At 34.7% G+C, this 72,089-nt stretch overlaps 2 protein-coding genes across 2 annotated transcripts; both read right to left on the bottom strand.

Annotated features, from left to right (window-relative positions):
• Positions 1–1,952: 1,952 nt before the first annotated feature.
• Positions 1,953–3,157, bottom strand: LOC113711845 (ethylene-responsive transcription factor ERF012). Its single transcript, XM_027235074.2, has one exon. The coding sequence runs from the start codon at positions 2,919–2,921 to the stop codon at positions 2,172–2,174; it is 750 nt and encodes a 249-aa protein (XP_027090875.1). The 5' UTR covers positions 2,922–3,157; the 3' UTR covers positions 1,953–2,171.
• A 13,886-nt stretch (positions 3,158–17,043) lies between these two features.
• On the bottom strand, positions 17,044–22,196 carry LOC113712434 (uncharacterized). Its single transcript, XM_027235859.2, has 4 exons — positions 21,174–22,196; positions 20,948–21,085; positions 17,387–17,626; positions 17,044–17,296 (listed from the first exon to the last, which is right to left on the bottom strand). The coding sequence occupies exons 1-4, from the start codon at positions 22,092–22,094 to the stop codon at positions 17,210–17,212; spliced, it is 1,386 nt and encodes a 461-aa protein (XP_027091660.2). The 5' UTR covers positions 22,095–22,196; the 3' UTR covers positions 17,044–17,209.
• Positions 22,197–72,089: the final 49,893 nt, after the last annotated feature.

The raw sequence follows: 72,089 nt of genomic DNA on the forward strand, positions 1-72,089 counted from the left end.
TCAAATCCAATGCCCACACCTTCTCAAAACAAAATAATCTAGCTTACCGTTAAATCTCCAAACATGTTAATGTCTTAAATACAGAGAAGAAACTCTATCTCCATAGCGAAACCACAACCAACAATTGTTAAGCATAAAAAGAAATACAAATGTACTTATTAACATCTTAAAAAGTTTTTTGGATGGATGATAGACAAATTAGCAAATTTACCGATTTCAGTCACTCTTCCTCTTTTGGCCAATGATTGTATTATTTGTTCCATTATTATTATGTGCTTCTTTATCTCCTTTTAATTTGACCATGAAATCAGATTTTACTTCAACCATCAAATCTAATCGCTCAACTAAACTTGTGATTTGGCAATTCCAAAGAGAAGAAAGTAGGAATAGGAATATATAAGAGAGTTTGAAGGATCACTTGTGATACAATTAGCTGCAATTATAGACAATAGTTGGTGGTAATTTGAGAGCGAGTTATAGGAGGAAGGGGTTGATGGATGAAAATGAAGTGATAGTAAGTGAGAAATAATCGTCGTTGGTTGTAACTTGTAAATAGGATAGTCGAAGAAGTCATGTTTCTTTTTCTTTATTTTAATCTCATTTCATTATACCATGAATTATTTGTTAAGTGAAGGTCACTATAGTCATTTTATTGTAATAAGGGAGGTCAGTGTAATTTGTAAAAATTGAGGGGAGTCGAGTGAAATTATCATAAACCTCAGGGGAGGTTTGTGAAATTATCCCTTCTTTCAATTCTGATACTATTTTAGTCTTGCAATCAAATTAAGTGGCAAAAGACTTTTTACTTTCAAAGAATTCATGACAAGGTAATCCTAAGATGTTGACACCATGGCTAGAGCCATGTTACGGTCAGGATGGGCAACTACACACTTTGAACTATTAAAAAACTAGAAATTTGACTAGTAAAATTTTGGAATTTTTTTAAAGTTTGTCTTATATTTGCATTTCCTTAAATTTTCAAAACTACCTTTACCCTCTATATTGCCTCACTAATTTTTCTTAAATACCTTCACTTACCTTTGTCCTATTGAAAATTTCAACACCACCATAACAAATAGAGTCTATATGAAGATCATTTAATTTAGCTTCAATGACAACCAAATATTTATTTTGTCTGCATTCTTCATAAAATTGCATTTGTCAAAGAAATTGCACGCTCTAATGTCTAGGTCTTGGCTCCGCTACTACATGACTGATAGCCCTCAGGCCCCTATCCTTTCTTTAAGAAGTAGGGGTCTTCCTTGAACAGAGACCATTATGAGTACTTGGATTCATCAATTCCGCATAATTCTGCATTTGTTTTGAGGAAAATTGGCTAAAGTGCCACAATTTTTTCTTACAATGGCAAAATGATTTCTTTAGTTAAATTGAAGAAATTTTACTTCCATAATTCACGCAGAAAATTAATTAAAAAAAGTCTAATATCGTTAAATGCAATTTTTTTTTTGTATATTTCGAGGACAGCATCAAATTAAAAATCCTTGCCTTTTCATTCTAACCAAGTACTCCTACATAATTTAAACGTAGTTTTGTCAGCCAAAAATATTTTCAAACCGTTGAGGATTAAATTGCTTCGTTCTCAAAGTTAGAGAGTACAAACGAGATTTCCATAATAGACATTTCACATTTCATCACTTTTTAGCCATAAACTTTTCTACCTTTTTTGTTTCTTTTTGAGTGCTGGTTGCATAGGTGTGTCCAAAACTAGAAATCAAACAAACCTATTTTCCTCCTTTTTGGTGAGAAAAAGGCATATAGAAACAAGTACTTCCAATTTTTTTAGTATACCAAAAAAAAAAAAAAATTGGGGAGAACAATTTAAATGAATATTTGAATTGCGTACATTGAACTTTAAGAACAGAGGACGTAGCACACGTTACAGAATTTTGTAGTATTATATATAATTAATTCAATATATGAGACAACTAACATGGGAAAGAGGAAGTTTTCCAATTTTCTCTTATTTCTAGTCTACATTCTTTGGTGAATTCACCTGATCTCCTAGTAAATTCCAAATTACACTAATAACAAATGAATTTTGGTCACTGTCAGTAATGTCTTCATGAAATAGACTGAAGATCATCCAACGAATGATAAAAAAAAAAAGAAGCAAATCAATTAATTTCTTGATGAATTTCCCAATTTCTTCTTCAGCAGAAGCTCCACAGATTGATATCACCTTCTTCATAGACATCTTCAATCATCATCATAGGATCAAAGAATACACCATTAACCATATCCGTGTACTTTGGTGAATCAAAGGTGTACCACTGGCCAGCAGCAGCATTCATGGTCATAGGCATTACTGCTTCATCCAAAAGATTTGCAGGTGGCAGTGATACTGATGCAGATATATCTTCTTCTTCAATGATATAAGGAGGATGATCAGGTGGTGAAGATGACAGCGAAGGTGTCGGCGATGAGGCTGATTCTGAGGCTGAGTATGATGATGTAGAGGGCTGAGATGGTGAGTCTGGTGATTCAGGGTCGGTTGCAGTGGCCGTTGTGGTGGTGGAAACTGTTGCGGCTGCAGCGGCCGCTACCCTTTGGATGGACTTAGGGGACATGATTAGGCTTTCAGGGAAGCGTAGGGAATATGAGGAGATTGGGAAGTTGAGATTGGCTGAGGAGCCTTTGAGGCATAAAAGTGCAGCATCATAGGCTCTTGCGGCTGCTTCTGCAGTAGAGTAAGAGCCTAACCAGATTCTTGTTTTCTGATTTGGTGCTCTAATCTCTGAAACCCACGATCCCCAACTTCTCATCCTCACACCCTTGTACTTCTTCTTGCAAGATGACTTGGATTTTGATGATGAAGATGAAGATGATGATGATGATGATGAAGGGATTGGCTTGGTTGGCTTGGCTGGTTCTGATTGGATCTTGTGCTCAGTCTTCACCATTTTTCAAGAATGTAATCAAAAGAATTAATGCTAGATTGATCAATGAAGAGTAAGCAAAGGTTACTCAATGCTAGATTGATTGATCAGTGAGAATGAATAGGGGAAGAAAAAAAAATCAAGAATCAATGAATTTTTTGTGCTTTGTGAGTGCAGTTTTCTTTTCTTGGCTGATGTTGCTTTTGTGTTGAGTATCTGAAAAGGAAAATGTGGTGAGGAAGTGATGATGAAGGAAAGGAAGATGTAAAAGTGTATTTATAGAGCAAGATTTGGTCTTTGAAATGAAGTGAGCAGATACCTTTAGTCAAGAAATAGTAATGTCAACATGCAGGATGTAACATCAAATGGGTGCCAGATATTTCCCAGTTTTCAATTGAATAGAAAATTTTGTTTCAGTCTCTTACCTCATTCAGAAAATGACCAATTTGTCCTAACCTTAGTCATGAGCCGCAACTAGCAAGCAGTAGTATTGATGTAGTTCTTCTAGGGTAGTCTGAATTGACTGGCTTCAATGCTCTTTGCTCTTGCTTCTTGATTGTGTACGAAAATACAATTGGGAAACAGGATGTAACTAGAAGGTATTTGTATTAAAATTGCTATCCATATCAATAATAAACGTTTTCCCAAAAAAAAAAAAAAGAAAATCAATAGCTAAAGCTTATTTCTTTGAGGCTATATCTTGTAATTGATTATCAGAATGAAGTTTACATCATTTAATAGCTTTTATTGTGTTGAACATTGAAAATTTTTATAAGATTCAACGTTAAATAGTGCCAATTAATTACAGTCTACATATTTATGAAGATTGAAGGTAATTGGGAAAAAAATGAGACGATTGAAGAAGCAATACTGATTTTGACATTTTTTTTTTTGGGACATTTTAACAAAGTTTTTTTAGTTATCCACATAAAGTGCCTGAGTCCAGAAACTTTTTTTGAAGGAAGATTTCTCCTCCTCTCATTACTTTCGCGTACAATTTGGTAGTCAAATGCGCTTCGAGGGAAGGATTCCCAGTCTCCTCGATTGAATTGTGGTTCTCAACTAGTCAATTTTGGACCAATCCTACATATCATGGTTTAAAATACAGTTAGGTTTGGAAAGGTCATACACAGATGTTATTTCCAAAGCAGAAAATGACTTTCAACGCTGTTTGTTTTCCAGCGCCTAAACCATGTAGAACTTACCGTGATATTTCCAGAACAACCGCAGTAAATTAGTACACATTCGAGAATAGCTCGGGTCATTGATTATTGCACATGTTACCATTACGTATGAATTATTCTTTAGTTTGTTGATGTATTTATTACACATGTTACCATTACGTCATGGTCAATTTTATACATAGTTTAAGCAAAATAAAATTTGATTAAAATGAGTTGGAAGAAGTATAAAGTTTGTGCCCAATTTCTTCAAAAAAATTTTTTTTTTGTGCCTAATACATTATCATTACTTAATAATCACTTTTAGTATTTACATGTATGCGCTAAATTCTGTAATATGGTACAACAATCTTTTTTATTTTTTTAGCAATACTCGTATACAGGGAAGGGATGCTATTCATATATTTTATCCATTAAATTATCTCCTACGACAATCATACATAAGTATGTATTAATAAAAAAAAAAACATGCTTCGTTTACCGAAGAACAAATGAAGAAAATGGATAAAACAAAAACCTATTGGTGCATGCTTGGGCACTCTTTGTTCACTCAATTCACCAGATCAGCAATTGGGGTTTCATTGTCAAAATAATACTAACTAATATTAAGATTTTTCTGACTTAGAAAACAAGTCATTACCAAGAAAGTGACACCAAAAACATTAAAGAAACCACTATACGAAATGGACAAGTATAAGATTTTAGTATAGAGCTTTAGTTTTAGATGGGCAACCGAGTCATTTGGCCACATGGGCTTCAAGAAAGTTTAGTTTGAAACAACAACACATGTTTTGGTGTTTATCTTTGCCTATCAATCTTGTTTTAATACAAATAATTAAAACAGCGCAATAATGCATCCAAGAGACTGGAAAGACAGATAGAGAAACATAGGATTCTGTTCTGAGCAGCTTCGCGGATTTTGCAGGTTAGGGAAAAAATAATTAAGTAGAAGAGATGCTTCTTATGCATATTGCCTTGATTTGGCAGTTTTTGAGGTTTTTTTTTTTTTGTGTTTCCAAAATGGTAACCTAAGATAGCTCTTGACATGTAATCTACCTTATTATCATAAACAAATGTTCCTTCATACCTCTTGTTTTGTGTTAGTTTGATATTGAGTTCCAGAAAAAAAAAAAAAAAAGTTGGAACTGAAAAGAAATGCTGGAATTCGCTAAGATTTTTATGCATTAAAATTAAATTGTTATAACAGGTAGTAAATTCGACTGAAATTAGAGATAAAAGAATTTATCACACTTTTTAGTATTTTCTTAAGGATTATGTCTGTAGAACTTTAGACAAATCAGAGACACAAATGAATTAACTAGAATCAGAAAAATTAAATTCCATATATCATGAGTTGCATTATGGGCACAGCACACTCTTGTTTACCTCCCTTCTGATATGAACAACCTCAGTCCCCTTTAGTACCCTAAACTAGAAACTTATTGAGCATGTTAGAACTTATGGATACAAGAAAATCCAGTTTTCATCCTGAAATTCTAGAATAAATACATTCATTAGCTTATAGAATTATGCTTCCAATTTATTGTTTAAAGATTTCATACTATACCACATGTGGGCATCATCTTCGTCTAATTCTAATAATTAAGGTTGAAACTTTATGTATTAAAAGTTCTGAATTCTTAACGCTGTGGTCTTTTGGCTTCTTAAATTCGATTCCTCATCTGTTGAAAAAAATTAAAAAAAAAAAAAACACATAAACACAAAATCGAGGACGCGCAAGGATCAGAGTACAGAAGTGCTAAAATTGGCTTTACAGACAATACAGCTAATGCTTCTCTGTCTCGCAGCCTCAGAAAAACGCGTAAAAGACCTCATTCGTGCATGGCCCTATATTTCCTTATCTGAATCCCTTTCTTTCTTTTCCCTTTCGCTTTCAAAAATCTCAAACAAACAGAGCAAAGATTAATTAAGTTATAGAGTCGTATGCATCAGAACCGTATCATTCATGGGGTTGGGAGGGACAATCAAAGCTTACTTAGGCTTACGTTTGGAGGGCTTGACTTTTTGAATATTGGATTTGCTTAAGGTTTTTTTGAGTCATTCGAGATGATTCTCATGTGATAGTACGGTACAACTAGCTTTTACTACTATGGAGAATCCAGCAGTTCACCGCCCCAGATAAATTGTTGTAATAGTCAATCAACTTTTTTAAAACCACTGAAGTGGCGACTCAAAAAACCACTAAAGTGGGACGGCTCAGGAACGGTTCTTAGAATCTTTTCACCACGGTTCGAATATTGTGTTGATAGTTGGGTATTAGCAAGAGATGGGACGATTAAAAAAAAACTTTTCGAGAAATTTTGAATTTTTTGGACTTTAATTAATTGGGATAACTTACCTCTTAAAGATATGTATTTAGAGTAGGATTTTTACAAAATGAATTTCAGATAACGAGTTCTCAATTTTGAGGGGCTTTTAATGAATTTTTTTTTTACATATATTTTGCTTTTAAAGTGCATTTGGAGCAATTAATTTTGTATGATGGTAAATTTTAATCTTTAACATCTTATCTTTCCTTTGGCAATATTCCAGCATGTTCAGAAACTATGAACTACCTGGAAGCTACCTAAGAAAGATTTCCATGACCAAATTTACAGCTGTAGTCTATAAATGCCATAATTTGTGGGTAAGCTTGTATTGTTGTCAAGTTACAGTTTGATAGTTTTGATACCACAAGTATGGACTTCTTATAAAAGAAAAAAATAGTTAAGCTTAAAAATCCCGTTTGAGAATTTTGTGAGACAAAGTAATTTTAGTTAATAGGATTCACATTTACAAATCACCTAGTAGTAATACAAAGGGTTTAACAAAAATGAACTCTATAAGTTGACGAATATTTTACTTTAGAAGAATCGATGAGCCTGATACAATTTCTAAAATATTTGAAAATAAATCTTAATTTAAAATTGCTAGGTTTTGCCGCAGACATTTTGAGAAGCCCAAGACAGAGAGTATTTGTTTCCCGTGCCCTTGTGGTCCACGCTTTCAGAGTTGAAGTCTTGGAGCGTTCATACCTGCAGGTTACGCTTACAGTTTCATCCTTTCTAAAGTCGTACTTGGCAGAGGGCTGCGGAGAGACAACGCCACACGAGGAAGGGAATAAGACGCGTCACAAGTCCCTAAGAGCAGTACAATCCATATTCAAGAGTCGGAAGAGAAGCAAAGGAAGTATTTCCACTTCTTTAACATCAATCTGGATTAATTTAAAATTAATGGTAAAAATCCCATCTAAAATGTAGAATACGCTGATAATCCTAGTTTGAGAGAAAAACCAGCATTCTATTTTTTTTGGGCAAATCTCATATACGGGAGTGGGCTGTCAGTTCAAATTTTATTAATAAATGAAAAACAAATACAAGGTGAGGAACATGAACATTATCTCCTAATTATAGCATCCGGGGAAAAATTATTTAGAAATGCTCCTTTGTAATGAATGATCTAACAGTGAGAGCGCTGGACCAATCTAGAGGTAACAATCCTCCAATCCACTTAGGTAAAATATCGAAGAGGTGGATTTGAACCACTATTTACTTGAATTTGTAATAAACGAAAATGCAGTTTATTCCTACCATGTTATGTAGGCAATAGGATGCCCAAAAAAATCAAATTTGTCTAAAAGAAAAATAGGAAAATAAATTTCTAGTTTGACCGGTTGGTTAGTATTTTAGCCTAAAATTGGAAAAAGTAGGGTGAACAATGGGACATTAATTTTTCTTTTTTTCTTTTTGGTTTTAGATTGCCATTCTACAAAGACACTTGTATTGGATTACTCAACATGCATTGCTCTTCAGTGGACAAAGTAAGAATTACTCCAAAAAATTTCTGGATAAAAAGAAAGAGCATATTACACATCAAAACCAATTAAAAATTTGTAGAAGCCTTTTCCTAGATATATACGTATGTGTCCATGTCTATGTTTGTCTGTATATATTTATATGCACATACATGTGTGTGTCTAAGAGGAGAAGGGCGGTGAGTCAGGTTGACTAAAAATATTCCACAGCAATGCAAAATTTAATTTTATATAATTATAATTCTAGGCATAACTTATTAAATAATTGAACAGGGGGAGGGATGGGTTGGATGGTACGGGGGAAGGGAGTGTAAGTGGGGAGGTTCGAGTTCTTCTGCTTACACTAAAAAAAATATATATATATATATATATATATATATATTAAATAATTGAACCCTTAAAGGTGCATTTACTAAAGAAATTAACTAAATTATTACTATGTTACAATGCTTTGTCAAATAAATGACCCCCTAAAGGTGCATACGATAACTAAAATCATTACCAAATAATTCTTTTACGGTGTAATGAAAACTTGATCACAATAGGCAAAAACATTACTAAAGCAAAGAAGTAATGCATGAGGAGACGTAAACCAAATTTTATAGTAGTTTGGCTAACTCCTTCATAACTATATCAACTCTCTAATCTCTTTCGAATTTGAAATTATTTCTAAACGTCTCTTCCAAAAGGTGAGCCAATGACCTATTTAGAATTGAGGCAATTAGCCTAAGTTCCTGTGAGCTCCATATACCTTTTGAGTTCTGAATTTGGCTCTACTATCTGCAACCTCTTTGGTTACAACGTTATGAAGAAACAAAAGAAAATACTCTTGAAGTGTGAAGATCACAATAAAACATTAATCATGCTCTCTTTCTAGAGTGGATAATACAATTGAATGTTTAAATACGTGAAATGGATAAATTCTAATCCCAATAAATGATTTTTGTGACTTGTTTGAAAGGCACAATGGAGCTTCAAATCCTATTTATTGTCCACTTGAGGATTTGTCACTTCTATTCATATCTTCTTCATCCCACCTCATTATCAAGTCTTTTAATAATTATCATTTTCTTTCTTGATAATAATTTTATGTTTTGGATCTTTTTTCTTCATATCTTACTTTTTCCTTATCTTTCAATTTAATAGACTGTTAATAACGAACCTACTAAACCACACTAGTTTTTGTTTGTTAATAATAAAAATAATATTACTAAATACGATATGGTCTTCATACACATCTAATCTACAAATAATAAGACTGTATTTGGATTGAGGGATTCGATAATGAAAGATTAAAAATCCTGTCAAATCCCTCCAAGTTATTTGGATTACTTGAAGGGTACTAAGGTTTGTAGTTCATCAATTAATTAACTCATTTTAAATGCTAAAATAATTACAGAATTATTGTAAACTCAAATACTTTCCAAATAATCCAAGCAACTTAAAGAGATTTGAGAGAATTTCAAATCCATCAATCCAAACGTAGTATTAGATAAATCGCATGTTCGCCCAATCAAGTTCCGTGGATATCAAATCAAATTATTTTGTCCACCATGAAGACGTAGTTGAATAAGGCTAAAGGGTTATTGTTGGATGAATTGCCAAATGTATTTTAGGCTTACGGGATGGATGACTCCCAGAGTGGCTAATGAACACACTCCGCGCGTTCAGCCTAGTTTGTTGCATTGAAGCAGTTATCCTACTAGAGCTCGATGTGCCTATCTTTGCCGGATGATTACCAATCCAACATTGATGAGTGCAATATTGATGTCCCTTTTTTTTTTTTTGCTATATAATTTTAATTTATGGTACATTAACATTGTCATAACTGACTTTTCTTAAATTAACAACCTACAAAAGTTTTGCAGTTGCATTTTTAGGACACTTTTGACCTTGTTTAAGGAAAATGTAGAATAAACAAAGAGCTTCTTTGATAAAAATTATACCAATATTGGGGAAATGACATGGTTTATGTAGTTAGCTTGGTTTTAGAACAGCTTTGCCAGAGATATTCCTATAAACATAACAAAAATTCAACATTGCAAACTGGAATTCTGGAAAAATTATTTGCATTTCATTCTGGAAAACTGGAACAGCTTTGTCAGTCTCAATTTCAATCTTCTTTTGTCAAAGTTCTTATTATTATTAAGAGCTTACTATTTGAGAGTTAATTAAACTAGTTGAAGATACATAAGTTATCTTGAAATTTGAAACAACTTTGTAATTTTAAAAACCAATCAACAAAAAGATGTAGCCTAAAGAAAATAGCGTCTTTTTAAATTCGAGCAAATGGCAAAAAAAAGTCATTAAACTACTAGGCATTCTTTGTTTTGGTCACTCAATCTTTATTTAGCCGCACAACAACCATTTAACTAATAAAAAAAAGTCTATTTTTGGTTACCCAACTAGTAAATATTTACACTTCTGGTCACTTAACTAATAAAAATGTATATTTCTTGCTCACACCAAAATTCAATGACCAAAAGAGAGGATTTTAAATAATCTAGTGACAATTGTGTCATTTGCTCGTTAAATTCGCAAAACTAAATATCAAGTGGTTTAAGTAATTGTACTACACTTGCATTACCGCTTGTGTTTTCCGAAAAAGATGAAAAGTATTTAAAGCATCTTGGTCAATAAGATCAGATATACCCAAGTACTACGGCATACTGAAAAACATGTTTTTTAACCCAAAATCTTTGATACCAAGCTTAATTATTATCTTCATGTTCATTTCTTTTCCTTCAAATGCAAATTTGTTTTGTACTTTTGCAATGATACAACTTTTAATGAACATGCATTGGAAGAACTATGTCGGGTCAATCCGTACAAGGCCTCCTCCATCCCATCTCTTTCCTCCTCGACAATTTTGAGGAACACAAGTAGACAACAAATGTAGAAGGAATCACTTCGCTAATGGTATTCAATTAAAGAACTCAGCATCGCATTAATACTTAATGGCAGGCAAACTCTCTTTCTTCTACATTCAGGTGCCTGACAGCATGATTCCTGCTAACATTACAACTATCTTTCCCAAAGACCTTTTCCACATGTTAAGGTTTTATGTAAATCTTGTTCATACCCCATTTTCACATGTGTGAGATTTGAGCCTTCATTTCTTGGAAGCTTAAAAGAAATTTCTTACATGCTAACATTTGCGAACACATGGCCATTTGTTTAATTTGTCGGCATGGTGGTTGTATAGTTTGCGTTATTTTCTTTGTTATATAGTCTCTTGCTTAAAACATTTTATTTTTAAATTTTTTAAAAAAATATTCTAAACCCTACAAGGGAAACGAGGAGGAATTGAGAGTTAAATCATGAATTTCACGATGACCTAACTAATATCTGTATCAACTAGATTTTGCGAAGTTATCATGAACTAATTTATCTTCCTAACTATATAGGCAACGAGGCTGATGCTCCAATCTCGATACTCTAATTAAATTAGCTACATATTACATTGACTTACCATGGGATCTACCATAATTTGAGAAATAATTCTTGAGTTTATACGGATAAAACTTATATTGCATCAATTCATTTAGTGTCAATGTTAATCTTATAAAGAATATAGAGATAGGGTACATTGCATAAACTAAGAAATTTAAGATACTAAAAGTAAATTTATGCTAAAATATAGAGTGTAATAACAAAATCCATCATAAGTTTTTTCAGATTATGAAGGGACTAATTTACTTCATAATTTTACTTTTGCAATGTAAATGCCTTGAAACTTCAGACTTAACCTAGTATCAAAGACAGACTTCAATTAGGCACAAGACTTGAATCTAACTGTTATTCTGCATCCCAGAAATTTTGCAGATATTGTGCTCCAAACATGAAATAAATTCTTAATTGAACGAAAACAAAATTATATTGTTTCATGAACCAGCTAGATTCAAAGTGTTCGGGTCAAATATTGAGCGCAAAAACTGGAACATGTAATTCAATTTCCATAAATACAGTTGTGTTGTCCTAGTGATAGATACTTATAGTTTTGTTTTATCCCACTTGCCAGCGTTTTAAGAGATTTGTTGCACCAACCGGAGCACAGCGCCAATTCCTTGTACGGTGTATCTAGTTAAAATTATATACTAATTCATAGACTGTTCTTGGTTCCTGGCAATTTCTCAGTTCCTAAACAAAGGAACAAAGCCACACAAATTCAAGCATTTGGTAATTAACATATATTTTTATGCATTTGTGTGATAGTTGTCCACTAGATACTTATTTTCATTTAAATACACTCATCCATGTTTATTAGCTCATTTGCAGTTTGAGATTTATCAAATTAACTCTATTATTTAAAAGATCTAACGTTGAGGTCATAAAAATTTTCTTTGAATCGACGAACTCTAATTTAACTAAAATTTAAGTATCTAATCTGAAATATTTTACATTTTTTTGCAGAGGCAAAAGTTTAAATTTACAGAGAAATTTTTAAAAATTTCAATTCTTCAAAGGAGAAAAGATTAACTTAATATTTTAACTTTTTTTGGGCTTCCTACCACCCCCAGTCCCACCCATGGTTGAGGCCCTTCTTAATTATTAGATGCTGGACACCAATTAGACAAAATATGTATATTTTTATTGAGACAATGATCAACTCACACATATTAATTAACACTAGTTCATTATGTGAAATTTGAAATTCAGCTGCTTGATTGCCATGTATTTCCATGATGTCAATCCATACCAATTGAAAAAGTATCATGTCAGGAATGTGCAGGACTATAAATTTGTCACAGCTAAATTCTACTTTGGAACCTTAAACTATGAATACGGTTCTACTTTAGTCTTTAAATTTTAATTTTAGACACTTTTCCCCTTAAAATATGAAATCCATATCACTTGAGTCCTTCAATTTCAATTTTGTACACTTTATCCTCTAAAATATGAAATCTATCCTATGGAATTGTCAAAATTAACGGAATAGTAGACAAGTAATGCTCAAACTTTAAGGACTAAAGTGGAATTAATTTCATACTTCAGAGAGTGAAGTATCTAAAATTGAAGTTTAAGGACTAAAATGGAATACAATTCATACCTCAGGGAGTGAAGTGCCAAGAATTGAACTTTAAGGAAGTACTTCTATAATAAATTTGGCGAATTTGCCACAATAACAACTGGCGTTTTAATGTATAACCCTGGTAAATTTCAACTCAAAAGAGGCCAAATATAATAATAACTAAATTAAAAAAAGGACATTTAGAATTTAATGCATGTAGAATCTTGTTAGTATTGCTGTTGTATATTAGCTATATAACTGCTTAATTTGCAAATTATACAGGCCTGCCTATCTCTTGATATCTCCCTCTATCCATTACTCTCTTTCTTCCTCTACATATACTACTTCATGTTGGTTGCTCATTGATGAAACCTAATTTACCAAAGAAGGCTATATCTTTGTGAATTCCAATTTACATAAAGACAATTCTTTTAGTCACCTGTCTATGTTTCAATGTTTGATGAACTAGTACCATATCCGTAATATAGAGCATAATTGTAAAGAGCTTATTATGTTGTGCATCTCAAGATAATACTTTGTATACTCATATATAGAGAAAAGTTCTATCATATTTCTCATGCTTCTATATTTTGGATAAATATGGCAACTTATTACAAAACTAGTTTTATTTCCCTTAATATCCTTCAATAAAATGTTATAACTAATTATCTTAGAACTTCATATATATATATTTTTTAAAGATTTAGGGAGTATTCAGTACTTGAAGTGCATTGAAGAAGATTAAATAGCATTGTAGGGTTCAAGATACCACTTAATTGAAGTTTCAGGAGCTAATTTTTTTGAAAAATTAAAATTAATTTGAGAAAGTCACTAAATGCATGGAGAGACAATGAATGTGACTGTATTTATGTAAATGATGAGTTGTGCACATTAATGAATGGCTTAGGAAACTCATTCAAAAATAATTCTATTTACTACGTAAAAATATTTCTTTTTTGCCTAAACTGATTGGGGGCCTTATTCACAAAAGCATCATCTCTCTCCTGTATCTTTGTATAAAAAGCAAGAAACATCAAGCTATCTAATTAACATATGTTTATAATATATATATATATATATATATATATATATATATATATATATCAACAAGCATCAAAAAGTTTGTATCAATTAGTTTGATTAGCATTCGAGATTAACACTATCCTATTGTCTTGGGTTGCAGAGCTTATTGGAAACACTAAATGTAGTAGCTTTCTGTATTTAAAGCATAATAGAACAGTCATTTGAGAGTTGTCCCAAAAGTTATTTGAAAATCTTATGTCATAATAAAAAAATATTAAAATGAAGTACATTTTTTTTTTTTTTTTTACTTTAGTTTCTACGTATGATTCTCTGATTTCCTCACGAGCTTGTCTATGAGGTCAGATTTCAAATTCCAATCTTTGCTTTGTGCACTGTGACGACTACCAATTAAAGATCACATGCTTGTTGTATATGAAACTACATCTACTTAATTTGATTACAAATATCTTTTTTTGTACTATAAAATTGGCTCATGTAACCTTAAGGAGTTTATATTCATCTGAGAATCCTTTGATCAAGTCTTGATTGTCTATAAGTACAAGCCTTGACCATGGGTGGAGATTGAGGTATGGAATTTCCTCTCCAAGTTTCTTCTTTTCTCTATTCTTCAAACTTAATTTTGGTTAGGGCCTCCCGTGATTTGTGAGGCAATAATTGAGACTTATGTTGGCTTATACTCGACTTTCTACGTCGTAAATAATAAGGATTAATCTTTTATATACTGACAATATACAAATTATTACTATTAGATGCATGACAACTCATTTAAATTAAAATTTGAAATTCAAATTTTGCCTTAGTGTTATGCTTCTAACCATGATAGTGTATACACTATTAGTATATATACTATTAACTCAAATAATAAAATCTCTCCAAAATTTTTCTTATTAAGAGTCCCTTATTTCTTTTAGACATTCTTAGTGAGAATTTTCTGTATCTTTTAGGAGTTCCTAGTGAGATTTTTTTTCTTATTTTATTGTTAAATCTAAATTTATTTCAGATTCGGTTGTTGGATCTGAAATTTTTTTTAGATCTTGGGTCTATCTCAACAAATTTTATCATCATTACTCGTTGATTAACAGATCTAATGATTGCAACATGCATAGAAGGAATTGCAGCGATTTATCTCATTAAAAGAACAATTTGAAATTTCTTGTACTTTTCAAATTTGTTTATAATTTTTCAGATCTACTATATCTCACAGATCTATTATTTGTAGTGCATATTTAACTTGTTATTAAGACAGTGATGTAAATCAAATCATACTGAACGATTTTCAGCAATCCGTCAATGAAATTTATTTTTATCAAAAAAATTCAAATAATAATTGATATGAAAACGATCATGAAGTTCAAGAAAGTTTACATTTCAACTTCAGTCTCTCTCAAGATTTCAATGCTACAAACATAGCTTTTAAAGCTTTGATGCATTGCATGCTGTGCAATTTAGTTCATAACGCTCGTAAGCTAATTCTACATATCTTACTAGTTAAAAAAAAAAAAACAATCAACTCAAACAACTTATTACTTGTACTTGTTTTATTGACAAGTATGATAAACTTAAAGCCATAGATTGTAAGAACCAAAATTGCATCATCTTGAGCAGATATAATGAAACCCAAAACAATGATTGGAGCAAATTACCTTTATTGAAATTGTCCTTTTGTTTATTAATGCTATTTTGCGCATTATCTGCATGATATGAAAGCAAGGCATGGCATGTACATTGTACGGTTGAAAGAACCATCCGTACCAAGACATATACGAAGAAAATGACATTGTAATAACCAATAATATGGGCAGTATTAAATGAGGGATAACAGATCCAGCAAATTTGTAGGACCAAAACTCACTTTTAGGTCAAAAGCCAAATGGCAATAAAGACCATTTTGGAGGTTCATGCACGAATTTTGAAGTCGATGAGATCAGGTTCCTGTCCAAGAATGGGCAGAAGCGCAATTTAGGCTTTGAATCTTGAAGTGTGTTGGATGATGCAGGGGCAAGGTCCATGTGGCTGAGGTCCAGCAACAATCCTATCTTCTTTCTTTTTTTCTTTTTTTTTTTTTGAAGGAAACAATCCTATCTTTAATTCACAAGAGATGGAGGGGGAGAGATATTTTAGGATAGATACATGTAAGGTTAGTTTGATTTGATCTAGGATTTGACACATAGAGATGATACGTGGTTGTAGAATTATGTCCATGAAAGCTATTAGTGACAGTTTATCTAAAATTGGCCTGTGAACTTGAGTTAAAATAAGATTCAATTGTTAATTTCTTTTGACGAGTTAAAATAATCACGAGAGTGCCTGATAAAAGGGGAGATTTTAGTTGCAAGTATCAAGTTCAAATGGTAAATTGTGTGTAAATCAAGTCGATTTAGAGCACCAAGTATCCATTAAAAAAAAAAACCAGTAATAGTAGTCTCTGAATTGCTCAATTATTCGGTTGATTTTATACATATGCATGTGTGTGTCTATATATATATATGTAAACTTCAAACTATTGTAGTTACCCATTCAAAACTATTTGTTTCAAAACTCAATTTTTTTTTTCAAAACTCATTTTCACTAACGACTTTTAAATGAACCAATGCGCCATTAATCTTGTAGGAGGAAGCTAATATTCGACATTTTACAAGACCATTTGGAATCTCTTATAAGTAGTAATAGTAGTCACTCAGTAGAAAGTTAGGGAAAGAAAGGATTTGCTTTTTTTTTTCAAGTACAACAATGTTATAATTGATCCTATATTGAAGAAAGAAAAGGCGAGGGAGATAGACTAGACCAATCTAATCTATTAAGAGGCTCGAAGGGACCTATCTAATTTTTTGTTGGGAAAAGAAAGGGTTTGCTTTAAGATTTAGTACGTCTATTTAATCAGGTCAGCTGCAAATAATTCTTTGTATATTCCAAAAATTTGATTCCAAGAAAAGGAGAAAAGGGGCTAAAAGAATAATCTATCGTCCCTCTTACAGATGTCGTTGTTTCTCTACTTTAAGAAAAGGTTACATTGCTATGAAACAGAAATAATACAGAATTATTAGCAGGCTTATTTTCAGAAGTCATACGACAGAGCTCCTTCCGTCCATGTAGGAATTCTGAAAAGAAAAAGCATCTCTCTTATAAATTTGACAGAATCAAGTTGCCATCCTTCATCTAAAGATTATGTGCAAAATGAGAACAGCACTAAGAACAAAAGAAGGTCAAGACTTGCAATCCAGCAGGTAATGCTTGATTCCGAGGCTTATTCAACATCATCACATCATGAAGAATCAGCAAAAGAGCTCAAAGATTTGATTACAGATTCGTATACTTTAATTCCCTCCAAATAGACAGAATCCTTCAGGAACTGCGATGATGTAAAATTTAAACTCCATGAGCACTAAATGAAAAGTAAACAACAAGGATGACGAGGAACCAATTAGCAGTTTTGACACACCTCATTGTGGTCATGAAGTAGTATTGGCGTGTTTCTCATAGGTGAAAACCCAATGGTAGGAATTCCAAGCTGCCTCATGAACCGAGCATCAGTAGTTGATGGCAAGATTTCAGGCTTTGCAAGTTTACCACCAGCAGAAGTGACAGCTTGCTTGAAAACAGACCACCAAGAATTGGAATCATTTGTCGGAGTCAATAATGGGCGTCCTTTGTGGTCTCTTAGAGGTCCTTTCTCTGTTATCTGCAATGTCATCAAAGTAACTATTCTTCTTGCAGCAAGCAATTGCTAAAGCATGTAAAAGGATTTCTAAAACAGTTAGCAGCATTACAATTGCTGAAACAGTCTCCCTCTCTCTCTCTCTCTCTCTCTCTCTCTCTCTCTCTCTCTGTGCGGGGCCTGCCAGAGGATGGCGTGAAGGGAAAGAAGTTGCGGGACCATGGAAAGAGATGAAGTTCTTATGCAGTGTCTACCAGTATTTAAATTTGTCAGCAAATCAAAATCACATTTGTTCTCATTGTCCTAGCCCTCTACCACTATCCTTCCCGGATAGACAGGCTAATAAAGAAGAACTGCCATCACGTCACCATATAATTAATAGTGCTAACAGCTTGATGATGTCAGAAGCAAGGTGAAGGCAACAAAGACAGCAAGTGACAAATGTAAAAGAATGCTTTGCTACTATGGCCATTTGAGAGGGTCTAACTGATTAATAATATACCATGTGAAGGGCAGAATCAGAAAACTTGAGCAGCAAGATCAGTAATGAACTTTAAATAGTTTCAGATTTCCCTGTTAACATGTTCGACAACCAAACTATGTAACGGCACCAGAATTGTGCATTGGGAGAATCAAGTCAGGATCAATGTTGGAAAATGCATGATGATCATCAAGATCACAGACCCAAAGCATTTAAAGCGCTAAGCAAGGTCTAAACAAAGATAGAAGCGTCAAAGAAGTTAAAGAGCAGGATATAGATCTAAAAGTTCTTAAAAATTGACATATTGCATCCAAGAGTTTACAATCACCAAGAAATTGTAGGACAAGCTTTAAGTAGAACACTGGATCAAGTTGTAAAAACAAAGATATCTCTGTAATCTATAAAACTTGACTAGCACAGGATACTGATATAAATTTCAAGCTTAAGAAATAAAAAACTACAGTATAATTGTGGTGATAGTGAATATCATTGAATGTGTTTAAGAATATCACAAATAATTAACTACCATCATATACTTGTTCAGTTCTTTTAACAAGAGTCTTTGCCCTACCTCAACTTAAGCTGCAAGCTGTTTACATGCTACTCAGGGTGATGGAAATTTTTAGATGATGAACAAAGAAGACAAGTATCCATGACATTTTAAATAACTTTGAGATAGGATAGCATTATGATTGACTTTCCATGAGAACATTTTTACTGCATGAACTGAATGACAATCAAACAAAAGCACCAAGATATCGAAAAATCAAAGAACGGCAGAAAGTAAAGGATGTGCCCAAAAACCTGAGGATAAGGCAGGAGAGCAGTTGCTTGATTCAGGAAAAGATGAAAACACTATACCATTTAATCACAACGCTAACTCCCATTAGAAAATCCACCTAATTAGTTAAACACCCCCCCCCCCCAACAAAAACAAACAAAAACAACAAAATAAGCACACACATCAAAAAAAGGGAACATTTTACAACACATACTGAAAACATGGTAAACAGTGAGAAATCCACCTCTAGTCAAGTCCACCCAATTAGACCAATAACCCTCATTTATCTTGCTCAAAGTACCTAGGGCACGGATAGTCAATGCTTAGAATAATAACCTCCCCATTTCCCTTTCTTTTAAGTATAAGTATGGGTTTTCTGGGGCAATGGGAAGAAATCTAGCACATGTTGAACATTCTCAGAAAGCTAGTCTTGATTTGATTGACTTTTTTGCCCTGTGCACCCCGAGAAACTACTAACAGATCTCATGCAATAGTTCCCATATATTACTGATCATAAAATCAGATATATTCATTTTTAGGATGTCAAAAATAAGAAACAACAATACACGGATGAATAACATAACTGATGCAGCACCTGGAAGCAATAGAGGCCAAGACTGATTTCAGAAGTTTTAGATGCAGAAATCTAGACTTTGTAAGACAGCAAGCAATAAGGTTGTCCTTAATTCTGAATTAAAATTTAGAATATGAGAAGAAATGATGGTAAGAGAACAAAATATTATAGCATGATAGATTCCCCTCTCAATTCCTTTCTTTACACCTAACACTGCATTAACAAAAGCAAGTGCACTTACAAGTAAGAGGAAGCCTGTACTCTTCGTAATGGTCCTCAATTCACCTATGCCATCTCGGAAGTTAAACTAAAAGGCCACTGTTAATTTACTAGGAACCTGACTTATGACGTAATGTATTACTTTAGCAGAATGTAGAACAAGGATTTTATTTGAAGAGTTGCTTAATTCACATTTCTTTTCTTCATCTATTGCAGTTAAACACTTATCTTCTTACTTAAAGTCAAAATTAACAGGGTTTTTTTTTCTTTAACACCGTTATATTTTATTCAGATGAAACAAATAGATTACACAAACTACTGGGCATACCTCTGATTCCAACTGAGTAAATCAAGAACTAACAAAATCCTAAGCACCACAAGTAAAAAACAGTGGAGGGCTTCAATGGAAAATGGAATCCTCAACTCTAAACATAGGCTACTTGTGAGATCCTTCAAGATTTGAAAATAAACAGATTCCGGAGACTACGGGCACTCAAAAATGCCTATGATCCTGAATTACCACAAGTAAGAAACAGTGGAGGGTTTCAATGGTTTTATGAGATCCTTCAATCTTTGATGATAAACAGATTTAGGAGAGTACAGCAGGCAATCAAACAACTTTGATCCTAATCACCACAAGTAAGAAACAGTGGAGGGTTCCCAAGGCTTTATGAGTGTTTACTAATTACTATTATAAACAAGGCTTGATATATACTTTCACCACTTAAGGATGATTAGACTAGAGAATGTAAGTAGTCTCAAACAATAAATGCAAACAGCTGGCACAATGTGGCAATATTGTAGCATCTAGATATGCAGAACAAAGAAATTTCACTAAATAAGTTGAAGACTTGATATCAAACTCAATTTCGTTGAATCAAAGGAATTATGCCCTCACCTCAGAACTTCAATTATATACTCATCTTGCTCCCCTATCCGCTACAGCATCTTAAGGTACTCCATATGGTTCTTAGCAACGGATCTTACTTAGAAAATATAGGGGATGTTAAAAAGGATGTAAAGAAAAAAAAAACGTATTCCTAAGTATAATGACAATTCACACAAATTTAACCAAACTTCTTGTCAGTGAAATGATAGTAATGCTAATGACGAACACTTCCTTTCAATCACTCAGTTATATCACTAGCAAGAAAGCTACTACCATATTCCAGGACCTAAATCACAACCAACAATTCAAATGAGTGCTGCAATGCACGATAGAAACATTCCAGGAAATACCCACAATTTCTGAACACCAGTAGCTAAAAACACAAAAATCATATTGTTTACCTCAAAACTCATATTCCTCCAAGAGGGTGCCCATTCCTCTGCAATCCTTCTTCTCACGGCATCCGGGTCAGCTGTTGGTGGCAGCCGCAAGTCAAATCCTGCCTCTGCCTCAGAGGGTTGTACATTCATCACAAATCCCTGCAGCCAGTAAAACCCAAAGCGACATCGCTCACATCCAATTTCATCAATACTTGCAGAATAAATAGAGCCCAAGCATCAAACTTACTGTGGGAGAAGGAATTCCAGCCTTCAAAAACACGGGATTTGCAGAAATAACCTCAGAATTGGCAGCCAGCCCAGCCTTAACCTTATCAAATTCAGCATCTCTAAACTTGGTAATAACCTCCACACTCTTCATCAAATTCTCCATTGCTGAATTATCAAACATCCTCGACCCATGACCGGGCATTCCAACTGCCTTAATCACGATATGCCACGGCTGCCGGTCAGCATAAAACACTCTATACTCATCTCCAGGCGAGGCCTGCCCTTCATCCAACACAAACCCCAGATTCAATGCCTTAAACTCTTCGGATTTCACGAACTTCGCCATCCCATCAAAACCCCCAATCTCCTCATCTGGGACAAATGAGATGTGCACAGTCCGAAGAGGGCTGAAGTTTTTCTCCTCAATTAACCTCTTTATCGCCTCCAAATACTGAATACCGATGCATTTATCATCCTGGGCACCGCGGGCAAAGATTTTTCCGTCGGAGGAGTGGTAAGCGGAGAAGGGGGGATGAACCCACTTGGAGGGGTCTGCTGGCACGGAGTCGAGGTGGGAGTTGAGGAGGACGGATGGAAGAGTGGGGTCTGAGCCGGGCCATGTTAAGAGGAGGAGGGGTTTGTCCTTTTCCGGAGTGAAGTAAAGGATTTGGGATTGCAGGGAAGGGATGGAGTTGGAGAAGCTGGTGAGGAAGTTGATGGCGGAGGTGTAGTCTGGGGTGGGATGGGCAGAGCTAATTTGGAGGTATTGTTGGAAACGAGTGATAGCCGGCGGTGGATTTTGGTGGTGGATTTCAGCAGCTGCTGCAAGAAAGAGGGAGAAGGAGAGGAAGGGGAGCAGAAGAGGGGAGAGTAGGAGATGGTGGTGACAGAAGCGTTGTTGTTCGGACATTTTACCAGCGGAACATCGGAAGTCAAACATAGGAAGTGTCGAAAATGAGCTACTTCCTTAAACGTTGGAGATGGTGGTGATGAGCGGACGTCGGATATTATTGAGGTTGTTAAGTTGGAAATGGGAAGAATTTTGGACTGTGGCAACAAGTATATAGTTTATAATTATTTTTTAGAGTCCACTTTAAAAATGATTTGTTAAACAACAAACACAATTATGTCGTATATCACATAATATAGAATTTTTTTAATAAGGTAAATTATAATATATATTATTTTTATAAGGTCAATTATAATATAGGTATAATTTATGAAAACTATCCCGGAGTTCATTTCAATTTTCAAAAATCAACTTACCTTCCTTGTTTAGAACTTTTGTATACCATGTTAGCCCAAATCATAAAGGGTAGAATAGAAAATTAATTTGAGGAGAGAGAATGTAACTCAATACCAAAATGCATTTTGTATTTCTTTCAACTATATATGTTTTGAGAAGAGAAATTCTATACTAAGTGATAGATGACATATACCATACAAATTAAATGATAACCCAATTCATAATATTTAAAATTTTCATATTCATATTTATCAGTCAGTGATATTGTGTTTTTAGAATCGTGTTTCTTGTAGGTGAACTTTTTTGAGAAATTATTTATTGAGACTGAAGAGCTAAGGCCTAGAATAAGAAAGTGGAGGCAGCGATCAAGTGAAGCAAGTTCAGGGCAGATTTCTGAAGTGTAGCAACAAAGACTTTGGAGCAAAATTATGGCCTTTTTAAGGTATGAAGGGAAATTTTGGAATTTCCAACGTCTTTCACAATAAAATATTGTTACTCCGCTTGCCATAGGAAGGTTATAATCATGATTTCAAAGAGTGAAAAAAATCCAAAAAAGTTGTTATATAAATTGTAGATTTTTTCCGATGGTATGAAGGCAGTGAGAATGAGGTGAATAGCAAGAACCGAGAGAAGCATCAACAAAGCAAATGGCAGAGATGGCACCACCAAATTCAGCAATATTGATCAAATAATCAAATTCGCTTTCTTCGGAATTCTTCCAAATCACCAAAATTGGCTTACACAGAATATAGAAGAGATGGTCTTTCAACCAGATAAGATCCCCGAAAAAAAATGAAATGATAGTACACATAGTCTTCGTTTGATGGTACATAATTACCAAAAAAGTACACCAGTAGGTTGGAGAAATTTGCACCGACTTGCTAAAGAAAATTGGCTAATTTCATGTTTTATTTTTTTTCAATTTTATTCTAATAATGATTTTTGAGAAATTGATTAGTTAATATCACCAAAGAGTAAGGATATAAGTGTCATTTAATCCTTACTTTATGCCAACAATGGATCCCAATTCCCTGTCAAGAGAGGTAAGTGAGATTTTTTTTTATACTATCATAAACCTCAGGGGAGGTTTTTACGGGAAATCCTACAATAAGTAACATATGACTTAAGCAATACAAATAAACTAAAGGATAATCCAACTTCTTGATTTTAGGGATTCCCGTGTTTGCATATATCATTTAGAAATATCGTGATTTAGAGTCATTTTTTGTAAGTGAAAATTATCCCATATAGATACTAGCTTTGTGTCCTATAATATGCATAGGAACTACAAATGATTAAAAACAATCTAATTTTTAAGATAAAGTATTTAGTATTATTAATATTATAGAAATATATATAAAATCTTTACAATTCCCTTATTAGTTAAACTCTCTATATATATTTGGATAAATTCTGCTAAAATGGTCATTGAGATGGAGAATCATTTCCCTTATTAGTTAAACATATAGAATAAGAGGGAATCCCCCTTGCCACATCAGATTGGTCATCCACCCATGTGGCGCGTGGAGATTGGTTGGTGCTGATGATGTGGAATTGATGCTAGAGAGTTTTTTTTAAACATGGAAACTTTTTTTAAAAAACAAATGTGATGATGGTGTCATTAGTCATTGGTCAAAATTAGTTTTTAATTAATGGTGAAATTACGCTTTTACCCTAAAGCCTTTATTTTTTTTACTTGTTTGCCGTTTTTGTATTGTTGGTAATAATGGTCGGGTATGTGTCCATCTCTGTCAAAAAGCCTCTACCGCCAAATTTCTATTGTCTGAGAAAAGTTGTTTCCCCTCTTAACACTTCGACAGCTCATCGTTGTATGGCCATGGCAGGGATTTCTCGTTGCCCGTTGGACAATTGCCTTGGTTTTCTGTCAGAGCTTTTCTTCTTTTGGGTTCCATTTGGGATGTTTCTCTTCATTTCATCTTATGCTCATTGGTTTTTGCTGCTGCTTGCTTACTGTGTTTGTGGTGAGAGTGCTCTGTCCTCATTCTTCCGTTTGGTTTCCATATTTTGTGTTGTGTGCTTTTAGGTCTGTTTGTGTTTAATTCTTTTTGTTCCATATTTTGTCTTGGTTGTTAGCATTTAGTTGGTTACTGTTGCATTGCCTTTTCGATAAACATAAGTGACAGGTGCCGAACCTGTACAATAATATATACCTACTCGAGAAAAATACAGATTTTGTATATAGCGGTGAGTAGGGTCGAATCCACAGGGATTGGGGATAATTCGTTTCTTCTAGAGTTCAAAGTATGGGGGGTTTTGGATTAAATGCTAACTAAATAAATTAACTGCAGAAAATAATTGATTAAGAGAAATAATTAAGGGAAAACTCTAGCCAAGAATACACTTCAGAAATGGTTCATGCACTGATCATCGATTCACAGATAATTCCACATTTATTAATAGATTAGTTATAGTTGTCATGCACGCGATAAACAACCAACCCTTCCTTAATTTCTCGATAGCTAAGGTACGACCGTTAGCTATTTCTCTAACCCAAAAATAACCCTAGGTACGACCGTAGGATTTAATTTCTCGATTGCATTAATAATTAGAAAGGCTCAATCCTAACCAACAAACACGCTACGAGGGTTTGTTTAAGCTAGATCATATGCTCCCCTGACATAAACCCAAATACGCCAGTTGCTACTGAGATAGAGATAACGAACAATTACGGATTCAATTACCCCTATTTAGCAAAAATAGCCTATATGAACAATTAATTATTGCGCATTAATCAATCATACACAAGAGCTATAACAGTTAAAAGCAGGAAACATATGAATACCAATAAATGGAGGAAGCAATTAAAATAAATTAGATCTCACAGAAATTATTGAACCAAATCTCCAGTTGTCCCCTTGACTAGAATTAAGAGGTTAGTCCTCCATTAATGGAGAACAACCATGCGAAAGAGCTAAGAAAAGAAAACTAAAACTATGCTAAAAGCCTAAACTAAAACTATTGATTGATAAACCTCCCGTACGTTTTTCTTCTTTTTAAAGCCAAAGGGAAAATGACTTCCTGCTATCGAGTGGTCCCCGCCGAATAAGGAGTCCAAGAGCCAAAGAATTAAGGCTCCGCCGAAATTCCTCCTTGTTTAGTTTCCTATTGCTAGTCAAATACTCCCATCAGCACAACGAAAAGGAATTCGTTTTCTTCTTCTCCTTGTGGGCCAGCAACCGAAAAAGGCTTCCTTGTAGTCTTCCACTTATGGAGCAAGTCCCTACTTTTTTGTAGTTTCTTGCTCCAATCCCTGGAATTAGGTCCAATACCAAATATAAGTAAATATTAATAATTAAAAAAATATTTGGCAAGGATAAAAGGGGAAATTAACAATAAAATAACCAATAATTAACACCCTATCAATTCCCCCCACACCTAAATCATGCTTGCCCTCAAGCATGGGAACAACAATTGAACACCAAAAATTCGACAATGGCTATTGCTCCAACTACCGTATTGCCAAGATACACAGGAAAAAACAAATATCAAGCATTACAGGTTAAGATCAAAGAAAAACCACCTCGGTTAGCCTCCTAACCACCAACTCCTCCAATTTAAAGCAAACTAATCTAAGAAAAAGGAATGGTTGTTCACATTTATCAGCAAATGATCCAACTATTAACCAAAATCTCGACATTAAGATCACAAACCAGCAAGCTGACTTATTCACATACTAACACAATCTTTACTTTATTATTATTATTATTATTTTTTTTTTTTAGTAGCAAAAGACTTAGTCTATAGCCCTTAGAGCCTTTTGACGCGAACTCCAACATTTGACAGATGGAGGAGCCCGGTTACTCAGCTCCAATCGCTACAGGACCACGCACTCATAGCAACTACTACCTTTTGACGCGAGAATCGACACTTTAGGTGAAGATCCCCGGTTACTCAGTAGTAACCACTAGCGGAGTACAGTCAACTCTTATTTATGATAACATACCACAATAACTAGAAAATATCACAAAAATAACAGCAGCCAGCCTCAAATTTCCAAACATGGAGAACTAAAATTAATAATTGGACCAATTCACATGAAAAATGCCAACAATCATTCCCTATGCCTAGAAAAGTTAACCAAAAATTGGAAAAGTTAAGCAATTATTGCTATTCACCAAAGAGATATTCCTGAATTCAACCACATTAACATAATACCCTTTTATTAATAAAACTTGGCAATGGTAGAATTAGAGACAACAATCTAGCATCAAAACTTGGTAGTCATAGAAGAGCTGACCACTAAAAAGAAAGAAGAAGACATAAACGAAAAATAGAACAAATAACAAAATAAAACAAAGGAAAAACACCTAAAGATCGAAAACTGGAAATACTAGCACCCAAACTGACCTCCCCCCCACACCTAATTCACACATTGCCCTCAATGTGATAATGTAAGAGCAGAAGGAAGGAGAGGGGCAACGGTACTTCCCTGAAGTCATCAAAATAGGGGCGGTTCAGGTGGAAATTGTGGATCAACTCACAACTGGAGCTGGTGCCATTCGTGGCTTCACCATGGACTCTCGATATCACTCTAAGCAACAAGAGACTACAATTGCCAACAAATAATGGAAGCCAGAAATTCAAAGCAATAACAATTTTAAAGCCAACCCAATGAGCAAAGTGCACAATTCAATCACCAAGTGGACATACAAATACCCCAACACTTATAGCACTGGCAATCAATAAGCACCTGTGGTCCCAAACTAGTCAAATGCAGAATCAATGGACCCCAAAATCGCAGCAAAGTGGTCTAAACAAGTGAATTAGAGGCAACCAACTTCCACAAGGAAATGCAAACGGCACATGCATATCCCAATTCAACAAATAAACGCAGGAAAGTAGCCACAATACTAGAGCACAACTCCCAATAATGCAACAGAACAGCAACTCGAACGAACTAGGAACTGTGCTAGTGTCCTAGTAAATCAACAATTTTCAGCAATTAGACACAATCGGACCCAACATCGGAACAACTGTCTCCAATTGGACAGTCAATTACCCACTTCAACCTGCTAAAATTAGCAATTGACCACTGGTTAGAAGTCTAGAAACAGTTCAGGCACCAAAACTCAATAATCGAATAGGCAGTCCAGCACAGAGGATTAAGAAATGGAAAGCAACACTGCAACCAGTACCACTGGTGCACAGACAGGAAAGAATTAAATTCAACGGCAGCAACCCAATCACAAGAACTTAAACTTTAAAATAAGCAAGAATCTTCAAATAGGAGCCACAACGATAGGCCAAAAATCTCAACCAGTACCACTGGTGAGTCACAGGGAAAAACTAAAGCAAATAGCCAACTCAATAATGTAATCGATGCCAGAAAATATCCCCAAATGAAGCAGCAAATAAACGTAATTTTGTCCCAAAATTGACCCTAGAAAATGCCCAAATTATCACCCTCTTGGATCCAACAAGAAATTCAACCTGTGAAAAGTAGCAAATGACCCCAGAAATTGGCAATTTCAGCAACCACAGGTCAAAATGCGAACAACAACAGAAGTACAAGGTTATTAGCTCGCAATCAGACTGGCGACCACATAAAATCAATGAATGTAAACAAAACACTCCAACCAGTACCACTGGTATACACACGGAAGGTCAGACGGCCAACAATTCAACAAATATCAGAAAATATCCCCACATATGGTAGCAATTAGACCCAAATCTGTCCAAAATGAACCCCAGAAATTGCCGAATCATCACATTCTTTACTCCATCAGGAAGCCCATACACAGAGTTCAGTGAGTTAAACTAATTGGGGGAGAAATGGCAATACCTCCACATGTTAGAAATTGACAGGTGGTGACGGCGGGGCTGCCCAATTGATGGTCGTGAAGAGGAGGAGGTGTTGTGCGGGTGAGGTGTTAGCGCGGTGGCTGCGCGCCAGGAAGTTCCTGGCCGCAAGGGAGCTGGCAGAGCTTTGCGCGCGCGGCAGGTGGGTAGCGGATGCTCTGGTTGTGGGCGAAGCTGGAGGAGAGCCGGTGCTGGAGCAGACTGTGGGTGAGGTGCGGCGGAGCAGGCTCGGCCACGCGCGCGGGTGTGCGCACGACGGTGGCTGGTGGAGGTGCGTGAGCTCAGGAGGAGCTGCGCAAGCTGGTGCCTCGCGCGTCATGGGTTGGCGGCGGCGATGGCAGTCTGGTTGCGTGAGAGGCGTGGGCAGGCGGCTGGCGCGCGGACAGACGAGCTATTGACGGCGAAGCTCGCGCAGGTTGAGCTTTCCCAAGGAGAGAGTCGCGCGATGGAGCTCCTGGCAGCGTGACGGACAGCAGCGGCGGGGTGGAGAGAGGGCCGCGCGTGGCTGTCGGGCGCGAGAGGAGCGGCGCGGCGTGCTGAGCAGAGGAGGAGGCGCGCTGGCGGCGCGCGAGGGAGGCGGCGGTCGGAGCTTTGGATGAAGGACAAGAAGAAAAAAAAAAGGGAAAGCAGGGGCAGCGGGGAAGAAGGAGAAAAGGAAAGAAAAGAAAGAAAAGATAGGAAGAAAGAAAAAGAAGAAAGAAAGAAAGGAAAAAAGAAAAGGGAAAAAAAATAGATTTTGGGTTTTTTTTTTTTTTTTCCTTCAATGTTTTTTTTTTCCAAAATTTTTTTTCCGAATTTAAATTTTTAAAATTTGAATTTTTGAAGAAAAAGAAAAAATGTTTTTTTTTTTTTTTACAAAGAAACCCAGTCCTAGGCGTGGGTACGCCTAACCGCTCCCTAGTCTTTTGACCATCCGACGAAAATTCTCGATCCGTTAGCGTGACCAACTAGCGTGGGCACGCTCAACTGCTATAGAGTCCGCAGATCCTGAACGAAAATTTCTTTCCCTCAGGCGTGACCACCTGGCGTGGGCACGTCTAACTACTAATTTCCTGCCACCAAACATCAAACTATTAATTGACACTAACACTTAACTAAAACTAAAAAAAAATGTATGAAAACTGAAACAAATAGCCTTGGGTTGCCTCCCAAGTAGCGCCATTTTTTAATGTCTTTGGCTAGACATTGTCATCTTTGCTTTGGGAGGATAAAATCTTGTGGCTCGTTTCAATGCTTCATCCTTTATATAGTCCTGATAACCCTCGTAAATAGAGTAATTCTTGAGCACACGAGTTACAGTTTTCCTTGGACTAGTAGATGGCGCCAAACAACCAAGTAATGACCTTAAGTCTTCATTCACTCCTCCATCACAAGCACTTACTGGTTTGAGATATTTTGCCATCGTGACTCTTAACTTGTTCCTGTCATGAAACTCAAAATTTTCTGGTATAATAAAATCAATCTCACTAACAGGAATTAAAGAATAAGAGTCAGGAAAATATTGATCAAGGAGTGGAGGAGATGTCACCGCATTTGGAGATTGTTCACAGGATTCTTTCACTTGAATGGGTTGCGGTTGGGGTTCCATGTCTTCCTTTTCGGCTTCTTTTCCAACTGCATCTGTAGATTTCTCATTTTGACACTCGTGCATCTCCTCATCACTAGTCAAGCAAATTGCACTCTCATTTTCTTCTAGATCAACAATGGTTTTCGAGGGCAATTCTTCCATTTGAGAAGCCCATCGATTTATTCTGGATGTCAATAGACATAGTTGATCTTCCAGATTACTCATTGCATCCTTCATCATCTCATTTCTCATTCGCGTCTCCTGTTGGAATTGATATGTATTAGTAGCTAATGATTCAACTATTTCTTCAAGAGACATACCTGACATAGATGATGATTCTTGAGACTCATACTGCTGAAAATTCATTGGCCCTGTTGTATAATTATAACTGGAGTTATCCCACCATTCTTGATCATACCCGTTTGGATTAGGGTTATACCACGTTTGAGACCAGGGTGAAAAATCTCCATAATTATTGATTGAGACACTCAGATTATCTTGATATTCGGGGCACATACCGGTTGAATGATCCCTGGCATAACAAATTTTACAGGTTGCAACAGCCATTCTTTCTCTAATAGAGTTTAGTGCCTCTGAATATGCAAACTTAGCAAAAAAACTAGTCTCATCGCCTTCCCCGGAAACAAAATCCAGTATATCACCAAAATATGGAGTATTAGAAGCCATAAACCATATAATAAAAAAAATAAGAGAAAAAATAAAATAAAATAAAATAAAAACAAGATGAACTCAAAAAGAAACAAATTAATCTGACACCAGTCCCCGGCAACGGCGCCAAAAATTGACAGGTGCCGAACCTGTACAATAATAAATACCTACTCGAGAAAAATACAGATTTTGTATATAGCGGTGAGTAGGGTCGAATCCACAGGGATTGGGGATAATTCGTTTCTTCTAGAGTTCAAAGTATGGGGGGTTTTGGATTAAATGCTAACTAAATAAATTAACTGCAGAAAATAATTGATTAAGAGAAATAATTAAGGGAAAACTCTAGCCAAGAATACACTTCAGAAATGGTTCATGCACTGATCATCGATTCACAGATAATTCCACATTTATTAATAGATTAGTTATAGTTGTCATGCACGCGATAAACAACCAACCCTTCCTTAATTTCTCGATAGCTAAGGTACGACCGTTAGATATTTCTCTAACCCAAAAATAACCCTAGGTACGACCGTAGGATTTAATTTCTCGATTGCATTAATAATTAGAAAGGCCCAATCCTAACCAACAAACACGCTACGAGGGTTTGTTTAATCTAGATCATATGCTCCCCTGACATAAACCCAATTACGCCAGTTGCTACTGAGATAGAGATAACGAACAATTACGGATTCAATTACCCCTATTTAGCAAAAATAGCCTATATGAACAATTAATTATTGCGCATTAATCAATCATACACAAGAGCTATAACAGTTAAAAGCAGGAAACATATGAATACCAATAAATGGAGGAAGTAATTAAAATAAATTAGATCTCACAGAAATTATTGAACCAAATCTTCAGTTGTCCCCTTGACTAGAATTAAGATGTTAGTCCTCCATTAATGGAGAACAACCATGCGAAAGAGCTAAGAAAAGAAAACTAAAACTATGCTAAAAGCCTAAACTAAAACTATTGATTGATAAACCTCCCGTACGTTTTTCTTCTTTTTAAAGCCAAAGGGAAAATGACTTCCTGCTATCGAGTGGTCCCCGCCGAATAAGGAGTCCAAGAGCCAAAGAATTAAGGCTCCGCCGAAATTCCTCCTTGTTTAGTTTCCTATTGCTAGTCAAATACTCCCATCAGCACAACGAAAAGGAATTCGTTTTCTTCTTCTCCTTGTGGGCCAGCAACCGAAAAAGGCTTCCTTGTAGTCTTCCACTTATGGAGCAAGTCCCTACTTTTTTGTAGTTTCTTGCTCCAATCCCTGGAATTAGGTCCAATACCAAATATAAGTAAATATTAATAATTAAAACAATATTTGGCAAGGATAAAAGGGGAAATTAACAATAAAATAACCAATAATTAACACCCTATCAATAAGTGCAGGTTCTTACTCTTTCTTCCTCTATTTTTTATGATGAGAAAATGTAGTATTGCCTGCATTGATCTTGTGCATGTTCACGTTTCTTTTGCTTCCAATGATTTTCTGCCTTTTCTCTTGCCTTTTGACTCTTTTTAGCTATGTGTTAATCCTTTCTGTTCTTCAAAACTTGGCTTATGACTTATTCTTTTGTTCGTTGCTAAGATTTGTTTGGCCTTCTTTTTTTGCACTTTATTTTTTTTGCTGTAATGCTTGTTCATGCCTTTTGTAATATGTTTTCCTTTTTTTTACCTTCTTTTCCATATTCTTCTTGCCTGCTTCTGTGGTTTTGTACATTCTAATGGTTTAGTTGTTCTTTGAATTCTATAGCGGTTGGTTGCGTCGATCCTATTCGCATTGGTTTTCCTTTTGCTTTGGAGACCTGTACTTCCATTTGGTGCTTATTCAATCCTTTTCAGGTTTTCAACTATTCTGAGCTCCTATTTCTTTCTTTAAACAGATTTGTTCTAGCCTATACTTTTTCATGTTGTTCTGCATTCTTTTATTGTTGTCCTACTATACTGGAACTTCTTCTTGGAAAGATTGTTCTAGCCTGTGTTGTGTGCTTTTAGGTCTGTTAGTGTTTAATTGTTTCTGTTCCATTTTTTTCCCCTAGTTGTTAGCTTTTAATTGCTTACTGTTGTATTGCCATCTCCCATAAATGCAGCTGCAGGTTCTTGTTCTTTGTTGCTTTGTTCTTTATGACGAGAGAATTCAGTTATTACTTGTATTCATCTTGTGCATGTTGTCGTTCCTTCTGTTTCCAAGGATTTTTCCCCTTTTTCCTCGCTTTTTTACCCTTTTCAACTATTTATTAATGGTTTCCATTTTTCAAAACTTAGCTTGTGGCTTCTTCTTTTGTTCGTTACCAGGATTTGCTTGACCCTTTTTTTTTACTTTATTTATTTCTTGCAATGCTTGTTCATGCATTTTGTCAGCTCTTATTTTGTAGCCTATTTTCCTTTTTTTTTTTTTACCCCTTTTTCATTTCCTTCTTGGTTGCTCTTGTGCTTGCTAAAGATTGATTTGTTCTTTAAATCCTGTAGTGCTTGGTTGCACCAATCTTTTTCACATGGTTATCCTGACTTTCTATTACTTTTTTTTTTCATCTTATTTGTTCTATCCTGTACTGTTTTATCTAATTTGTTCTTTTATTGTTGTCCTATTGTACTGGAACTTGTTCCTGGAAGGTTTGCACTTTTTTATTTTAACTTTTCAGCCTTAATTATTTTATTGGGCATTTCCTTTTGTTTTGCACTCTAGATGTCACTGAGTCGTTTTGTTTTTGGTTGTTGGTTTTATTTTATGTTCTTGAGTCTTCCGATCTAAAAACATGGATAAGAATGCAAGACGTCATAAACGTTATGCGAAAATGCCAGAGAATGAAAAGGTTGATCTTTTATGCCGTTGTCATGACGCTAATGTTGCAAAGAAAAGAAAACTTTATGTTTTTTATATTGGTCATGGAAATGGGTCACAGCTTAATGAGGGAGAGGGTAGCAAATATATTACTCGAAGCTCTCTTGGTTGTGTTTTTTCTGGTGGTCCTTTTCGACATGGTGATGGTAAAGATTATGGCTAGTCGTTTCATGATTTACTGAGCTCTCTTAGTAATCTAGGTATTACTGCACTTAATAGGCAGGATGCTGCAAATATTCATCAATCATATCAACTTTTTAATGCTAAATTTACTGCATTAGATTCTCGGAATCAAACGTTCTTCTCTACTGAAGCACGCCATGTGTTCTTGTTTTCTGCTGGTGGTACGAGTTGAATTCTTTCTCCTTGTGTGAAATGCCTATTTTCTATTTTTTTCCCTTTAAGCTTGTTTATTGTGTGTCCTGCTGTGTTGGTTGGTGGTTAATGCTGCAGAGCAATACATGGAGTCAGGATCTGCCACTAATGAAATAGTTCAGCCGTGTATTTATAGGAAGGAAAATAGGCAGTTTTTTACTGAAACACCTCTTCCTTATCTGCAATCAGGTTGCCAGAATCAACTTTATGGTGTTGTGCATCATAGAAATGTGTTGAATTATGCTCTGACAAGCAAGTATCTGCTTTTGTGGGGCTAGAAGCTTTGGCTTCATCTTGTTCATTTGGTGGTAATGTTCGTTGTTTTATGGATGTTATAATGCAGTTTTCATCTGAACATCTTTCCTCTGGTTCTCTTATTTGTAACATCCTTTGCCCAAATTTTTCCTATCTATATTGCCTTTTTTGTTTATTACCCTGCTCTGCTCTAATAGTTTTAAGAGATTTCTTCTCTTTTCTCTCGATTGAACATCCATTTTCCTGGTTTCCCATGCTTTACTTGCCCACCTTTCTTTTTGCATTTTATTATACTTCTTCTCCTCCAAAAATTGTTTAGCCAATTTTTTTATCCTGACTCCTTCATGACTGGCCAGTGTAACTATTTATGAGATAAAATCTACTGTGCAGTTTTTGATAACACTATTTCATATCAAATTATACTTCTGTTTATATGGTCATAATATCCTATTATAAGGATCGAATACAACCTAAGAGGGAGGTGAATTAGGTAATTTTAAAAACTGGCCAAGTTGCGAGTCACTTTTTGAGTACTTATCCTCTTTTTCTAAAAGACCACACAATAGAGCAATTAATGAGAAAGCACAAGTGCCTGTGAGTAGAAGAGATGAACAATTTATATAGCAAAATAGTAAGTAAAAGAGAAAGAATATCAAACCAAATACCAAACTCCTCTTGAGTTTGAATATCACTTTAGTGAGCAAGTTTTTTCAAGTTAATCAACTTACAACCAATCTTTTTGTACAAAAGAAGGATCACTTCCTCCTTATCTCAAGCCACACTTGGTCAAGTAAGAAAATTTTACTATCACTCGGATAACCCTCACAAAATCACACTATTGAAGTAAGTGAATCACAGTAGAAAAGCTTATCGAAATTTACACAACTAAGATTACAAATCTTCTTTGAAGAGTATTTTCCTACTAAAATCACTCTTGATCTGATGTAGTCTCAATGTGCAAAAGTCCTTTGAAGTGGTTGACCTTGTTCTATTTATATGAGACCAAAAAGTTTTTCAATTAATACTTCCAATGGATAGAAGGCAGTTGAAGAGTCAACTAGCCGTTGACAGTGTCGGACGTCCGGTAGACCAATTTCTTGCGTCCGAACATAGGCAGTGAATTCAAGAAATTTTCTTGAATTATTTCGGACATCTGGTACCTTCAATATATGCGTCCGAGGGTAGGAAATGCAACTGATAATTGTTCTTCAATTCTTTTCGGACGTCCGGTGCATCCAAAGATTTACGTCCGAAGTGTCGTAATGTTTGTCGGACGTCCGGTGCTCTGATGTTGCGCGTCCTATCGAAGTCAGTGAATTTAGAAGAAATGACTTAACATCTTCGGACGTCTGAGGGTGGAGTTCTTCATGCGTCCAAAATTGCGCAATGGTTGTCGGATGTCCGATCCAGTCTTTTTGTGCGTCTAACAGCAGTTTCAGCATCCTTTGTGCTTAATTTTTGAACCTGTTTTGCTTCATTTTTTAAAAGGTCCTTTGAGAGAATATTAGTAACATCCATTTGTTTTATAATTATCAAAAGTTACGGACTGAGATTAACAATCTTCCCCTTTTTGATGATGACAAAATAATGGATGGAGGAAAATAATTGAGGCACAACTCCCCCTTACTTAATGCATCCAAGGAGTGGATACTCCCCCTCAGAATAATATCCTCTCACATATAGATTACTGGACATTCCCCCTTAGAGTGACTTCCCCTTATGTATATATTACACTTATCCCATATTGCATATTTATTTCTCCCCCTTTTTGTCATCATTGAATCAACTAGAAATCAGAATCCAACAATTCACATCATCAATATTATTAGCAATACTATTACCAACAAAACCAGAAACCAAAACAACACACCATCAATATTGACAGTCAATATCAGAAATCAGAGGCTAAATTGAATTAAGAGTAAACCAAAGGATAATCCACAAAAGCAACATTTATTCTCAACATAAAAGATAACCAAATAGTTTTACAAGCCAGCAGAAGAAAAGAAAAGAAATAGAATCCTTAATACAGAGCAAACAAAAGATGCAAATAATGAACTAAATGGTGAGGTGTAATATGCCTAGAAGTGCCTAAATGGTGATCTTGGAGGATCCGGATCTTCTCCTTGTTAGGCGGTACTGAGCAGGATTCATTTCTTTCTATTCAGTTTTCTCATCATCCTCTTCAGTTTTCTCTTTAGTTATTGGAGTCTTTCCTTTGTCTTGTGGATGAGAATTGGAAGCACGAGCCTCTGGAGTAATTTCAGTACGAGGAGTTTGCTCAGTTGGCTCAGTTCTTGGTTTTTTCTGATGAACATTCTCATTGTCTTGAGGAATAGGAAGCACAAACAAGTTCTTTTTGTCAATGAAGGTGACTTGTTGGTCGGGTGACATAGTCATCATCAGACAATCTTCTAGAAGTAGGATATGTTGTTTGAGATCTTCTAGTAAAGAAATGACCTCAGAGTTGGATGAAGAGAGCTTAGTGGCTGACCTTCTAGAATGGATAGTAAAAGGTGAAAATAAACATGGACTGATCTTGAGGAGTTCTAGAACTGACAGGAGTTTCATGATAATTCTTCCTCCTAGACTCCGAAACAATTTCCTTGTAGCACCATTTACCATAAAAAAATTTCAGATTTTTTCTTTCAAAATAAGCCTTGGAGAAAACAGTTGATGCACTACGTTTAGTGATTTTTCAGTGAAGGAAATTTCAAGATGAGCAAAGATTGGAGTCATAAATTTTCCATAGGAAAGTTTCCTACGACTATCAGTGCTGATTTTGAGCAAGAATTTGCACATAACAAAGTCAAAATCAATTCTGATTTTTTCAAGAAAGCAATAGAATAGGTAAAGTTCCATTTTATTGGCATCAATCCTATGACCATCAGTAGAGATCAACAGATTTGAAATTATAGAAAAGATGATCAAATTTTGAGAACTGAGATCCTCCAATCTTGCCTCAACAGGAGTATTAAAATGATTTTGAAAATAAGCTATCAGTTTAGTAACATGAAAATGATGATAGGCAGAAGGAAATTCTTCATATGAAAAGAAGTTTGTAATTTTTCCTTTAAAACCATCTTCAATTTTGATTTTCAGAATAGTGTTGACAATTTCAGGGTTCAACTCTATATTAACAGAATTGACATGTGAGACTAGATCAGTGTGTGATCTACCCTTTCTAAAATTAGCAAAGAATTGGTAAACTATATCCGGGTAATAGGTATTGGGAATGATCAGAATATGAGTCCATTTTTGAAAAGCAAAAAGTTCAAGAACAGGTTCAAGGTCCATCTTACGGAATTCAGACGGAAGAATGGTTCTCTGAGTGATGAACCCTTTCTGTGAAATCCATTCGAACCTCTCCCTGGCATCATCATCAATGAACTTGGGTAAGGGGGTAGGTTCCTCTGCAGTTTGAACCTCAGGTTGCTCCCTAACAACTCATTTCTTCTTTGCACTTCGTTGAGCAACAGGTTCATCAGTCTGTCCACCAGATCTTGTTCTTGGTGACTTTCTGTGGAAGTCTCAGGGGCTTGCTGATTTTCAGCATTTTGCTCAGCAGAAAGATCAGCAGTTTGCCTTTCCTTAGTTTGAGCAATCCCCTTCCTTTTAGCAGACCGTTTTTCTTTTTTGCTATGAGATTCAGTCACTTTTCTGGGTGATTTCGTGACTGATGCATCAGCATTAGTGGGCTGCTCCAGTTCTTCTTCACTATCACTGACTGGGGGCAATGTAGTGGGCTATTCCTCGTTTTGCTCAGCGGAAGTAGTTTGCCGCTCCTCTGAATGTTTCTTTTAGGCCGAGTCTTTCCCTTTTCCATCATGTTTCTTTGTTCCTTTCTTTGGAGATTTAGTGGTGGATGGCTCAACAATGTCAATGTCTTCATCCCTTAATCTGAGCCTTGTGGTGCGTCCGACACTGACAGACCCTCCTCTAATTCTCACCATGATGCAATACAAGATGATGTTGTTGCAGAGTATGATGAGTGTATAATGAAATGAACTACGAATACAGATGAACTACAATGACTGCTTGAATCGTCCACAGAGAGTGAACTTTGAGTGGTTAGGGTTTCGGGTGAGAATTGAGATTTATGAGATAGTTGGCAGTTAGAAGAAGTTATGAGGCGTAATGAACGGGCAATAGGAATGTAATGGTGTTTGGCAACTCAATTTCTTGGAATTTGATCACAAATGAGATGAATTTTGAATTTTGAATGTGGGAGAATATGAAGAGTTGCGTCCGATATAGTGGTTGAGAGTGAAATAAATGAGGAAGAAAACTACTTTATAATATTTTTCTTTCGAGTGTTAGACGGCCGAACGAAATGAGGCGTCCGACACAACCGTACTAACCAAAACTTTCTGGAAAAATGATGAAGAACACTGTCAGACGTCCGTTCTAACACATCGGACGTCCGATAAAGAGTGATCAGAGAATTTTTAGAATATTTTTTCTGAAATGCTCAATTTTGTTCTCAAAAACACAAATTGATCCAGTGGTAAGGCTTTTGTGAGAATATCAGCAATTTGATCTTTTGAATAGACATATTGAACACAAATTTTACCCTTATGGATAAGATCGCGAATGAAATGATGCTTTATGTCTATGTGCTTTGCTCTAAAATGTTGAATGGAATTTTTTGTCAAATTTATAGTACTAGTATTATCACAATACATAGGCACACAATCATACATTAATCCAAAATCATTCAATGTATTTTTCATCTACAATAATTGAGCACAACAAGCTCCGGCGGCAACATATTCCGCTTCAGTTGTAGGCAAGGAAATATCATTTTGTTTCTTGCTAAATCAAGATACTAAGTAATTTTCAAGAAAGTTACATATACCCATTGTACTCTTTCTATCTATTCTACAACCACCAAAATCAGCATCCGAAAATTCACATAAAGGAAATTCATGACACTTAGGATATCATAGGCCAAAATTCAAAGTTCCTTTTAGGTATCTAAGAATTCTTTTTACCGCATTCAAGTGAGATTCCTTTAGATAAGACTGAAAATGAGCACACGAGCACACAACAAACATGATATCAGGTCTACTAGTAGTTAAGTAAAGCAAACTACCAATCATACTTCTATATTTCTTTTCATCAATTTTTGTACCTTCTTCATTCTTGTCAACCTTGGTAGATGTGCACATAGGTATTCTAACTTGTTTTGAATCTTCCATTACAAATCTTTTGAGCAACTCCTTAGTGTATTTGGCTTGATTAATGAACGTTCCTTCTCGGGTTTGAACCACTTGGAGCCCAAGAAAGAAATTCAATTCTCCCATCATACTAATCCCAAACTCTTTTTGCATAATTATGAAAAAATCCTTACACAAGCTCTCATTAGTAGCACCAAATATAATATCATCCACATATATTTGCACAATTAAAAGATCACTTAAACTATGTTTAGTGAAAAGAGTGGTATCAACAATACCTCTTTTAAAACCATTTTCAAGCAAAAAACCACTTAAGCGCTCATACCATGCTCTTGGAACTTGTTTTAATCCATACAAAGTTTTTGAGAGTTTAAACACATGATTTAGATAAGTCTCATTTTCAAAGTCAGGAGGTTGATCAACATATACTTCTTGATCAATAAAGCCATTTAAGAAAGCCATTTAAGAAAGCACTTTTAACATTCATTTGAAGTAGTTTAAAATTCTTGAAACATGTAAAGGCCAAAAACATCCTAATTGATTCTAACCTAGCTACGGGTGCAAATGTTTCATCAAAATCTATTTCTTCTTCTTGAGCATATCCCTTAACTACAAGTCTGGCCTTATTTCTTATTACTTCACCATTGTCATTCAATTTGTTTCTAAACATCCATTTTGTGCCAATGACAGGATGATCTTGAGGTCTATCAACTAATGTCCAGATCTTGTTCCTTTCAAACTGATTTAATTCCTCTTCCATAGCTACAATCCAGTTTTCATCTTTCAAGACATCAATGACATTTTTGGGTTCAAAAAGTGAGACTAAGGCCAAGTTATCCATCAATTGTTTGGTGGAGGAACGAGTTTTGACATTCTCGGATAGATCACCAATGATGAGTTTCTTAGGATGATTTTGAACAAATTTTCAAACTCTTGGAAGATCGTTGGGTGTACTAGCATCCCTGTCATTTTCTTCCAGTGTTGGACTAACTTGAGAATCATCTTCCTTTGAATTATTTTCTAGTGAAGTAATGTCTTGGTCATTGATTGTGAGTTTCTTTAGTTCTTCTTGAACACCTGCATCATCATCTTCACCACAACTTTTGGAAATATCACCATTAGATTCATCAAAAGTAATATGTATAGTTTCCTCTATAACCAGAATCCTTCGATTATAAACTCTAAAACCTCTTTTATTTTCACAGTACCCCAAAAAAAATTCCTGCATCAGATTTTTTATCAAACTTTTCAAGATGTTCCTTAATGTTTAAAATGAAGCATTTGCAACCAAAAACTTTGAAATAACCAACAATAGGCCTTTTATCAAACATCAACTCATAAGAGGTTTTGTTCAAGATTGGTTTTAAAAGAACTCTATTCATAGTATAACAAACTGTATTTATGGGTTCTGTCCAAAAATATTTTGGCAAGTTGCATTCACTCAACATGGTTCTAGCAGCCTCTTGAAGTGTTCTATTCTTTCTTTCAACAACTCCATTTTGTTGAGCAACTCTAGCAATAAAAAATTCATGTGTAATTCCATTGTTATCACAAAATTCTGGAAAGCCACAAAAATGAAATTCTGAACCATTGTCACTTCTGATCTTGATGATTTTCAACCCAATCAGATTTTGAACCTTTGCAAATAATGAAACAAAGTTTTTGAAAGTATCATCTTTGTGTGCAAGAAACATCACCCAAGTGTATCTAGAATAATCATCAACAACAACAAAATAATATCTTTTGCCAACTAAACTAGCAGTTTGTGTAGGACCAAATAAATCAAGATGTAAAAATTTCAAAGGTTTTGTGGTAGAAATATATTTCTTGGGTTTAAAAGAAATTTTGACTTGCTTTCCAAATTAGCAAGCATCACAGATTTTGTCCTTTTCAAACTTAATTTTTGACAAACCTCTAACAAGCTCCTTTTTGGAAATTTTTTTTAGCAAATTCATGTTGAAATGACAAACCCTTCTATGCCACAACCAAGGGTCTTCATTTGCATCTTTAAAACATTTAAAACTAGAAGAATCAACATTTTCAAGAACGACTATGTAAATATCATTAACTCTTTTTTCTTTGAAAATAGGATTAAATTTTGAGTAAAAAACAAGACATTCATACTTTTTGAATAACACAAACATATTTTTATTACATAATTGACTAACATTAACAAGTTATAACTCAGATTGTCAACTAAGAGAACATTGTGAACAAAAGTTTGACCATCTTTACCAACATCTCCTACTCCAATTGTTTTAGCTTTGTTGTCATCTCCAAATGTTACTTTTTCACTTGATTTCGGTTTGAGTTTGATGAATTGTGATGGATCACCAGTCATATGCCTTGAACATCCACTATCTATGAACCATTTTGATTTCTTAATAATATTCACCAAATTCACCTACACAAGAGTTCACAAGATAATATTTGGTACCCTTTACTTTTTGGGTCCTTGAGAGTTAGCATTATGTCTAACTATCAACATGCATTTCATGTCATTTCTCATATTTTTCATTACATAATAATTACTTTTCATGTGACCAATTTGACAACAAAGCTGCATATAGTCAGTGAATTACTCGCATGGACAGGTTTAACAAATCTGATTCATCTTCTCTTATAAATGGTAAATTCGTTTGCACTAGAATTCAACCTTTTCTCATGAATGCCAAAATGAGGTTTTGTATCATTCCTTTGAAAACATTTTTGTTTCTTATGTTGAAGCAATTGATTAAGATCATCCATTCTTCTTTTCAAACTCCCTTGTTCATTTTTGAGCATGTCACAGAAGTTTATTTTTCTATCAAGTTCAGCATGTAAATCATTTTCAATTCTTTTCAGGTTTTCATTTTAATTTTTCAGACTCTTGTTTTGTCAAAAAAGGTTTGCATTGTCTTGAATCAGAAAATTGATTTTTTGTTTTAATTTCTTGTTTCTAACATAGGATTCTTTCAAGTTATTATGCAGTCTTTTCATAAATGAATTAATATCATCATCAGATTCATCATCACTATCAAGGTGAGAGTTACAAGTTGTTACCTCATCATCACCAATGGCCATGAAAGCCATTTGGGCAGATTTCTCTTCTTCTTCGACTTCACCTTCTGAGTTGCAATTATTCCATGTAATTTGAAAGTTATTGAATTTTGATTTTCGTTCAACCTTACCTTCCTTCTTTTTATTCATTGGACACTCACTCACGTAGTGTCCAGGTTGGCCGCATTCAAAACATTTATCAGTTTATTTTTTATTGAATTCGTGCTTCCCTTTGTTTCTTGAGTTGTTGAACTGATTTGGGAATGCATTGCTAGGTCCTCCTTTTCTGAATCTTCTTTTGTTGAGAATTCTTTTGAAACTTCTTGTGATGAGTGCAATATCACTGTCATCAACTTTCATATCTTTTCCATCCAAGGAAGTTGAGTCATCTTTATCTTGCGAGGCTTTTAGAGCAATACTCTTTCTCACATTTGCATCTTCTTTCTCTTGCACCTTGGACTTGAGTTTCAGCTCATAAGAGATTAGAGAATTAATAAGAGATTCAACAGGCATGAAATTTAGATCTCTAGTTTCTTCAAAGGCAGTCACTTTACTCTCCCAATCCTTGGATAAATCATTCAGAATTTTTCTATTTTTCTCACCTAGAGAGTACTCTTTTTTCAGTACTTCTAAATCCTTAATGAGATCATTGAATCTACAATATGTCTTATCAATGTTTTCATGAGATCCCATCTTAAATGATTCATACTTAGTAACTAGTATTGATTTCTTTTGTTCTCTTACATTCTCACTCCCTTCATGAATTTCTTTAAGTTTATCACAAATCTCTTTTGCAGATCCACAGTTTTTGACTCTAATAGATTCATTTGAATCTAGAGTACTGTATAACACATTCATAGCCTTGGCATTCAAAGTGAGGTAGGTTTTATCATCACCAGTCAACTCATTTCTAGTTTTTGGTTTTGGTCTATGAGTGACTTTATCAACTATAGAGGTATCATATGGACCTTCATTGATAATAAACCACAGCTCGATATCAATAGGTTATAAGAAAATAATCATCCTTTCCTTCCAACTCACACAATTTGATCCATTGAACATTAGGAGTCTAGTGACGAATTGTCCTTCAAAAATTTGGCATTGTTGGCTGTCATTTTTACTCCAAAATGGATTGAGCTTAATCTCTAGGAGACCAAGTTTTGATACCAATTGTAAGGATCGAAAACAACTTAAGAGGGGGTGAATTAGCTAGTTTTAAAAATTGGCCAAATTGTAAGTCATTTTTTGAGTACTTGCCCTTTTTTTCTAAAAAATCACACAATAGAGCAATTAATGAGAAAGCACAAGTGCTTGTGAGTAGAAGAGATGAACAATTTATATAGCAAGATAGTTAGTAAAAGAGAAAGAATATCAAACCAAATATCAAACTCCTCTTGAGTTTGAATATCACTTTAGTGAGCAAGTTTTTTCAAGTTGATCAACTTACAATCAATATTTGTGTACAAAAGAAGGATCACTTCCTCTTTACCCCAAGCCACACTTGGTCAAGCAAGGAGTTTTACTATCACTCGGATAACCCTCACAAAACTACACTATTGAAGTTGAATCATACTAGAAAAGGTTATCGAAATTTACACAACTAAGATTACAAATCTTCTTTGAAGAGTATTTTCCTACTAAAATTACTCTTGATCTGATGTAGTCTCAATGTGCAAAAGTCCTTTGAAGTGGTTGACCTTGTTCTATTTATATGAGACCAAAAAGTTTCTCAATTAATGTTTCCAACGGATAGAAGGCAGCTGAAAAGTCAACTAGCCGTTGGTAGTGTCGGACGTCCGGTAGACCAATTTCTTGCGTCCGAATGTAGGCAGTGAGTTCAAGAAATTTTCTTGAATTATTTCAGACGTCCGGTACCTTCAATGTATGTGCCCGAGGGTAGGAAATGAAACTGAAAATTCTTTTTCAATTCTTTTCAGACGTCCGGTGCCTCCAAAGCTTTGTGTCCGAAGTGTCGCAATGTTTGTCGGACGTCCGGTGCTCTGATGTTGCGCGTCGGATTGAAGTCAGTGAATTTAGAAGAAATGACTTAACATCTTCAGACGTCTGAGGGTGGAGTTCTTCATGCGTCCGAAGTTGCGCAATAGTTGTCGGACGTCCGATCCAGTCTTTTAGTGCGTCCGACAGCAGCTTCAGCATCCTTTGTGCTTAATTTTTGAACCTGTTTTGTTCTATTTCTGAAAAGGTCTATTGAGAGAATATTAGTAACATCCATTTGTTTTGTAATCATCAAAAGCTACGGACTGAGATTAACACCCATGGCCTTTCTTTTTTCCCCTTTTTTTTAACAAGAATTGGTGGGGTTTCTCTGAGCCTAATAGTTTTTTTCGCTGTCGATTTACAGCTCTCTCTTGGCACCGTAGGCCTTTAAAACTTTCTAGACTTGAAAAAATTTCCGAGGAATCTCTTATCCTTCCCAATGTTCTTGATTGTGAACATTGTGATGCTAAAAGATTTCACATGGAGGCTCCTTCTTTTTGCTGCCATGGAGGCGAAGTTAAAATTGTCTCTCCTCCCATTCCTTATGGTTTGAAGCAGTTATTTACTGGTTCTGATGAGGAATGCGAGCATTTTTAAAAAAATACCCACACTTATAATAACAACGTAGCTTTTACATCCTATGTTGCAAAATATGACAATGAATTGATAAAGAATAAGCATGGAGTGTATACCTTTCGAGTTCAAGGTCAAGTTTATCACTTCTTGAACTCTTTGCTATCAAGCAGTGATTAGCCAAGTGAAAATCAATTATACTTTTATGGTACCGATGAAGAGTTAAAGAAGAGGACTCAAAGCTGTGATACGCTTCGTGAGAATACTTTGAAGTTACTTATGAATATACTCCAAGATAATCCTTATGCAAAATTTTGTTAAAAGCTTAAGGGATGTTCCAAACCATGAGAATCATAGGATTATTCTCAATTGTAATCTTGGACTAGATCAGGAAGTGTATAATCTTCTTACTGCCCAAGTTGCTGCTATTTGGACTGAAATTGACAATGATTCAGTTAATAAGCGTCCTCACATTTAGGTTTACAGTTACTCTAGCACGAGTTATAGAGTTCAACCCTATTGTCGACATCTTCTCCTCTTTCCTAGAGGTGAATCTGGGTGGCATTATGGAATCAAACAATTTCATAAAAAGCAAAATATTAGGAGATTTGTCTGAGGACAACCTACATGTTGATCTTTCTTCTATAAATACTCCATCACAACTATTGGATTTGGAACAAAGAGGCAAGTTTATTTTTTCTTGCCTTTTGTAAGTTCATTTAGCCATCAGGTGTAGCTTATTTTCGTATTATGTTTATATGTGTGTTTTTGGTTGCTGACAAGGCTTGGAGTGAAGACTATTTTGTGTCCACTAGAGAGTATTATTGCTACAGATTCCAAGTGAGAGATGGTGATGAGTCTATGTTGCTGCACAGTCTTAGGCTGTTCCAACAGTTTGTCGTAGGTTCCTTCATCAAAATTGAGACGTCTAGGCTTGACTTTCATAGAAGAAAACAGAATGAAATAAGAACTGAAGTACTCCAAGGGGTTTTAGATAGCATTGCTATTGGTCAAACGCAAGGTTCTAAGGTTGGTCGGAAAGTCATTTTACCTACTTCTTTTATTGGGGGTCCGATATACATGAAACGTAGGTATTTAGATGCCATGTCTTTGGTTCAAAAGTATGAAAAATCTGACATTTTTTTGACCATGACATGCTGTGACAGCCCCACCTCCCCCTAAGGCAAACCAAAGGGTTCGGCGGACCCCCTGTCCAACTCTCGCCAGGACTCACTCACTCACTACAGTCCTCAATTAAATTACAAGGTACCTCTAAAAAATAATACATTAAAACCTCCATGAATTACATATCAAGCGAAGTGAAAACTAGTTCCCAAGCGTGGAACGTACACGTACATCCATTCAATTCCAAACATTCATACAATCCCAATTATTACACAAGATAAATTCCAAATTCAAACTATACAAGAGATAAACCATCCAGTCACACGAAGAACTTAATACAAGCGCTTCTCTTGCTTCGAACCCTGTGGGGAGAAAATATATTTTGGGGTGAGCTAAAAGTTCAGCGAGTGACCAGTAAACTCAGTAATCCAACCAGTTTCACAATAGTTCATTTCAATGATGTCATGAATCAGTAATCACATGTATATTTATTGCTCTTGTGAGCCAGTGAAATCATTGTACTTAAACATCCAACGCTCAAACAGATCAATTAACAATCAAACAGTAATAGAGAGCCATTTGTGCTCCAAATAAACAGGGGTTGAGACGTTGGTTCTAAGCACAAGACTTCCCAAGAACTCATCGGAGCCAAATCATTTCATGATACATATGCAAGCACTCATGATATGCAGTCGAGTATGCAATGCAAGAAATAGTTCAAAAAAGTAACTTTGCAAATAGTTATGGAATCACTCACCAACCACAACTCATGAACCTCATCCATCATAGACAATTTTCTTGCTTAAGTCCAAGCCCTAGATCACAAATATCATGTCAAACAAAAGGAATTCTAAAAGCATCAAGTTCCTATCATCTTTTGGCATTTTAATCACAATTGAAGCTACACTTATCGGATTGAAACGAATCCTAAGGCGTTTCGAAGCCAAGACATATACCAACATTTCTTATGAAAACCTCCAAAGCCAAATTATACATGTTCATGGTCAAAAACCGAAATATTAGAGAAAAATGAAAACTGTCCGTGAAACAGGGTTTAAGGGCCGTCAAGGGTATTTTGGTCATTTCACATGCTACAGTACTCCAATCTATCTGAAATTTTGTAGATATATAGCTAACTCATATATCTACAACTTTCATGTTTTGTCCAAAAGCTGGTTCGGTCTAAACCATGGATAAATTTGCAATCCAAGTTGAGTCCAGAAACAAGGTAAAACTGAAATTACACTTCTAAACTAACCTTTGTATATAACCACAAGTACACATACGAATCATAAGATATACCACATATCTAATTAGGCCACAATACCCCTTCAATTTGAGCCAATTGATAGCTCCAAAACCAATCACATTTAAGCCCTAAATTCGAAACCCTAGAACTGAAATTGATGCACAAAAGCTGGAATCTCTTTAGGCAAAATATACTAGCCTATCAACCTTCAATATTTCTCATAATAAAACTATCAAAACATGGACAATCCTCAAAACATCACATGAGAGCAGAAATTTCATCATAAAACTGAAATTCACCATAGAACTATTTCAACCCCTGAAATATTCTCATAAAGCTACCTATTTACAACTCTAAATCACAAATATGCTAGTATTACTAGTAGAGAAGGATTTCTAGCAAAGATTACCTTGAAACCTCAAGAAAATGGTAGCTTAGAGCTTGCCCTTCCAAAATCACTCCACCAGCTCCTTCCAACTTCCTTAGACAACAACTTCTATGGAGTATTTTGCAAGACCATCGGTGAAATCTCAAGATTTGAAGCAAGAATGGAGAATGAAATTGAAGCTTACTTTCTCTTTTTCCCCTCAAGGAGTTCGGCCAAGCCAAGGAAAGCAATGAAGGAAATATCAGCCAAGAAACAAGATAAGAACGTTGGAAAACAACCGGTCAAACCTGGCTGCTGAGGTGCCACGTCACAATCCGGCTAGAATCTGGCAGGATTTAATGCCGGATTCCAGGCCGGATTTAGGGCAGTGGCGAAATCCCATTTTTTTTTTAAAACCCACCAACAATTCGGCCAAGAACTGGCCGGATTTGCGGCCAGATTTGCTAAAAAACTGTTCACCAGAATTTTTCCTTTTCTTCTTCCTTCGGGCGTCACATATGCAATTCTATGTGGATAGAAATTCAAGAAGGTTTGCGATATGTAGAGAAACTGCAGGATAAGTCTGATTTATTGTCTAGAGTTTTTAGAGCTAAATTTGAAGTGTTTAAGTCTGAACTTCTGCATAAACACATTTTTGGAGAAGTTGCAGCATGTGTCTATGCTATCGAATTTCAAAAGCATGGGTTTCCTCATGCTTATGTCTTGTTAATTCTTAAGCTGAAGTTTAAATTGTTAAATCCCGAATCATAGGACAAGATTGTTTGCGCTGAAATTCCTGATCCTAAGAAGCACCAACACTTGTATTCTCTTGTTATTAAACATATGATTCACAGCCCTTGTAGAAATATGGATGAGAGCTATCCTTGCATGAAAAATGGTTCTTACAAAAAATCATTATCCAAAAAGATTTTCGGACCATACTATTCATGTCGAAGATACATATCCATACTATAGAAGGAGGAATAATGGTAGAAAAGTGAGAGTTCGGCAGCATGAATTGGATAATAGGTGGGTTATACCTCATAATCGATACCTGCTTGCTGTGATTGATTATCGAATAAATGTGAAAATCTGTTCTACTGTCAAGATTGTCAAGTATCTTTACAAATACATCTTTAAAGGACCTGATTTTATCAGTTTTCAGGTCATTGATTAGGCTTCTTCTATTGAAGTTGACGAAATCAGTAATTTCCAAAAAGGTAAGTGGATATTTCCACCTGAGACATTATGGTGAATCTATGAATTCCGACTAAGTGAGATGACTCCATCTGTTTATACTCTTTAGGTCTATCTCCCTGATCAGCAGTCCATTTCTTTTGACAAGGATTTAGATTTGAGCTACTTACTGAAAAAAATTGATTTCTCTAGAACCATGTTGACTGAATTTTTTGAGACAAACAAGTCAAATGCAAAAGCGCAGAACTTAAAATGTTTGTATAGCGAGTTCCCTGACCACTTTGTGTGGATTCCAAAAATGAAATCGTGGTCTGAGAGAAAGCGTCGATAAGTGATAGGGAGATCAGTTACAACAAGTCCAAATGAAGGTGAACGATATTTTTTGAGGCTTTCACTATCTCATGTTTGTGGGCCGACATCATTGGATTATCTTTTGACCGTTAATGGTCAGAGAGAAGCTACTCTTAGATTGGATTTGTTAGAATTTGATAACTATATAGAAAAGACTTTAGAGGAAACTGTAGCTTTTGAGATGCCGTAATCGTTGAGGTTATTGTTTGCTACTCTTCTATTCTACTCCTCCCCTACCGATCCTAAACTCTTGTGGGAGAGATTTGCAAAAGATCTTTCAGCAGATTATGTAAATGCTTAGAAATATGCTAATTATTCTGACTATGAGATTAAAAGCCGAGTTTTAGAGGATATTAACAAGTTATTGTTGCAAATGGGGAAAAGTATAAGTAAATTTCACATAGTTACTGATGCCTTCATTGCTCCTCTTTATGAACAAACCACAAGAGAAATGGATAGTGAAAGAAGCATTGTGGTTGATCTTAAGGATAAGTTGCTGCCTTCAAAATTGAATCCCGAATAGCGATATGCATTTGATTTAATTTTACAGTCAATGTTCTCTTCGAAAAGTAAGGCCTTTTTTATCGACGGCCCTGAGGGAACTAGAAAGACATTCTTGTATCGGTCACTTCTGTCCGCTTTAAGGTCTCAAGGTTACATTGCTATTGCTGTAGCTACTTCTGGTGTTGCAGCATCAATCTTTTCTAGAGGGAGGACTGCACACTCTAGAATTAAAATTCCTTTAGATTTCTCAAGGAGTAAAACCTGTCAGCTTAGCAAATAGAGCAGTATAGCTAAACTGATTTGTGAGTCTAAATTGATTCTTTGGGATGAAGCGTCCATGGCTAAGAGGCAAACAATTGAGGCTTTTAGTAATTTACTCCAAGACTTGAGAGATTCTGATCTGTCTTTCGGTGGATATGTTGTTATTTTTTGTGGCAATTTTTTATAGACCCTACCAGTTATTGAACAGGTTTCTAAGCAAGATTTAATAGAGTCAAACCTTGCTAGTTCGCCATTGTGGTCGTGTATGCATATGTTGACATTGAAAGAAAATATGCGAGGTATTTTGAACCCGACTTTTTCTGATTTTGTTATGGATTGGTGAAGGGCGAGAGCCTGTTGACAAAAATGGAGAAGTAACACTTCCTTCTGACTTGGTAATTCCCTATCATAACAAAAACGATTCCTTAGGCAGGTGATTCCAATATCCATTGTTCATGTTATCTTTTGAATAACTGACTAAATCCTGTGTTATGCTTTTTGAGTGGAACTTTCTAAATGTAGGTTGATACATTGTGTTTTCCTTGATTTGCATCTTTATTCAACTGATCCTTATCAAATGATCAATAGATACATTCTTTCTCCTACAAATAGCTCCATTGATGAACATAATGAGGTGATGATTGAGAAATTTCTAGGAAAACTTTATACCTATATAAGTTCAGATAAAACTATTAATCAAAGGTTTCAAGGAGATTATCAAGACTTTCTAAATAGTTAGAATCCAAAAGAAACCCCTCCACATAAATTGTTGCTCAAGGAAAACTATCCTATCATGCTTCTCCGAAATTTGAACCCTGCTGAAGGTTTGTGCAATGGCACAAGACTTATATGTAGAGAATTACGGCAGCATACCATTCGTGCTGAAATTGTGTTTGGCAAGGGCAAAAGGAAGCGAGTTTTTATTCCCAAAATTCCTCTACAAACCCCTAATAATGAAAAAATGGCATTCCTTCATAAGAACACTGTTCCCCATCCATCTATGTTTCGCCATGACAATTAACAAGTCTCAAGGCCAGACTTTAGATTACGTTGCAGTTTTTTTTATGAAAACCTATTTTTTCTCCTGGACAGTTTTACATTGCATTGTCTAGGGTCAGGACTTCTGATATAGTTAAAGTCTTGATTGTTCCTGAAACTTTTGATGATATCAAAATCGATAATAGAACAAGAAATATTATTTTTAGTGAAGTGTTTCATTTAGCTAGAATGTAAGAATTCTTTGACAAGATGAGTTTTATGAAGTGCTTGCCACTTATAATTGTTACTTCCCTCGGTTTCATTTTCGCGCCTTTTGATTTATTCTCCTTTTTTCTTTAGGATGGCACAGATTATTCCAATGAAAGACATTCTTCCTGGTGCATAGAACTGGACATGTAAAATCACAGTTGAAGAGAAATAGCATGTTACATCATCAATTGCTACTCCAACAAAAAAAATTCATTATTCTAGACTCAGAGGTACATAACCAGACATTTGGCTGCCTCAATTCTAAATTTAAAGATAAATAACTAGAACTTTAAAAGCCTTTGATGATTATGTTCAGATTTATTAACGTAAACTTTGAAAGATTTTGGCATTCCTTGTTATGTTGCCTTGAGAAAATTTACTACTTCAAATAAAATCAGTACTTCATTCTCTGTTTTAATAGGGATCTTTGGTTGAAGGAATCGCTTCCAATAATGACATTCCTAAAATGAGTCCTCTTCTGCAAGTCTATAAGAAATATCTTATTTCAAATGCTGTTGTCAAATCAACTCCTCCAAGATTCCAATATGAAGGTCTGAAAATGCAGTGTGTCATATCTACCAGGACACTTGTTGAAGAAATCAGTGATAATAAAGATGTTGTACTTGTGAAGCTCAGCTCTACCAAATTTACAGATCTAATAATATACATGGATCGTAAAGATCAATCTATAGGTGAGCTCATTTATTTAAAAACATATACATATATTCTTTTTCTTTTTGTTTGGAAGGCTTTGTTCAGAGTTTCTTCTTTTAAAATAGACACCTTGGCCGTTGTTATCCGTGTATTGGACACAAAACAAATTAGTAGAGATGGTAAAGAATCCACTGTGTGGAAGTTTGTCTTTGTTAATGAAGAGTATGAACTTCTCTTGCTTATAATCATATTTTATATCGAACCTTTACGATATTTATTATGACTTATTCTTTTTTTCTCTGAAAACCAGCTTTCAAACTGTTAAGCTCTCCATGTGGGATGCTTTTGTCAATGATAAGGGCTATCAACTTTTGCAAAACATATATAAGTTTCCTATCGTTATATATAGAAGAGTCAAAGTTGGCTGTTACAATGGTCTTTAGCAAAAACTTTCTGAGTGGCTAACTTAGAAAGTTAATTTTTTTCTTCACTCTTTTTTTTTTTCAATCATGCCTTCTCCTTTTTTGTAGATGTGGCTTTATCTACGTCGATCCACCTATCTAAGAAGCTAGGGAACTTAAAAATTGGTACTTTCATGAACATATGCATTCTCTATTTTTACTGCATATACTTTATTCTAGATTTCCAATTCGGATGCTGTCTATCATTTTTTCCAAATAGGCAACGAGAAATGAGAAACTTCTTTTGGATATAGTTAACCAGAAACTATACGACAACTATAATCTAAACCTCTCGTTCCAATCAAATTAGAAATTTACTCAAGTTTGTAATCTCACAGGAACGCAGAAGGTACAATGAGCAATTTTTTATTCTATCATTATTAATCTGTATGGTTGTCAACCTAACTATGTTCATGGTGCCCTTTCAGCCAACATAGGTCAAGGTTCAGTTCTTTTTTGAACACATTTTCCAAAATATTGGTATACGAGCTGCAGTGAGTGTTTTTGCTCTATATCAGCAATGCATGGAGTTGTTTTCCTCTATAATTCATGTAAGGTAAAACACTCAACTCAGCCAAGGTAACCTGTAATGCAATAACAAAACTTTACCTCAATTTGTCTGCGTACTTTTATACATTTTAATGTCTTTGCTTGATGAATCCCCAACTTTCGCTGTTCTGGTTAAAACACCAACTATACAATTAATGTTTACATATAGATGTCGCTTTGATGTTGATTTGGAAGATGAAATTGGCAAAGTAATAGCTTCTATATTTGGATATTTGGTTGGAAAACTCCTTACCTTCACTGCAACTGAAGCAATGGATCATTTTAACCAGGTATCTTTATTAGCTCTACATTACACATGTGATGAAGCCATGCAGTTTTTTAAGCCCAGCTGTCTAACTCCCTTATTTATAAAATAAGATGTCGTGCAATTAAAGCCTTCACTTAAACATTCTCCTATTAAAGCCATCACATCAGTTTGTTCAGTATTCTATTTATGTGACTTTCCAAAACATAGAACTGCAGCTTGATCATGTCCATGAATCTCTAAAAACAAAATGGTTTGTTGTTCATATAAAACCTGTTCAGAGTCAGCTTCCAGATGCAAAGCAGCGATATACTATTATATATTGCTATGAAGTTTCAGAATATCAAAGTGAGCTGCAACTTATTACTCAGGAAAGTAGTACCTTTCCACTAATCTGCACCAACATTTAGTCTGCTAAAACCATTGTTGAGGGTAAACTTTCATTCTTTATCATTATGCTTTTTAGTTTTCCCCAATCATTAACATTCTCCCAAATTTAATTTTTAATGCTCCTTTCAAAATGCAAGCACTTCTTCATCAAAGGTGAAACTTTCTTTTGTTAAGAAATTTGATGAAGCTGGGATGAATGATTCAACAGCCTCACAACTTATTCAACCAGAATGTACTGAGAACGACTCTACAAAGAAGCCAAGACTGGAATAAACGTTCCAATGTTCAATAAATAACGTAGCTATTTTGGTTTTTGTAAATTATGGCTGCTCATTTTTTATTCTGCTACGACAGATATAGTTTATGAATGATCCAGACTGCTAGATTTTGCCGACTTCGTTAGAAAGATTATTAGTGTCTCCATGCACTCTCTTCTTTTGTTTAAGCATATAAATGAAGCAGCTCTTTGAACCACATCTACTGTCTTAGATGGTCCTCTTCATTAGCTATCAGTTATGTATCAAACTCTATTTTTTTCATATCCTTCGATGTTGTTCTTCCTTAACCAATTTACTTTTTCCACAGCTTATAACAATTGTTATCTTCTCAGCAATCTATTATCTGTTTTGGACAAATCTTTTAATGAAACTTTGTGATAACTGGATGAAACCTTCGCTTCTACATGGAAAATTTCTCTCATTTTTTTACTGCTACTGATGTTAAATGCAATTACTCCACGCACCTACTGAAGATGTAAATATTTACATTCTTTGCACTTATTGTAAGCTCATGTCATTTCAGTGAAAAGTGACTGATCTACTTTTTATCCTCCTTACTGCTGCTTCAGACCTTGTGCTACCTTGTTTTGCTCTGGATACGCTATATCTAACAAATACACACTGGTTTATATAGAGCTCCTATTCAATGCTTCTTGTTCAACTTTTTTTCTCGTTAAAAATTTCCGACTCTTTGCTTTTGCAACTTATAAATTATTATCACAAGTATGAAAACCCAGAACAGCAACAAATAGTGATATCAGTAAAACAACTTTTCCCAGCAAGGCATCAATTCTTTATATATTGTGGCTTCTGTATTGACTAAGTCATGTGCTACAATTGGGTAACATACAACTGAAAGGAAAAATTACAACTCTCTACAAACAGGTAATCTTCACTGTTTATATCTTCAATTCATTCAAGCATTTGACCATTTTTTTTGTATATATACTACTGCCATTTCTCTTTTATAACGTTCTTCTATCAGTTTAATGGTAGAAGGCGCTCTCACTTCTCCATCAAATTCTCAGCTAACAAACAATGATTTCAAATCCTGCTATTTTTTATTTAGATGCAGCCATAGAGGACAGGTGCAACTTTTTTTTTTCTTTCCAAGCATAACTTTCAATCTCTCTGTATATAGATTGTTTATATCAGTTCCCCTCACTTTATTTACTAAATTTGCAAACTTCAGAGTTTACCTTCCGAGCTCAAATTCTTATTTAATCAACACCAGCAAAACATAAGCGTTCTCAGATATGGAATGCAAAGTTGGCCTATTACAATTAATAATGGTTCGTTTGAAGATGGATGGGATGAATATTGGCATGACAATTTCGTTAAGACGTATGATATGCTGATGGTTCGACATGCATGTGATCTTATCTTCAATGTTCTTCATTTCTGTGAACTCCAACAATAAGTTTACCTACCTTGGATGGTTCCGTTACTAAATCTTTTGTAGAATACTACTCTTCATGAACAAGGCTAGTATATATCTCAACTTATTTTATATAACACTTTGCACCATAATTATTTCTAATTCATTGTTTGCTTAATGACCTTAAATGATACATGCTTGCCAATTAACCAACATAGAATGACTTCATCATTGAAACCAGATTTCTGTCAAAACATAGCTAATTCACATTGCTTTTTTCAAATTTTTAGCTCATCAACTCCAAACACACTGGTAAGATGTTTTTGTGCTCACTTTCTTTCGTTCGATTTCAATTGCTTTTATATGCTTAGCTCTCTGTGCTAAGTTTTGTCGATCATTACCAGAAAATTTCAAAATTCACTGATCAATTCTTGAATGGTGTAAAGACTCCCAATATTCTCATCAATATAGGACATAACATTATAGAAATTGGTGTTACAGGCAAGCGTCTAAAAAAAATTGGAGATCCTTTGTTCTTCAACATCAATTGCAGCATAATGAAATTCTTGTATTTGTTCCAAAATCGCAGGTTACATTTGCAGTTTTGATTTTGATTATAATGGAGTTGAGAAGATATTTCCATGGTACCACACCTTCACTATTTATTCAAATGGTCAAGGTTGCAGTTAAACTATCTGATAGAGTTTGGAGCTAACCTGATCCATCTCGAGATTAGGGTATTGCCATGATGATTTGTTGCAGTTTCTTATATTTTATCCCAACCTTGTGCTTTGTAAGAGACTTTTAGGGAATAAACTTTTTCAACTATGAACTATTCATTGTTGAAATTAAGTTTATTACAATTCCAATTCTATCTTCTAGTGTTTGCTAGTTTGATTTAGCTTCCTTACTTTTAACATTATTTCTAATTGCACTTGAATCCATCAAAGTTGCTTGTCCTCTTTAAATTTTTTACAGTGAACAAGTTTTTGTAAAAGTAATTGTTGAGATAAACTTAATGGCTCGTGCCTTCTTCAAGTGAAACAACAATTTTTAAGCAAACAGTCAGACATTACATTGGAACTTGTCCTCACAAATTTTAAGCTTATGTCCTGTAAAATATAGCTGCACCTTATTTGAAACGTCATCTCCACTAGATATTTTCTGCTATTTGCAAAGCTCCACAAGTCATCTCCAAGCCTTTCTTACAAATTTTAAAACTATGTCCACATGTTAAAATTGCTTTTTGAGTGCTACGCCTCTCAACAAACAAGTAGCACTTTTTTACCTTTATTATACAAATATGTTTATCGTGTGATATGAACAACCAAAGGTTAAAGAATGCTAGGTAGATATCTATTTTTTCTTCTTCTTTTCTCTCTAATAACGTATCAATACAACCTATTTCTTTCAAACGTCTTTTCGAACAAGCTTTTTACAGGCTCTATTTTACATCAACTTTTAATTTATTCCTGTACAATATGGTATTTTATTTGACTACCATTAAACTACCTCTTAACAAAAGCAAATGCATGGATAATTTGAATGTATAACCAAAATTTTTTTTTACATGCCATATCCCACTATTTTCCTACGTGTTTTTGTTTAACATATTGTTTCCCTCAAACAAACCATTTTTTTCACTGTTAGCTTTTTTCCCATTATTTAGCATTATCTTTTTCTTTTTTTGTTAACATATAGAAATTATTCAACTCATTTACTAATACTTTCGTTCTCTTATGTTCTCTAAACATACATTTTTTTAATTTTTTTTCCTATTAGACTACCAACTTAACAAGTTGGAATACATAGCTAATTTTTAATGTACATCCAAGCTTTCTTCTTATTTCTCATATCTCAAATTCTTTAAAACAAATCCCATTGATTTACAGTAATTTATGGTTTTCTTTTGATGTTTTTGCTACCTTAATTATTTTTCCAATTTTTTGGCTCTACAATTATCAAATCAAACAATTGAGATCTAATTTTGAGATCAGTTTTTATTTCATAAATTTAGTCCTACTTCTCTTCTGAATTGTTGACAACGCATCCTACACTCTGTAGTTCATACTTCATCCCTAGCGGTATATATTAGCTTTGCTTAACATTACTTTTGCTCCTCAAATGAAACCAAGTTCCTTTTACTTTTTATTCTGCTTCTTCTCCCTCGTCAGTTTTGCTTCTTCTTCTTGGTGAGTTTTTCTCTTCTATTTCTTTTCGTTGCATGAATTTTGTTCCATGTTTTGTCTTTGTTGTTCCTTTTTAGTTAGTTATAGTTCCATTTGCATCTTGCACAAACATAGGCACAGGTTTTGCATCTTTGTTACTATTTTTTAATGAAAATGTGGCTATTGCCTGCAATAACCTTGTGCATGTTCTCGTTTCTTCTGCTTCCAAAGATTTTTCACCTTTTCCATAGCCTTTTGACCCTCTTCAGTTATCTGTTAATGATTTCCTCTCTACTTTCACTATTTTTTGTGCTATTTCTCTGTTCTTTTCCCCACTATATCATTAAGAATTTGATTGTTCACCATGTGTTTGCTTTTATCTTTTACAACTTTTTCTGCTTACACAGAGAAATAGATGGTCCTATCATTAGAGCTCCTGGACACCATTTTCCAATCATTATTGCAAAAAGAGTCAAAGTCACAACAAACAATTGTAACTATATATTTTACCCTCACTGTTTAAAAACGTTAAATGCATCCATTGCTTTGAAAACTCTTGGTATTAACACTTTTTTTTTATTTCAATACCAGACCTGAGCTTCTCAACCAGCCATTTTGGTAGCTCCATTTGCTCAATAGGCAATGTGTCTTGATCACTGGTGAGAAGTTTTAAATATCTGTTGTGCTATTATCACATTTACATTACATTGCTTAAGGATTGCTCTTTTTATATTAGGTACCATAGCCATGCACTTGCATTAGATAATATAATTAATGAAGGAAGTTACACTAATCCACGAGTTCTTCTCCCTCCTGTCGCCAATAATAGAATTCTTCATATTAGTATTGTGCTGCAACAGGTTGGAATTTTGCTCTTATTTATAGTCCATGAATCACGTTTTACTCCCTTCTATCCTTATTATTACTGGTTTATAGAGAACAAACACCGCGTGGATTAGAGGAATTACCAAAATTTCCTTTAGGGCCTAAAAGTTATTCTATATGGCATGTCCCTAGTGTGATCAACCAAATAGCTTCACAAGCACCTAGATAGTTAAATGTGATATTGTCAGGCTAACATTGAGCTCTTACCAAGGTTTTTATAGCTATTCAATTGATCTATTTAGTTTACTCAATGGATTCATAGAATGCTAACTTTTTCATAACAATTATATTAGCTTCTCCCTTACAGAGCTTGTATTACAATTTAGATTGCTGATTCAAGCGGATCATTGACTGCTAATGCTATGGCAAATGAAGTTGAAAGGTTAGTTAACTACTCAACTACTGAGCTCCATTATTTGTACGAAGAGGTGCCTACTAATCAATTTCCAATCACAAATATTTTCTTCTCTTTCTTTTCTCTTTACATTGATTTTTTTTGTTCACTTTCTTCAAATAGAGAATTGATATGGCTTCATACCTCATGCGTACTTTGCATGGGAAGACAAATCTATTCTACATTAAATCTTCTTCTTCGAGATTTGCTGGGTCAAATGTGCAGCTTATCAGATAATTACTTCGTACACTATGGATGAAGCCATGAACATCAATGATGTCAACTTCAACGGTTTTAATATCAACAACTAAGCTTCTGTTCACTTAGCTTTAGCTTTTAGACTATTTCCAGCCAGATGGCTATTAGACTCTGCACTTTATTTTTATGTTTACCCCTACATCTATTATGCATTATTGCAGCTATATTTCAACAATTTATATGCTCTATGTGTTAGCGTCTTTTCTCATGGGGTGGTTTTACATTTCTCAATTATTAACCTTGTTGCGAAACTCCATTAACAAGATATGCCTGGACATACACACTTTGAAACTTTTCACCACGCACTTGCGCGGTGAACCCCTCCTAATACATATATAGGAAAATATGAAGATGATAGATGTTGTGATTCTATGAGTTATTATACTCATCCAACTGCTAATTTGCTTTTAAAATTATCATTATTCTATCTCTTTATTACGATAGACCACACTCAACTACTAATTTTTTTTAAGTATATTATTATCCTACCTCTTTATTCTTATCTTTTAGGCATTTCTATCCCTAATTGTTGACCTCTTCCTAATTATATAAAATCTCAAACAATAAGTAACATTGAAAGACATATTATATTTGTTTGTAACTTTGAAAATGATAAATATTTACCACCTATCTACTGTTCATATACATAACACTGGTCATGTCACACATGCCTGCAAGTTTCAAGCTTATGGGCACCTGTGAAACTGGCATGACTTAGTAGTTATTAGTTACTACTGCATTAATATTATTGTTACTTTCTAAACAAATTCTTTAATTAATTAAATTTATAAAAAAAAGTCCCATTCCCGTATCAGGTTATTACCGCTTCTCAACTCCTATCCAGTAACTATGTGATTTCACCGTCTCTCCCCTATTGGATCCACCATTCCTCTTCCCCAATAATCACCATCTAAAAAACCCACCATCTCCATTCATATTAACCACTCTTACTCACTTTCCCTATCTCCTTATCTATTAATGTGCTCCATCTATTGCCTTCTTCTCTTATTTTTCAAAAAAATTTCCTTTCTTGGTTGCCATTATATTTATTGTTTCTCCAAAATAAGAAAGAATTTTTTTGAATTTTGACACATGATTTCAAAAGTCTTCTGAATCTTCTGTTGTACTATTTTTATTTCTTTTCTTCTTGTTGCAAATATATATTTGTTTCTATTGGAAAAAGGAAAATTAAAAAAAGGTTTTAATTGAAAACAATTAGATTAACTATAAAAGACTAAAATTGTGGGACGTGGGTAGTGCTAGTAAAAGGAGAAGAATACGGTGGACAAACTGTTATAGAGCGAACTGAAGGGCAAAGCGAAATTAGATGTTAGATTTCCATTTTTTAAATTATATTTAGTTGGACAAATAGGTTGTCATACAACTACTAAAATAACATAATGAATCGAATATCAAGATTTGTTTAAGTTGTGAATAGTCATCCTTCTATTTTTATATATAATAAAGTCGTATTCTATACTTTTTCATATGATACTCTAGTTCTTACGTGACACTATAATAGAACACATCTATATAATACACTTAGTAAAAAACTACTCAGTTCTATATTTTACTTTCTCTCTTCCCATTCTAACTCATTGACTCCCCATTTTCTTCTTCTATATTCTCAAAATCCCAATATCGCTTATTTCTCAAGTCAAGCTTATCTCCCTCATTTTTTCTTTTTTTTTTGGTTTTTTTTATTAAAGAAACAAATGTAAACTTTAAATTTTAAAGCTATAATTTGAAAAAAAATCTTACTATTTAAATCTCTCTCGCTCTCCTATTCTCTCATCTTCATTTAATAAATCAAGATACAACACTTTTATTTATCTATTAGAATGTTTTTCAAGTTGAATTTCAAAATTATTATTATCATATAAATTTAGTTTTTGTACATGATTATACATTGATTACTCCTACCTTATATTTGTCAAAGATACACTTTCAAGTCTATCAAGAGCTTTTTATGTTTGCATTATGCAGATTAGGCCTTTTGAAGTTCTCTACATATTAATGTTTATCACACAATTTAGTAATGAATTTTAAACCACATATCAATTTCATAATTTTTTTGGTATACTATAGGTTTTAGAATGTTTTGACCCAATTGGTGAAGATATATGTGTGTGTGTGTGCACAAGAAAGATTAATTGGTTTTTTTTCTATCTTGGGATTATTGTAAAAATATAAATTGATGATTAGTGTTGTTTTAAAGATATAAAATAGTTGAGCAATGATACTTTTGTGAACATCAATTCAAGCAGGTGATGTTTATAACGTGATATAATAAAGAATATGGTGCAAAGTTTGTTGGTCATTATGGTTTTTTGTTGACTTTTGCTAGCATCACTTTTGATAAAATTATTATTAATTTAGTTTTGGATACTTTTTTTTTGTTTGTAGACTAAGAAAGGAGATGTATTTAGGAAACTATTTGCAAAGTTTTAAAACTAATTCCTATTGGACTTTAAAAAAAGACAAGAATGCCATTAAGTGGAGATAGTTGGGAGAAAGTCCATAACACATCTTGTTTCTGTTTTGTCTATTTGAGAATAGAGTTGGTAATAAGAAGATGTGCAAGATGTTTACTTCAAAGAACATCAAAATGCCCTTGACATTTTGGATCCAAAAACAATCTTAAGAGAAAGGGATGTAAAACTAGTATTATGGTCTTCAATTCCTGCTGTATTTTCTTGACCTAATGATTAGCCTTATAATTTCCTTATATAGTTTTTTAGGGAGTTTGAAGTTGTTTATGGCATATAACTATATTGGAATTTAATGAATAGTAAAAGTTGTTATCCTAAGAGGAGGGAACGAAGAGTAACGTTCTTTGCATCCAATATCACGTAGAGCCAAGTTCTGTGCCTTCGAAATGAAAAATAAAATTTTCTTCTGGCTCATCATTGTAGAATTATTTTTTCCCCTCATCGGTTAAACATTTTACTTCCTCACTCACTGATTATGTCTTCTTCTTCTCATTTTCCTTAAAAAATTCCATCTCCAACAATAATAGATACTCTTACATTATCACCATTTCAATTTGTTTGACAATCATTTTCATCAATTTTTAACTCAAGCTAAAATCATGAAACTTTGAAATCAAGAATATTGATTTACAAAACTCTATAAGAATTTAGATAACTTGGAACACAGAGTTTCCTTTCCTCATGTTAAGAATAGTTTTGGGGAAGCTGTGGCTATGACAAAAAACATTCAAAAATCATTATATCATTTATATGGTGAGATTTACCAAACTCAAAATATTTTTGAAAGAGAGGAATTATACTGGTTGAAAGCTAATATTTATGAGAAAAGGAAAAGACTTGATGAAATGTCATATATTGTTCTGAAACTGGACATTTGTTACTTTTCAATCTGATATTGAAACTGAGAATTTCTAAAAGATGATTGAGGAAGAGAAAGATGGTTTTATGATCTACCTAAGATTAAAGCAAAAAATCTATTATGGGAAAGTAAAGTATATGTAAGTAATTTATATCCTATATAATCTAATTAGTGTATCAAAAGATATAAATATATATGAGAGTGAAGATTCTTTCTTTACTAGAACAACTGCTAGGGATCTAAACTTTTTAATATAAAAAATTACAACCATTTGAAATGTTTTGAAACTTTTGGCTATCTATAGGATTTTGGAAAGGAAGAAATTGAAGGACCTTAGATAGAGGTGGTTGAGAGAAAGTTTATAAGACATCAAGTTGCTAAATTACGAATGTAATACCAAGTTGCTAAATTACGAATGTAATACCAAGTTGCTAAATTATGAATGTGAGAATAGGGCTGATAAATAACTAAATAGTGACTTAGTTGAAAAGTGTGGTGTGGCATTATGTGTAGACATAGATTGTATATGGTGGGTGAGAACTTAGAATTGGGAATTATAGGCTCTGGGAGAATAGACGAGGCTATAAAATTTAGGTTTTAGATGATCATCCAATGTTAATGGGTATTGAGATTTGATATACTTTTAGTGATATGCATATGCTTCTTATTTATAAGGAGGTACTGAAACATCGAGTCAAATGTCCAACTAGAGTTTGGGGTTAGTTGTATCTCTCTTGTAACAATCAGGATGAGGAGGGATCAATGCCTCACAAGTTAAGTTTTTAATATATTTGATGTAAAATTGTATAGTTTTGAAATAATTGTGACATCAAATTGCTAAATTATGAATGTAAAAATAGGGTTGATACGAAGAAGATGATATAGAATATTTATTTAAAAGTTGAAATAATATTAAAAACACCCTTGGCATTCTATGTCAAAAAAAATCCTAAGAAAAGGATGATGTTCAAGTGGTGATGTGATTTTTTATCTCCTAGTATATTTTCTCACCTTACCCATTAGCCTTATAATTTCCTTATGTAGTTTTTAAAGAGTCTAAAGTTGTTTGCGATATACAATTGGATTGGCAAATAATGACAAGTAAAAGTAGAGGAGCCATATTTTTTTCCTCTAAAATTAGTTAGAGCCATGTTTTGTACCTCCGAAATTGAAAACAAATTTCCCTACCTTCTCATCAAATGAAGAATATCTCTTCTTCCTCATGAATAATTGAGTCTTGTCCCTCACTATCTGCTCATATTTTGTTGTTCCTGTTCCCCATTAAAAGGTTATTTCATTCTATAATAGGTACTTTAATTTTACTAACAATCCTTTTTTTGCTAAAAATTATTCTTATAGATTATTGATTCACATTATTAGTTGATGGCTATAACCAATAGAAAAATCACTCCCTATTGTTGTGAACAAAAACTTGAAATTAAGAACATATGATATACAAAAACTCCTCTATAAGAATTTAGATGACTTGAAATGTGAAACTTCTTTTTAAGAATGATTTTATAGAAGCTTTGGCTATGAAAGAAAATATTAAAAATTATTGTATAATTTATGTGGTGTGTTTGACCAAATTTAAAATATTCTTGAAGCAGAGGAATTATAGTGGTTGGAATTTGAGATTGATAAGAAAAAGAAAAGCCTAGATGAGGCATTATATACTGTTGAGTAAATGGCCAAAAAGGTCATCAAACTTTTTAAAATTGCACTAGTTGCTCACTAAACTTTTTTTTTTTGCCAAAATAATCACTCATCTGTGAGGCCCCGAAATTTTACTTGTCTTTATAGCTCTTATTTGAACTTACTTGCCTTAAATTCTTGGTTGTTTTTATGGTTGAGTCATGATTTTTCTCTCATTGTATTATTTAACTTGGTGCATATTTAATTTGGTGCATGTTAAGTTTCATAGTGCATTACACTAATGTGACCGACTTGTGAGGTGTGTGCAATAAATTTGGTAGATTAGAAAGATTTTTATGTATAAGGGATTATGTGATAAGATGTGTTAAGAGTTAATTAGAGGAGCATTAAATATGTTAGTGATTGGAGACAAATAGAGAGACGAAAAGATAGACAATACATCTTTCCTTGCCATTTGTCAACTAGCCTACCAAGTTTGACCAAGACCCTTGACCAAAACCAAGTTTTCTTCTTATTCAACTTGAGCTCTTATCATTTCACTATTTCTTCTTCATGTTCCTTGGCCTTGGACGAATTTGGAGATGAGAAAAGAAGGAGAAAACCACAAAAAAATCCAGCCTTGATATCTTGCTTGAATCATGAAGAATCCAACGAACAATCCTAATCTACTCCGATCAATCTTGAGAAAAGTTTGGAGGGAAGCTTTTGGTAAAGTTTTGGAAGAATAAAATCTTACACACCTCTTGATTTGCTCGTCATCTTTGGGGTTGGAGGTCAAGAGGTAAACTTTGTTAGAAAACCTAACTTTCTTGATGTTTATATGATGATTTACTAGTTTTACTTGAGAAACTACTAAGTTTTCTTGATATATGATGATTTCCTAAGTTTACTTGATGAACTACTAGATGTTACTACTAGGTGTGATGGCCCCACCTCCACCTAGGGCATACCCCAGGGTTTGGCGGGTCGTCTGCCCAACTCTCGCCAGGACTCACTCACTCACATCAAACAAAATAGGGTGCAACCTCAATAATAAACGAAATAACAGTTCCCAAGTTGGAACATACAAATACATTTATTTCTATCTCAACTATCCATACAATCCCAAATACATCAAAAGATTGGAATTCTAAATACAGTCAATTCTAATCGAGCGACTTGTGCGAGTATAATTACAAAATTCAAAAACTAGACTACGCTAGTCTGTACCGGTCTCACGCCTCACTCGTACCCCCTGTAAGGAAAACAAACGGCGTGGAATGAGCTAAAAGCCCAGTAAGGTTCCAAATAGCAAATCGACCATTGTTTACAAGTACAAGTTTCAATGTAGCAAAGTAATGAGCATGAAAAGTTCATAAAAGTGAGCAATAACACTTCAAGTAGCAAATCTCAAAAAGAGAGTGTAAAGTTTTTCTTTTAAAATGAAATAATAACACGATAAGTACTAATTATTCCAAAATATAAGGATACGGATGGCTCTCAGGAGCCAAATTCCCATTGCATCACCAGGCTTGATCAAGTATTAGTTGACACTCTGTCAACTTTTAAGTAAGTAACCAATCCAGTAGAGCACCACTTAAACTACTCTCCGTCCACCATCCAAACCCCCTACAGGGCCCAAAATCCTTAATAAACACTGGTGGTAATACTCGAGTATACCGATTAGTCGTGGAGATAACAACCCACTCGACAACACCAGATACCCATGGTTCGTTATCTAATAGACCAAACCCTTGCCGGCTCGACTCGATTAACTAGCCAGTGGGGTTTGGGTCCCCAAAAAGTCGATGAGATAACATCTTCAATCGACTGAATCAAAATAAAAGTATGGAGACGGGAATGAGAGGCACCTCCCACTCACATCGAGTGTGGTACATGCTGCCGCTCAGCACTTACAAGTTAAGTACAAGTATATCAAGTCAATTGCAACAATAAACAAGTATATATCATATTAGGGCAAGTGCGATAAAGTACACTCTTGCCCGATCCAACAAAGTACATATCATTAAATCACATTGGTCAAGTATTGAAAACAAGTGTCCAGTTCAATCAGGTATTTGGAAATACTCACCAAAGGTCTAGTGCCTCTCAAAAGTCACGTTCAGATTCAACTCCTTAGTTGGAGTCCAAATCTGCGATAAAATATCATTTGCGAATGTAAAACTCTCTAGAGTTCGAAACATAGGAGTTTCGCTTCCAGAAAATCAAGTAAATGCAACTCGTTTAAGTAGTATTCAAGATACTTATCAAATTCTAAAAAATTCATGCTCGCTCTTAAACGTTTGAAATTTTGAAGCAATTATACTTTGAAATACCATTTGAGTCGAAGAAATGGAGAAAACGTATTTATATTAGTCGTAAATTTCATTTTTCCAAGGATACAAATTTCGGCCGAATTCTAACTTATATACCTTGATAAAAGAAAATACAAATATCCTAGATGGTTCAAGTGGTATTCGTCCTCAAATCCTTACCTAGTTCTCGAGTGCAAATTTGGGCAGCATGCCCTTTGTATTTACCTATTTTTCAGTCATTTATGGCTTCATTCTTTTCCTCAATCAGCCCCCAAAATCAAGCACAAATAATCTCATTACAATAGCCGTTCAATAGGCTAAAATTCATTCAATTACAAAATCAAGCTAGAAAAGTGACCGGAAATAAGGTTGAAGGCAAAGAACAAAAAGACAGGTTCGACGTCTCTTAGCGTATTGGTCACAACATAAGCTACACTTATAGGATTGGTGTAAAATTTATACCGTTTCGAAGCTAAGACAAAGGGTTACAACTTTCATGAAGACCACTCAATCCAGTTCACAATTTATCTAGGTCAAAAGTACAGATTACAGAACCAGAAGGTCCTTGTCAGTACAGTTGTCAGTACTGAATTCAAATGACAATAACTCAGGCTACACAATTCCGTTTGAGGTGTTTTCAGATGTGTTAGAAAGCTGAAACATAGGGCTAAAAGTTTTGTGTTTTGGCCAAAGGCTACTTTGATACAGATCAAGGTGAAAAAATGCAGCCAAAATGAGGAAATATCAAAACTGTCCACAAAACTATACCTATGGCAACAAGGGTAATTTTGTCTTTTCACGTGATACAGTACTTGGATTGAGCTGAAATTTTGCAGGCAGTTATAAAATATCATTTCCTACAACTTTTATGTTTAAACTAAGGCTGATTCGACCTCCATTATGGCCAAATAGAACCGGTCAGAATAGGGTAACATAAAAACTCCAATCTAGAATTTAGTGAATTCAAAGTGTAAACTTCACATTTCTAGCTTAAACCACTACTACAACTTCCTATACAAGATTATATACACCATCTACCATCCAAACAACAAGAAATATAAGTGAACAATTCAAAACCCTAACTCAAAATTTCATCACCACAATCATTAAAATCACTTAAATTAGGTATCACAAGGCAAGAATTCAAGTTGCTCCATAACTTAAACAAGACCAAGGGAAAGGGAGAAGATGGACAGCCATAATACCTCAATAAAAGGCTTGCAAGGGATATCCTTCACCTCTCCTTGTAAAATTTTAGCTCCCCAAGCTTCCTAAGCTCACAAATTAGAAGTTAATCGGTTTAGTTTTCTTGATTTCCCACTCAATCAAGCTAAGCTCAAGATGGAATTGAAGTTTTCTTCCTCTTGTTTTTCCCTCAAGACTCACGGCTGGAATGGCTGAAAATGAAGAGCAATTTGAGTGATTTTTGGTGATAAATATGGAAGAAATTGGTTGGTCAACAACCTTTGCATGACCGCCACTTGTCGCCATGAGATTAACTCTCAATTTTTTCTTTTCCTTGGCTTTTTCTAGTCAATAATTTTGGCCAAGATGAGCTGAGTAAGGGGCTGATATTTTGCACTAATATCAATGATATTTTATGGTAAGAAAGTAGTGGTTAAGTGGTGTGTTCAATCGGTAGCGAACAATACCCGTTGGTTCAAGCCGATTTTTCTTAAATCGCGTATAGTAGGGTTTTAACTTATAATTTATTAACTTATTATTATCACTTCTAATCACACACTTAATATCATCTAAAACTCACTCTTAATCACCAAATTTGATCCACACTCCGTACCGGTTAGTCACACTATGAAAAGGCATAAAAATCCTAATTTGCGATAACTTGAAAACGAAAGGGAAAACCCTTAATTCTATATTCATTTGCACTTTTTTGTAGGGTGATTGGGTAGTAAGGCTATTATAAAGTAATAATTTCCAAATAAAAGGGAATTTTAAGAAAAATATAAGGGATTTTACAAGTCCTCACACTAGGTTTTTAGTTTACTTGATGTATGTTGCTTTAGGGTGAAAAAGGCATAACTTTTATGGAAGATTTCATGGTTTTACTTACTAGCTTGCAATTTTCAGCTTTGAAATGTATTGGACAGCTTTGATATGAATATTTCCATGCTTGGGTTTGAAATTCCAGCTTTGAGATGAAAAAATTTCAACTTTGGTGTAAGTGATTTGGAGCTTGTTATATATGTTCAAAGTTGACAGTTTTGTGGCCTTGATTGAGGTTCATTTGCTATGAAACTAAGATGTGAATTGGATGGTTAACTTGAAGAAAAATGGAGACATATTGCTGGATTTTCACCTTGTTGGTCAAGTGAGGGTTGAGGTGTGAACTTAGGGCATTTTGTCTTCCTCTTGCATATGATTTTACTCAAAACACTTGTTACAAGTTATTTCTTTGCATGTGTGTTAGTTTTGAGCCAAAACAAAGAGATTTAAGAAGGGTAAAACCTAGTTTTCCAAACTAATAGCTTGCTGGAAAATTTTTGCAGGAAGCCCTGCGCAACTTTGGGAAATTTGCTATAATTTTGTATAGAAAAGTCGGAATTGAGTTCCGTTTGTTGCATTTGAAACTAAACTCATAGGGCCTTCAACAGTGTAAAAATTAGGGTTTGGTTCAACTCCTATAAATACTAGTAAATTTGCAAAATTTCTTAAAAACCATGACTGTTCTATTTTTGTACATGAGACAGCAGTGAGTTTGAGTTGAAATTTGACTAACTTATGAGTTGAATTTCATGAAGATATCTTCTAAAGCTTATTAGTGCTTCAAATCTATTTTCTAATGGTGTAAGTTTCATGATTTTTTGACCTACGGAACTCAAGTTATACTTTTTCAAAGAATGTCACCAAAGCTAGGAATTTTGTCAAATGAATTGAGTGGGACTTGGAAAACTTTGGAAAAACTTTTCTAGGTCTTAAACCTTAATTTGGTGTGATTTTGAATGTTTAAATTTCTCTCCTCACTTTTAGAATACTTGTGTTGGATTTTATTTTAAAGTCTCGAGCTCAAAGTGAGAAATATATGGAATACCTTGAAATATTAGACGTGTATGTTTTGTCTAGTTGAATCTACTAAGTTTAAATCTATTGTGATTGTGAATCTTGCCTCAGGGTTTGGTAGCGATCAAGGTTATCATCCAGAGAGTTGACGTTTAATCTACTGATGTCGGTGAGTGTTCCTTTCATGTTGTGCTTCCAATAACTATGTGGAATGTTGTGAATGTTTGCTTGGATGTTAAACGCTTTTCAATGATTGTTAAATGAATTTTCAATGGGCGAGTGTGTACTTTATCGCACTCGACCTAAGTGAATGCGAATTTTCAATGATCAAATAATTGAATGTTACTTGTGCATGAATGTAAGCCTTTGGCTGAACTGGGCCCTTGCCCTTCGTTGCCAGTCGCCTCGAGCCAGAAGCGGGACTCGGTCGAGCGGCTGGTAACCTTGGGCTACTGTTTTGGTATACTCGAGTATGACCACAAAGTCTGGTGGAGAACTGGCCAGTGAATGAAATACAATGAATGAAATGACTGACTGAATGAAATGATCACTATTGGAGTTTTACTTTCAAATGTTTTCATATGTCGGAGGAATAAGGGAGAAATGGTCGGCAACTGAATGACTGAATGAATGGCTTCAAGTGAGCACATATCCTTCCAATGATTGAATGTTTGTTTCCTGAATGACTGCTTATTATTGTACAAAGTGTGTAAGTGTTAAATGTAATATTTTCATGCTTTACCTACTTGAATGCTTGTTTTAGAACCTCACTGGGCTTTTAACTCATTTCTTTAGTTTTTGTTTTCCTTACAGGAGTGGAGGCCGGGTCAATTAAGTATGAACTAGTGTGTACAACCCTCTTGTACTTATACTTTTGGTAGATAGAATGTATATTGACATTAGATGTTGTATCTTACATTTGGCTTTTTGGTTGTAAATAAGTTTGAATTTTGGTTGAATTATAGAACTTAAATGTTATTTTTGGAGGCTTGAACAGTTAATCTTGAGAGTTTATTGAAGTGAATGAGTGAGTCCTGGCGAGAGTTGGGCAGGCGGTCCGCTGAACCCTTTGGTTCGCCTTAGGGGGAGATGGGGTCGTCACATCATCTTTAGAAAATATGCCACTCGAGTCCTTCCAGCATGTTTATTGGCTAATCCAGCCAGAAGCACAGTAAAATATTCGAACTAATAATTAAATGTGGGCAAAATAACTCCAGAAGCTTTTGGCACACAGCTTTTTCTTGCAAACCACGTCCTCAACTGATGCCCTTTGTCTATTTGAAGGAAACCTAAACTCAAATCTCCGTTTCAAACTTGCATTTGCTTCCAAGTTTTCAAAAGAATCATGCGAAAGGCTTCAAACCAATTCCATTCTACACTTGTGACACAAGAATCATGAGCTTTTGATATGTGCTTGTTGTAAATAAATAGAATAATGATAGTCAGGCACAATATGTAAGCAAACTGAGCACAAAAGCTATCATATATGAACTTTAGTCAGTTGATTACATGCATTGCATCCGAATGACAAAATATGGTAGTCCAAAAGCTATCATTCTTGTTCAACAAGTTCCTGCTAAGATCAACAAGAAATGGCCAAGCAAAATTAAACATTCCCATGTCTACCAAAATACCCAATCATTCATATAGTTAATAAATATTGAATCTAACTATAATTACATCTAAAAGTTAAATGGAGTCTTCATCCAAAGGCCATCACGTTGAACCTCCTTAGCCCCTTGAAATTCTAGGCCATCTTCCAACCTTAAAAGGTGGTTTTTTTTCCCAAATATGCATAGTTGGCATTAATAGCCCCCTTTTCTGCATCTGTTAATTTTCTCTTCTTCTGAATTCATGTCTGGCTTGTTTTGGCAATAGATGAACTAGTTTGATTTTGTCCACTTGAAGTTGAAGTTGTAGCAGCAGGCCTGGTTCTTTTGACTTGCAAAAAATTAGAATATTAAAAGCATTACATACAAATAGGGGAATGTTGAACATCAGAAAAAGATTGAATTTATAATTGGTTTGGAAGTCTTCTTAACCTATCTCTTCTCTATTTCTCAATGCTCTCTTTGGGAATCTCTATCAATAGTAGTGTCACTTCCTACATCAAAGTTGGCAATCCCATGATCAGGATATGGAGTTTCCTGATATTGAATAGGATGTGCAGTCGTGGAATGAGAAGCAATAGCATTGAAGAAGGTCTAGGATTTGCTTGACCTTGTCTCCCTGCTATAGTATTAGTGTGAGAAGCAGTAGTCCTTCTTTGTTGTTCTATATCATCACTGGCTACTGATAACAAGTAGCTTTATTATGGCCTACTTTACCACACTTTTTGCAATGTATGACCACATGTTTTTTTAATTTCTGAACAACATTTTTTCTAGGACTACCACTTCCTCTATTCTCAGTCACATCTTTAATTCTTGCTTTTCTAGGCCAACTTGGTTGGACACATGGTGTTGGAGGATCCAATTCAGGATTGGTACAAGGGAGTCACAATGTCTTTCCATTAATTGGATAAAGTACATTCTCATATGTTTTCAGAAATATCTCTCTTATAACAGTCATCCGTATAGTTGTTGAGGTTCTCATTATTTTTATGAATTGTTGCAATTGCATGGTAGTAAGGCAACTCACTTATTTGCCATAACCTACATGTACATGTTGTCATTGTATGGAAGACAGCATATTGTTCCCCCCTAGGGCCTCTAACCTGGTAGCCTCCATCACCATTGGCAGCTAATTTCCATTTTTTAGAATGTTTCACCCTTTTTTCAAGCAATTCTTTTATTGTTGGACCAACAGAGCCACCACACTTCAACATTCATGATGCTCTTTCCCCTATTCTACCCATCAAATACTCCTTAATCCACTCAATCATACCAATTATTGGCAACTCCTTTGCCTCCAATATTTTTGCATTAAAAGTTTTACACAATTTTTTCACAAGCATATCAAATTTGATATGTTTAGGAATGAATGCCTTGCACCAATGGTGAGGTGGCAGTGTCTTCCTAACCCATTCATATGCAAGTGCATCATACTCTCTTAGGCCTTCAAGTTC

This window comes from Coffea arabica, chromosome 10e, assembly GCF_036785885.1.
Source record: "Coffea arabica cultivar ET-39 chromosome 10e, Coffea Arabica ET-39 HiFi, whole genome shotgun sequence".
Taxonomy (NCBI): domain Eukaryota; kingdom Viridiplantae; phylum Streptophyta; class Magnoliopsida; order Gentianales; family Rubiaceae; genus Coffea; species Coffea arabica.

What these genes read in the sequence shown, in the direction of transcription:
- LOC113711845 (XM_027235074.2), bottom strand. Translation starts at nt 2,921, where the DNA reads ATGGTGAAGACTGAGCACAAGATCCAATCAGAACCAGCCAAGCCAACC.
- LOC113712434 (XM_027235859.2), bottom strand. Translation starts at nt 22,094, where the DNA reads ATGTTTGACTTCCGATGTTCCGCTGGTAAAATGTCCGAACAACAACGC. An exon ending in CTGGAATTCCTTCTCCCACA is followed by an intron (nt 21,086 to 21,173) that starts GTAAGTTTGATG and finishes TACTGGCTGCAG; the next exon opens with GGATTTGTGATGAATGTACA. An exon ending in TACTTCATGACCACAATGAG is followed by an intron (nt 17,297 to 17,386) that starts GTGTGTCAAAAC and finishes ACATCATCGCAG; the next exon opens with TTCCTGAAGGATTCTGTCTA.